Genomic DNA, 72,089 nt, shown 5'->3' on the forward strand with positions numbered 1-72,089 from the left:
GCCAGATTCACCCTTTTTTTGCGCAAACAGCACGTACCACACTGCATGTTATATACTGAAACACTGCAATTATCTAAGTAATCACCCTAAGTTTGGGACAGTCAGACCAGTTAGTGGTAACCACCAACGTTACAGACATTCATCCACAAACTGTATCCTTAATATATATATACCTATGGACATATATCCATTGTTTTAACAAAGGAGCAGTGTGACTCCTAATAAATTGTCTCATACAGACAGATTGTCAACCTCTCTTCTTTGGGAATACTCACTAAATACCCCTTCATTCGAGCGCAGTACCCTCCTTCATTTACCATTATTAACTACAAGGTTTGGGTTACCTTATAGGTACCGCTGCTGAATGAATACACATCCCCCACTGTATAAGTCAGAGCGCAGGTAGGCATTACCAATAATACCAAATATATATACACCTCCCACTACTCAGACAGACATTTACCCGACCCCGGTTCCACAAACAAATTCAAGCGTGACAACATCTAGGTGGCCAACACCGTAATGGAATGGACATGCAGACATGGACAGTGGTCAAAGCAACAGAAAAAATATCAACACTTGCACAAAGTAATGACAGTAGTGTTGAGCCTAAGATGAATTATAAATTTATTTTTTATACAGATAAAAATCAAACATAATATAGTTTAAAATATACACCTTAAAAATATTAGTTGTATATAATATAAAAGGTAACACATGCTCTAAAATGTAAAGAAACCTGTACAATTTGCAAAAGGATCCCTTTTCGCAACCCAGGACTCTTTCCCATAGTGCGGGAGCAAAAGCCATATGAAGATGGCGAATTTTCCCGCAGTCAAGCTCTGAAAATATTGTAATTTCAGAGCTTGATGAATTTCTGTCCTCATACTAATGTATGGGGACAGCAGGCCACCTCGGAAGTGAAAGGTAAGCAGGAGATATTTCCTCAGAAGGTAACACAGGAGTAGTGGACAGTGGTCATGCATATGTAAGCAGTGAGCAAGAAATGTGCCCAAAGTACAGTAAGGGCGTGATGTAGTCCTGTCATCACAAAATGACTAAAATGACCAGACAATAGTTTCAAACATAAATGTAAGAAAGTATTTGTGCTGCAGGTGTAATTGTAATGATGATGATGACTGTTTGTGATTGGTCACACATTTTGAAGACACACCCATTTATGTAAAACATTTTTAACTTCTGCAACAATGTTTTAAAAGTGATTTTACAGTGCAATGCACAGTCATTGTACACAGATAAACAAGGCTGAATTCTCAGTTGGGGAAAGGGAGGCCTGTGCATATTAATTTAAGTGGAGTCATTAAAAAGTTTAGATTTGCTCCTGTTTCACTTCACATTTTACAGGCTCAAAGCCACTTATTATCTACTCTATCCAGCCACTAACTGTAAGGTGTTTCAGTTCTGTACCATGATTTCTAGAAATTTGAAAACTGACAGTGAAACCACGCCTCCAGTCACACGCCAGCTGCATTAGACCCAGTTACTGTACATTAAGAGGAGGGAGCCACAGGCAAGGTAAACTGCTACCTCTTTCCTGGATGTATTTTACGAATCCACTTGCATTTCACTCTCCATAAGGCCCTATGCCACTGGGTCATTTCAGTCTGTTGTGTCCAGAGTGGTGGCCATAAGTGTTAAATTCATTCATAGACTATACCGGTGTGGTATGATATGTCGACAGTCATAATGTAGGCATTCATAATGTTAACATGAGAATGTCGACAGTGACCATGTTGACATCCATCATGTAGACAGTGGTGACATGTTAGAATGTCAACATATTGCCCCTGGTGGCCCAGCAGTGACTTATCTGCTCTGGGCAGCTGCAGCGTCTCCAGTGCAGCTTCCGGGTCCCGGCAATCATGGGACTGTGACTTCTGGGTCAGACCTTCGATCCTCTGGCATTCGGGGTAAGTATTTTCTGCAATCCCTAATCTTAATCCATACCCCATCCCTCCCTCTAGTGCCTAACCCTTACCCCACCCCACAGCCTAACCTTAACCTCCCCCCATGCATGAACTGGATGATACTATACATGCACATATCCCTGGAGACTGGCACGACAAAGCGCTATGTATCTCTGCCACTGGAAAGTATTACAGAGGTAGTTGTAAAGCTCAACGGAATATGCTGCACTATATAAGTATACTGTATGTGTTAATAATAATAAGAGGCAGCTGATTATCACTCAACTTTCTCAGGTGGCATTTAACTAATAAGTTCAGCAGAAGGAGGTTTTCTATTGCTGTGGATACCAGCCCTATATTCTATAGTTCATAAATCTGCCCATTTTTGCTTTAATGTACACAATCCTTTTTCCCATCCAGGCTTCATCCACGCAGTCATAAAGAAATTATAGTGCAGCTCTTTTATTCGGAATGTCCGGATATGTGGAATGTGTATAGATTTTTAAACACGTACTGTGATGTATCTCTACTAGAGGTTTTTTATTATTGACCTTGGCTTTAATCGTGTTGGTAATTTATATACTATAAGGCATTTACCAGGTAACTCAGGGCCTGATAGATTAAGGATCGCTATTGTGATCGCAGCTCCGTAATCGCACACAGGTCAGCTGTGAAAATATGCTAATAATTGCTATCGCAATGTCGTCACACTGCCAGCATAGAGATGCCCACTGCCTCCCACTACCACTATCTCACATCCATAATACCTTGCAGTCCTGCGTATACATCGGTAATATCGAGTACTATCGGCCCCTCATGCAGAAATACAGCAGCCCTGACCTTACTTAGAAATTGCTACTCGCTGCAGGCAGTAAGCACTCATGCTGCATATGCCGTTGCAATGGCTAATTTATGCACGTTTCTCCAACCACTCCCCCGTCACCACCCCCAAACGCTGACTGCATGTCACTCACTCTACGATGGCTTACAGTGCGGTCGCAGTGATGCATACAATCGGACAACTGCGTGCGCTGTTGCAGTTGCGATCCATAATGAATCAGGCCATCAGTTTCTTTTCCCTACTCGGCCCAACCCTCTGCTCTGGCTGGCCCTGCCCCTCTCTGCTGTTACCTGCCCCCTTCTCACGGATCCGCAGATGCCAAGTAAGATGCTCCCCATTCTGTCCACTTTCCTAGGAAGTGGGCGGGATGCGGGAGGTGCGCCTACTCTTCCGGAGGTGCGTGGGGGCTACCTGAAAAATTGTGAGCCTCCTGCAGGTTTCGGGAGAATAGAAAATCATGGTTTTACCTCCACATCACCATACATCTTCCTCTCTAGAACAAAATGTTATGAGATAGTAAAGTAATTTTAGCTGCTGTGGGAAAGGGGAGGATAAAAATAGCAGGTACTCTATGAGAATACAGTAGTGCTGTGCAATTGCTAATTGTACATAAACATTACCTGTAGAAACTTTCATGTATTTATATTTCTTGATATCTCTATTAGAGAAATAATATGGAAAAGTCTGAAAAATGGAGTTAGTGTGCTTTTGCTTTAACTGCTGTCAAAACATTATGCTCAAGTTAATTTGTATATTTTGCACTGTCAGTATTCCGAAACCATGCATAACAAACTACAGGCGATGCACAGTCTTCCGCATCTCAGATGCATTTCCACTTGTACCGAATGAGTGTAACTGGGCTGTACTGGGGTACTCTCCTCTGACATAGACAGATGCCAGGGAGGGTTGCCTATGCGGAGGTGTGCGTATTCATAATACACCTTTTCTTTTTCACCAAGCATAGGGCTGGTGCCAGAGTATACTAATAAGTATGACAGTTATGCAACCAAGTGTGCAGATAGGGGTGCTCTGGCCGCAGAGATGTGTACAACTCAGCAAATGGGACCTAATAGGCATTTACTGTAGTTCCATGCACCTAATTGTGGAAGCAATTACAAGCCAACTTGCACTCAACTCTGCCTGCCCATTCCGGTTTATATACATTTTGAATAGTGATTTTTGAAACATTAACAATTTAGTATAGAGGCGAAAAAAAAGTATTTTATTCATCCTATTTACTGTAAAGAACCTGCTCAATGCAGCTATACCCAACCAAGCAGTTATTACCCAATTCAGGCTAATTCTGGGAGAGATACCGTAGTGGACAGAATTGCAAAGCTGCACGCAAGCAGATTTGCAATTCCTTCCTTGCAAATATGCAAATGCTGTAAATCAGGCAGAGGCATACTTACTTACACTCCCGGAAGTCACGAGAGGCTCTCGATTTATCTGGTAGCCCCCCGCAACCCCGGAAGTTTAGGCAGATCTCCCACCTCCAGCCAACTTCCTACTGAAGTGGGCAGGTTGGGTAGATTTAATGGGGAATTTGCGGGTACACGATGAGGGGGCGGGGCTAAACAGCATGATTTGCATCATTTAGCGGGGCCTAATTACGCCACCAGTCCGACGCCGCCCCCCCCGAACCAGCCTGCAACAGCAGGTCTCCGGGCTGCTCCCGAAAAGGAATTTCACAATGTCGGTAAGTATGGGCAGAGGCATAGCAGGGGCTGCGTGTGATGATGCAGGACCCGTTCTGCACATTCACAGAACTGGTCCTGCGAACGCACAGATTCCCAATTATCGGGAATCTGCATTCACCATTGTACTTACATGCAATGGTGAATAAGCCCCTCTGTCTCTATTTCACTCCATCACATTTTATTCCAGCTAAATTAGGAGAAACCTGTTGTCATTTGTTTGAGATGTTAGTTTATGGATGCCAATGTTTCATTGTGACTGGCCTCCTTGATCAGCACATACTGCCTTATATAGAGCTGTCTATTTATATTTGTGGGGTTATGTCTTCATCACAGATGTACTGTTTTCTCTTAAGTTAAGTAATGAGGGCTAGGAAAACATTCTCATTGGTCTCCTGTGTAAGAAAATAAAGCGGAAAATATTGTTTCTGGTATAAGGAACAATACAATCTTAGAAATAAACAGCATTTTTGAAAACCAAAACAAAATTTTTCCATATGTTTCCACTTACAGTATGATGTGAATTTTATAAGTATTGTACATGGGTGCAGCAACCAGAAAGGGATCCCTGCCAAACTTACAGTGCAAACAATCCCAAAGAGAATGGATATCGGAGAGGTTTAGTTATGTTGGTTTAACCTCACTACTGTGAAGAGAAACCACATCAACAGGGTCTGTGTTTTCCATTGAACATATTAATTGAATCATTGCCTGATTTCAGCTGTATGTAGACCCATGTAGGACATTAGAGAATTGATTTTGCAGATTACCAGGAGAAAATTGCAATTTTTCACATCAGAATAACTAATGTCAGAAAACACTACACACTTTAATATCAATAAAACATATTTTTATAGTTTTCAAAAGAACTAAATTAAATGAGAACAAGTACATTTAGAAATTAGCTTTTTCTATTTTTTTGTGCTGTTAGCTTAATATTTTGAACCACTTGCCTGGCGTGGTCGCATCGTTTGCAACCATGCCAGGCAGTACGTTGTCTGATATAGACGCAAATGATGCGACCTTTCAGTAATGCACAGTGTGCGGCTGTCGCAAGATAATCTTCCAACAGCCGCCAATGGCCCCTCTGCATCCCTGCATCCTCCCCCAGTGACTGCCGTGCTGCCGATTACTGCAGGACCTCTCATCCGGCAGCTGCCGAGAGCAGCAGCCTCCGAACAAATGTATATTAATCCCATTCCAAACACCCCCCAGCTCCCCAATGTGTATCTGGGGTTGGGTATGAAATCCCGGCAGACGGGATGCCTGCTGTCAAAGTGCCGACAGCGGATACCAATGCTGGGAATCCCGACAGGGGTTGGGTAGGTATGTTTATCCTCCCCCCCTTCTCCCCCTATCGCTCCCTTCTTGCACCCTAATCCTAACCCTCCCCACCCCACACCCTAACCCTCCCAGTTAGTGCCTAAACCTAACAGACCCTCCTTGGTGCCTAAACCTAACCCTCCCCCCTTAGTGCCTAACCCTACCCCCCCAGTGGTGCCTAACCCTAACCTACCCCCCCAAAATCCTAACTCTAAACCCCCTGTGGTGCCTAAATCTAACCCTTACCCCCATGGCTAACAGCTAAGGGCACCCCGGTTTACCTTCGATCGGATACGGTCTGTCGGGATTCCAGCATCAGTCTGTGGGTTGGTGTTGGAATTTAGCCACCTCTGTTAAATCCCAAATTGGGATTCCGACGCCGGGATTTCAACAGACGCACAATGGTCGTGGATGAAGTAATCTGTGGAGAACAATTGAGCCCACTTGGCAATTGGGTCTGGCCTGTTGCTGAAAATTAGCAGCAGTCCGTGCTCTGGTACAGCACTGTGGAAGCCAAAGTGTACGCTCTGGAAGCTCTCAGGCTGCAGGAGAAGAGAGTTGGAGATTATGGTTCATGGAAAGAGAAACCTTGAACCAAAGACGAGAGTGCATGTTAAGATGGGAATGGAGTGTGGAGAAAGGGCAGATAGGCTAAAGGATTATTTTAGGTCATAATTACTTAAAAGTCTTTGACCTTTAAACCCTAAAGTACCTCAGATCAAATCCACTGGTTTTTACAGAGGTGGTTGTTGCTCTGGTCTAAATATATAAAGAACAATTTTGGTAACAAGATTGAAGAGAGAGAGTTATCAATGGAAAAAGTGCAGGATAGATGCATTTATTACTTATTCTGAGATTGTAATATATAGGATTGAAGGTTCCTGTTGAAAATTATATGTGGGAAGGACCAGTAGACTACTGAAAATAAAAATAAGGGAACATTTACATAATATTAAAAAAGGTTTAGAAACCCATTCACTCTTCAAGCACTTTAAGGAAATACATTACAGCAATATTGGACACATAAAGAATTTTTATAGCATATTAGGACTATGCATACCACATATAAATTAGCTAAAACAGAAATTAGTTTTATATTTAATTTTAAAACATTTATTCCATTGGGTCTTAATAAAGACTTTGAGTTAAAGTGTTTTTTATGATATTATGTTGTAAGGTTGTTTGATATGTATATCTTTTCAATTTTCTTTTTTAGTTTTTAGATGTATATTAAGGGGTAAATTTATTAAGATTTGTGTCCTGCCCGTGTCTCACCATTTTTAAACATGGGGAGGAATAATCAGAATCAGGAGGGTTTTTTTTAAATAAATTTGGTAAATTACCAAGCTCCCATGTTTGTCAGGATCATGTTTCCCAATGGTGTATGTGATCGTTCCTACCCGTGTTTAATCCCTGTGTTTCCCTCCCGAACAAGCAGCCTGCACATATCAGTGAAATACATGCAGGCTGCTTGTGTGTGTGTGTTATGTAATAAAGGGTTAAAAAAAAAAATTGACATGGGACCCCCCTTCCCCAAAGCATAACCAGCCCCAAGCTCCTGACCCAGTCCTGGCTCTAAAAATGTGGGAAAAAAATGTGTAGGTTCCCCGGTATTTTAGGAACCAGCACTGGACTCCCAGAACCAGTCCTGAATTTAAAAATAGGGAAAAATAATTGTGTGGGGTTCCCCCTATTTTTAAAACCAGCACCGGACTCAAATCTAGCCGGGGTGTAACAAAACAGCCAGGGGACCCTGTCCCCGGGTCTCCACAGCAAACCATACTGTCTCAGTCATTCACCATGGTAGAGGTATGTATGTGTTATCACATACGTCTCTACAGTCCGTAATGGATCGAATATCTAATTTTTTTGTTTTAAGAAGACTTGTGAAGGCTACAGGAGAACGGGACCTGAAGCTACCAGGAGGCAAGTGAGTATTGGATTTTTTTCACAAGTAAATTGTTGGAATCCTACTGGAGAAGGGGAAGGGAACATCTGGCAGAAGGTATGTATGTGTGAGTGTTTTAGGTATGTAATAAACTTTTAATTTCTACAGTGTGTGTTCTGTCTTTATTTTACTATTTTTTTTACAGTGGGGGTACCGATGCTATGCTTTTCACACTATGACCCCTGCACCCACAGGGGTTCCCGGGAAGAGCCCCGGGCTTCAGCGTAAGCCTGAGGTGCTCGGGAGAGGGGGGACCCCTCAATTGGGGGCTTCCCACCTCTCCTGTGATCCTCAGTTTGTGCTGACTAGCTTGAGGTGTTAATGCTTTGGCAGAGGAGACCCGGGGAAAGGGTACCCTGGCTGTGGCATTACGCCCTGCCTAGATTTGAGTCCAGTACTGGTTTTAAAAATAGGGGGAACCCACATCCCCCAGTAATGCCCTTAATGAGTTGCCCCTAGTACTGCCCCTTATGCTGTGCCCTCAGTAATGCCCCTAGTAGTTTCCCTTATGCTGTGCCACCCCACCCATGTGCAGTACTTACCTCTCATGCTGCACACTGGGCAATGCTCCAGTCCACACCATCAGCTCTCCTCCCATGTAGATGCAGACACTGACTGGATCTAATTAGATCCAGCAGCAGGCGCAGGCTCCACTCATCGTGGGTGACGAGGGTGACATCATGAGTCTGACGTCACCCGCTCACTGCATCTCTGGGAACGCTGGCCTCTGAAGCGATCAATGGTGTCTTTAATCTCTGATTTCTTCAAAGACCAGAGTCCCCAGTTTCACCAACAACTTGGCTTGCCATGCTACAGCAGGTGCAGGAGGACGCTTGCTTGGCTGGCGGGCCCCTAAGTGCCCCTAAGTGCTGGGCAAGTGCACCCCCTGCACCCACTATAGTTACATCACTGACCAGGAGTATCAAAACACATTGGTGAGGAGGAGGAACAGTGGAATCTGCCTGGCTATAGGTATCCTGTACCTAGGGACGCCTGGTCTCTTTATCTTATATGCCTAATTTATCTACCTGCTTTTTTATTAAAAAATATCAGTATTACACTATTTGGAGTTTTTTTCCCCTTTGTTGGAGGACATCTGGGGAAACTGAGAAGGACCATGATATGTTACTACTGGAGAAGGAGTCTTTATTGTCATATGCGCATTAGTCTACTTGCGTATGTATACTCATCATCTGTTGTATGAAGGATTTATGGTGACGACACACATAAGGATTTCAGTTTTTTTCAGACGAAAGAACAAGAGTGACATATGAATACCATCCAATACCTACCTGAACCATTATTAGTTAACCTCTACTGTATAAGGGACGTATTATTATCTTGTTAGTGTGTCTATTTGTGACTATTTTGATTTATTTGTTCAAAGATAAAGGATTAGTTCTAAAGTGTAACAGAGAAAGTCATAGAAAATCAGAAGAGCACTGAACAACACAAGATAACAGTGACATTGAGAAAAGCATATACATTATATTGATTTATATATACAGTAAACAGTACAGCAGAGAGACACAAGTGTTCTTCCCCTGCACTGAACATGGTACGAGTTTTAACTAGAGATGTGCACCGACCCTTGTGTTTTGGTTTTGGATCTGGATTTTTTCTTAAAATATCATAAAAACAGCTAAAATCACATAAAATGGGCCTGTTTTTGTTCCTACAGTATTATTAATCTCAATACATTTATTTCCAGTCATTTCCATTAAATTTTGACCACCTCACAATATTATTTTTTTTCATCTAGTTAAGGCCAAAAGGTTGCAACCAGCTAGCTGGCTGACTAAGTTAAGTGACACAGTGGGCGGCACTAACATGTGGCAGTTCAGCTTCCAATTTCCAAAATGGATACAGTGTGTTATACAGTGTGGGTTGGATACACCAATAGTGTAATAGTGTATTACTGTGGCAGCAGTGTCGGCAGAGCAGGGTTGCTGATGGTGTCCTCAGTACATGGAATAGCAGTCCTGCGGTGCTGGCAGTGTCCTCAGTGAAGGGAACTAGCGATGTTGGCAGTGCCAGTGGTGTCTTTATTGCAGGTTTGCTGGCTGTGTCGGCAGTGAGGGGGTTGCTGGCAGTGTCCTCAGTACATGGAATGGCAGTGCTGCGGTGCTGGCAGTGTCCCCAGTGAAGGGTACCAGCGATGTTGGCAGTGCCAGCAGTGTCTTTAGTGCAGGTTTGCTGGCTGTGTCAGCAGTTCAGGGGTTGCTGATGGTGTCCTCAGGACATGGAATGGCAGTGCTGTGGTGCTGGCATTGTCCTCAGTGAAGGGTACCGGCAATGTCAGCGGTGCCAGTGATGTCTTTAGTGCAGGTTTGCTGACTGTGTCGGCAGTGTAAGGGTGTTCTCTATGCAGCGTGCCGGCGGTGTCGGCAGAGCGGGGATGCCAGCGGTGTCCTCAGTGCAGGTTTGCTGACTGTGGGCCTGATTCAGACCCGCTCACGAGCGCTGAGCAAGCGGGTTGATGTTGCCCAAGTGATGGGCATGCTGGTGGCGTGGCTGTCCAGACGGAGGCGTTCCCATGGGAACGCATACCGTCTGGGGCCGGCCCCACTGACATCACTAGTGATGTCAGTGGGAGTGCTTTTGGCTCTAATAGTGCCAAAAGCACTCCAGGGCTTGCGGCAGCGAGACCCTACCGCAGGGTCTCGACGAAAGCCCGATGGTCGCGATGGTCTTGGCCATCGCGACCATCATTTTGGCCGCATCATTTTTGCTGCTCGCTATAGCTGTGGGTTGTCACCCACAGCTATGGGAGAGGCCAGGAGGCCACTCCAAAAAGGAGCAGGGACGGCCCTGATTCAGAGTGAGCGCTCTGTAAGAGCGTCCGGCTCTGAATCAGGGCCTGTGTCAGCAGTGCAGGAGTGTTCTCAATGCAGGGTGCTGGCAGTGTCGGCAGAGCGGGGGTGGCAGTGGTGTCCTCAGTGCATGAGTGCTGACAGTGTCAGCAGTGCAGGGGTGCTGGTGGTGTCCTCAGTGTGGGAGTGCCAGCAGTGTCGGTAGTGTGGGGGTCACTGACAGTGTCCTCAGCACGTGAGGCAGCAGTGCAGGGGTGCCGGCAGTGTCGACAGTGGTGGTGTCGGCAGTGGGGGATGCTTCCAGTGGGGTGCCGGCAGTGTCAGGCAGTGGGGGATGGCAGGCGCCATCTTCTTTTGCTTCCTGTGTGCATATTAAATGGGCTTAATGCTGATCGGCTGAGAGCCATGACAGATGGCTCTCTCAGCCAATCAGCATTAAGCCGCTCAATACAAAACCTCACAACCTGACAGCAAGATCACAAGGTCTTGCTCGGATCACCCCATATCTCCAAAATTCAGGTGGGTTTGGTTCTCTGAGAACCAAACCCGCTCATCCCTAGATTTAACCTGTCAGTAGTTATCAGGGCTGTCATCAGAAATTGTGGGGCTTGGTAATGACAAAATAGGCAGCCCCCCAGAGTATGGGGCAGAGGTGGGCAGAGCTGTGGATGTGGGTGGAGCTACTTCGGGGGGACAGGGAGGGCTGGACCTATTGGGGGCACAGATTATTTGTTCTTAATTGCTGTTATATTACTTGCTGTGCTGACATTTCTATTTGCATGTTTTAAATGTAATATATCTAAGCACAAGATGTTTTGTGTATATATATATATTTGAGATTCATGCTATATGCCTCTTCCAACCAGTAAACCTCAGAGTAGCTGTCATTTACCGTCCCCCTGGCTCTCCGTCCAAATTCCTTGACAACTTTGCTTCCTGGCTCCCTCACTTTCTCTCCTCAGATCTTCCCTCCATTATCCTAGGTGATTTTAATATTCCTATTGACATTCCCACAGAATCCTCTGCAGCTAAACTCCTTACCCTCACCTCTTCATTTGGTCTCACCCAATGGACCTCATCACCCTCCCATGTGAGTGGGCACTCACTTGACCTGGTCTTTACTCACCGTTGTGATATTTCTGATTACTTCAATTGCCCATTCCCCCTCTCTGACCATCACCTTCTCTCTTTTAACCTATCCCTCTCTCTTTCCCCTCCTTTAACTCCTAAGGCTACCATTACTAAGCATAATATTGAGGCTATTGACACTGTTGCTTTTTTCTCCCTGCTGGACTCTCTTCTCTCCCCTATCATTTCTCTCTACTGTCCTGAACAAGCTACTTCCCTGTACAATTCCTCCCTTATGTCTGCTCTTGATTCTGTTGCTCCGGCAATAACTACTCACCCTCGCAGATCCACACCACAACCCTGGCATTCCAAATGCACCAGATACCTACAAAAGTGTTCAAGAATTGCAGAGCTTCAGTGGAGAAAGTCATGCTCTAAGGCTGACTTCCTCCATTTCAAATTTATTCACTCTTCCTACAGTGCTGCCCTGTCTCTCTCCAAACAAACATATTTCAAGAACCTCATCTCCTCCCAGTCCTCAAACCCCCGGCGTCTATTTGCCACTTTCAACTCCCTACTCTGCCCTTCCCCTCCTCGCCTTCCCTCCTCACTCTCTGCCCTCGACTTTGCCACCTACTTTAAATCTAAAATTGACTCCATACGTGAGGACATAATATCCCATCAGACCCTCAGCACTCCTCCCCCTCCTTGCCCTTACCACCCCTCCCATTCTGTCTCACCAACTCTGACATCCTTCTCCCCTGCTTCTGGAGAGGAAGTCTTGGCCCTCATCCGGTTCTCCCCTCCTTCCACCTCCCCTCTTGACCCTATCCCTTCCCGTCTCCTCCCCCACCTGTCTCCTTCTGCCTGTTCCCATCTGGCTCACCTCCTTAATCTCTCTCTATCATCTGGCACTGTCCCTTCTGCATTCAAACATACTCTTGTCTTCCCCATTCTTAAAAAACCCACCGTTGATCCTAACATACTTTCCAACTATTGACCCATCTCTCTTCTCCCTCTTGCTTCCAAACTCCTTGAGCGTATTGTCTACAACCGCCTTACCACCTTTCTTTCATCCCACTCCCTCCTTGACTAATTTCAATCTGGCTTCCGATCTCTCCACTCCACTGAAACTGCCCTCCCAAAAGTCAGCAATGACCTCCTTGCCACCAAATCCAAGGGATACTACTCTCTGCTCATTCTCCTTGACCTCTCTGCTGCATTTGACACTGTAGAACACCCTCTCCTCCTGCAAATCCTTTACTCTCTCGGTTTACATTGCACTGCCCTCTCCTGGCTTTCCTCCTAACTATCTGATCGTTCCTGTGCTGTGTCCTTTCATGACTCCTCTTCCCCTCCACTTCTGCTAACAGTAGGAGTTCCCCAAGGTTCTGTTCTTGGACCTCTCCTTTTCTCCCTATATACATCCTCTTTAGGTGAACTCATTAAATCCTTTGACCTCCAATATCATCTCTATGCAGATGATACTCAAATTTACCTTTCCACCCCTGAGCTCTCCCCCTCGCTCCTTACCCGTATCTCCAACTGTCTCTCTGCTGTCTCTTCGTGGATGTCCCAGCGCTTTCTTAAACTTAACATGTCTAAAACTGAGCTGATCATCTTCCCACCCTCTTCCACTACATCACCTCCCACAATTTCATTATCTATTGATGGCACAACTATCTCCTCTAGCCCCAAAGTGCGCTGTCTTGGAGTTATCTTAAACTCCTCCCTCTCCTTTAAACCGGACATTCAGCACCTCCCGCAGTCCTGCCATTTTCACCTAAAATATATCTCCAGGATTAGACCCTTCCTCACCCAGGATGCCACTAAAACCCTCATCCACTCACTGGTCATATCAAGATTGGACTACTGTAACCTTCTCCTAGCTGGCCTGCCAATCTCTCACCTCTCTCCACTATAATCGGTTCTCAATTCTGCTGCTTGGCTCATCTTCCTCTCCAGACATTCTACATCTGCTTCCCCTCTCCTTCAAGACCTACACTGGCTCCCCTTCCCCTTCAGATGCCAATTCAAGGTTCTTACATTCGCCTACAAAGCCCTCACCAAATCCTCTCCTGCATACATTTCTGACCTTCTCTCTCTTCACACTCCTGCCCGTCCACTTCGCTCAACTAATGCATGCCACCTCTCTTGCCAACTGATTACTTCCTCCCACTCCCGCATCCGAGATTTTGCCAATGCTGCTCCCTACCTTTGGAATGCTCTCCCTCTCCCTATCAGACTCTTCACCTCTCTACAAATCTTCAAACGGGCTCTCAAGACCCACTACTTCATCAAGGCCTTTCAGCACTCATCCTAACCCACCTCATGCTCTTTCCTTCCTATCTTCCCCTTCTGTGTCACGCCTGTCTGTCTGCCCCTCCCCTTAGAATGTAAGCTCTCACGAGCAGGGACCTCTTCCCTCATGTGCTTCTCTTTACATTTTCTTCTACTCTCTACTCCCCATTAGGGCACCTAACACAGGACTGCCAACTCCCGGCAGCTTATTGTGAGTGCTTTAATCACTATTTCAGCAATGTATATAAGTTGTGTCCTTGTCCTGCACTGTAATGTACTGTAAGTTACTTGTTTCTTGTTCACCTATTAGTTCTATGTACTATGTAAGGCGCTGCGGAATACTTGTGGCGCCATATAAATAAAGGATAATAATAATAATATATATATATATATATATTTATATCATACACATACATGCACAAAAAAAAGCCTCTGGTGTTTAGCTATATTAAATTAAAAGCATGCAATTGTAGGTGTCAGCACAGCAAGTAATATAGCAGTGCTTATAATACAGACATACACAACTGTATTTAGACCAACTCTTCAATGCTCTTATTCTTGCATTTTCGTCAGAGTGTAAATGAAAAAATAAACCTAAAACACATACCTACAGTAAATACTGCGGCACATAACTCCTCCCAGCAGTTCCCAAAAGTCTTTGAGTGACTCACTGCAGTCCTCTCCCCCATGGCTCTGGATGGCAGATGAAGGACAGGTGATGTCTGCTGCACTCTGCAGAGTTTGGGATCTGTTGTAGGGAGGGGGTGCCTAATCTATGTATAATATATATACGATGTATCAAAAGCTGCACTGCTCAATGAACAAAAGATAACATTTACTGTCCGGTGCCTTCCAAAACCAACATGAATCCTCATGTAGTGACATCCACAAACTTCCAAACCCGTGGCACTCAGGAATAAGGACACACACAACTGTATGTAGACCAACATTTAAATGCTCTTATTCTTACATTTCGTCATGGTGTAAGTGAAAAAATAAACATAAAAACACATACCTTAATATTTGTCAGGCTGTCCATGCCTCCGTCCTAGGCACTAATGAATGACGTCACCAGGATGCATCATACGGGGACACCGAGAGACCACACCACAACCAAAGGGAATGGCAAATAGGTCACTATGGTGAGCAAACACAACAATACATAAGCTATGTCAAAGACAGCATGTGACAAAAACTAGCAGATATTAAAACAACAACAGGTATATAAAAACCAACTAATGCACACAAAATATCCTGTGCACATATAGAAACTCGTGAAAATGCTAAAAGGCAGGGTATACAGAAACTAAATATAAATCACATATATAAATATGACATGGCTATAATATCTAAGGAATAAAAATTTCATGAGTTGGTAATTTATAAAAAGTATGACAGTCCGAAATTTTCATTAAGCCCCTAGGGGCAAAAGAGTCCTATTGGAAAAGGGTCCATATGTTCTATATTCCGGTATCTCAAAGTGACTATGCTGTGTTTAGCTTCAATAAAGTGATGTGCCACTGGTTGGTTGCTGGATTCTGATGATAAAGACAGTTTTATGGATGACCGGTGTACAGCCATGTGCTCCTTAAATGCCCTCTCAGTTTTCCCAACATAGTGGTGATTGCAGGGGCATCTAATAAGGTACACCACAAACTTTGTGGTGCAAGTTACCTGTTGGCGGAAAGAGTCACCCGTGACCATATATGTGCAGGTTGCACAGCTGATACACTTAAAACAACCAGGTCGCTGACAGCCCAAAAAATCTCCACTAGTCTTCTGGAATGTTTTAGAGGAAACATAATTTCTTACCAAAAAATCTTTATATATATATATATATATATATATATATATATATAAATTAGGAACCCCCTCCCTGCAACAGATCCCAAACTCTACTGAGTGTAGCAGACATCATCTGTCCTTGACCTGCCATCCAGATCCATGGGGGAGAGGACTGCAGTGAGTCACTCAAAGATTCTTGGGAACAGCTTGGAGGAGTTATGCACCGCAGCAACTCCCCTGGACACTCGGCCATCTCCATGACTATCTATCTGGGCCAATCGGAGCTCAGAGGACAGCCAGCGCAGAGTGATGTGTGGTACCGCATGTCACTGGTGGAATGCACCTGCAGCCAGAGAAGAGGAGAAGAATAGTCTCAGTGGCATTTAAAACATGGAGCCAGCAGCGAGCCGCTGCTGATTGGCTAGCTGCTGTTCCACGAGCTGTAATTGGCTTGCGGAACTGCAGCCAATCAGCAGCGGCCGCTGATTGGCTGGCTGCCGTTCCACGAGCTGTAATTGGCTCGTGGTCGGCTCCATGTTTTAAATGCCATGAGACTCTTTTCTTCTCTGGCTGCCAGTGCATTCCACCAGTGACGTGCAGTACTGCACATCACTTCATCTAACACCTCTGCTACCTGGGCCTCCTCTCTCTCTGGGCCTGGGACTGGAGTTCCCGCAGTCCCCCACTGATGGCAGCCCTGGCAGTTATAGATTAATAAAACATTTCACGTTGCCTTTTAAGCAAAATTTTGAATCTTTTGTTTAGAATAATGGTCCCAATGGGTGTGGGATGCTTGTATATTTTTTTGGAACCAAGAGGGATTCTATTTTTTACTGTTAGGAGAGCAGATTCAGTGTTGCTGTGCTACAGTGATTACTGTATGTTGCTGTTTTTTTTGGGCCTTCAAGTTTTAACCTTAAATTTGGGCTCACATTTGTATATAAATGTTACATATTATGTAAGTCAGATCCCACAATATTTTTAGATATGACAAAGTGTTAGTTAAGCTCTTTAATCTTTATTAAGTGATGTCATTTTTGGCATAGCATATTTATTTTTGTTGTCATTTACTGTGCTGATAATTTATTTGACTGCTTATACAACTGATGACAGTCTGGCACAGAATATACTGCACATTCATCTACTTTAATGGGAACTTACATTTCTGTCTTAGAAACTGTAAAAATAATGCAGACAGTAAGAAGAGAGACTACATAAAGGTGTATGAAATTAACAATGTTTTTGGAGAAAGGTGATTTCAACAAAAAAAATTCAATGTTTGTTAAAATTCCAGGGAAAACACATGTCAGTTTGTCTCTGAAAATGAATCATTTACACAAAACTGAGGAACCATAATGTCTAGCCTCCAAATGGTCAGCAGGCAGGCAGGTTTAATTGGAAGGCCGCATTGGTCTGATTTCTTGAGATTCATTTTGTTTCCTCATCTCCTTTGGTCAAGTGCACAGATGACACGTTAAAGGTACTGTAGATGGTGGGAACATGTACACCAATATGGGGTAAGAGGTATGGTAAGATAAGATGGGATTATGATAAGAAGGATAGGTGGAAGGCCAAAATGTCATGATGGGTAGCCTTGAATCAAGACATATCTGAATAGATTTGTGCACAGAGGGATGTGTGTATTATCGTGTGAGTGAGGAAAGTTAGCTGCAATGTGTTAGCGGAGTTGCCTATGCCTAAGTAAAGTTGATTGAGTGCCCATGCATGACATGTGATATAAGCAATTGGACACTCTGCCAGAGACTCTCTTTTCCATTTCACTTTGGGCCTTCCTTACCTGTTGCCTTCTCCTGTTTTCCTAACTTTTATATGGTCTAGTGCAAGCGACAGGAATACTACCAAAATGACTGAGGACTTCGTGACATAGAAAATCCTCAGCCACATGATTATTGTAGGGGACCAACCTGTGAATAGGAAACTTTTCAGTAACTTATACTTGGTAGCCAGTCAAACTTATAGGGCCAAATGTAAGCGTGTGAGAGTTTAGAAAATGTGAGAGTTTAGCAGTAACCTCTCACACTATTACATTGGTCGAGTTGTATTTTTAAAATGAGAAAACCACTGGATGAGAGTTTAAATCCTGAGAGATTTTTGAGTCTGAAAAACATGCGAGTTTGCATTTTCTCTGACTCTAGTACATTGGCCGAGTTTAAAAAGTGTGAGAGTTTACTCTCACATTTTCTAAACTCTCACCCTATAGTGTTCTTTAATGTCTCACCATTGGTTTCCCATCAGTTTGACTAATCATGATCAGATAATGCTAGAACATTTAGCGATGAACTCTCATTATTTTATGAATCGCAAACATCTAAACGTGGGTTTCTCTTTCTCTTTTTGAAAATAATATGTCACTCAGTAAGTGAGTATAAGTTTGCTACAGTTAGTTAACTAAAATGTCTGTAAATGTCCCTAATACCTCTTTAGTTCAGTAGTTTATAATTTACTAACAGATCAACTTCTAAATTACATTTAACAAGCTGTCAAGTATCTCTTGACAATGGGGGAGTCTTATCAAGCCTTGGAGCGAGATAAAGTGGGGAGAGATCAAGTATCGATAATCAGCTTCTACTGTAACTTTCATTTTTCAAACACAGCCTGTAAAGTGACAGTTAAAAACTGATTAGTTAGTACTTTATCTGTCCCCACTTTTTCTCTCTCCAAGGATTGATACATATGCCCCTTTTTTCCTAAAGTAATGCCGGGGATCTAATATAGTTACCACAGGGTTAAGAGACCCAAATCTAAGGTAATCATTCTTACTATAAATTGTATGTTTGCATGCAGGACCCACCAACCCACTGATCTCTATTTGTTTCTGTTATATTACCTAATTTTTTGTATTACTCATTTGTTGCCAATTGTAAAGTTAAATGGAATATGCTGGTGCTATATAAAAATAATAATAAACAAAATAAACAATTAAGTCCCTTTACTTTTAGATATAATTTACAAAGAAATATTGTTTACACTTCTTACAGTTCAGCAGACTGGTGTAATGATGAAGCAAATTAGGGCACGTACAGTATATGCAAATCAAAAGCATGACTTGGGTGGTCTGTAGGTCTGTTCAAATTTTCCCAATTTTCTCAATGTTAGGAGCTAAATATTGTATTGTTTTACATCTACTGTATTGTTAATATATGATGTTTACTTTTGTATAGGAAAACTCTGACTAAAAATGTAAGACTAAAAAAAATTTAATGAGAAATTAGTAAAAAAATTCTGTCGTTACATTCCATTATTCTCTGGAAAATTAAAATGTAGAAACACTGTTTGAAAATTCATTCTACTATACAGAAATCCTTATTTTTTGGATTATTTAGAATAAAAGAGTAGTGATGTATTGACCCTTTCCAAAAATTCACCAAACATGTTAATTTTAGTTAAAATGTTGGTAGGAGGACTCAGGACTAAAAATAGTTGGAAATATCTTTGCAATATTACTAGCATTTTGCTTCTGTAGAGATTATTTTTTCATTTTAATGCACCAATTTATATATAATGTAAAACAATATATTACATAAAATATTTGACAAATTATTTGCCTCTTCTTTCAGTATAAAAGGATTGTAAAATTCATCATTGAATTATCTTCATCTTTAGAACATACTGTAGTATTGGATATCAGATTAACTAATTATTTGCCAGTTGCTAATTGCTATTATTGTTCTTTGTATAAACTAAATCTATTATATAACAATACTTTATGGCAGAGCCTATTGATCTACTGTAACCATATTTCTCTTACTACATTGAGTGCTTCTCAAGAATTTAATACAAATATAACATTACAATATATTATAGAATGGTTTTCATTAAGAAATAGTTTGGAATATTCTATTACATAACATTTGAGGAAATAAAACTCACATTGTTTGTCAACATATTTATCTTGTGGGATCTTTGCTAAATGCAATATGCTAACACAATTGTTACTGTAATGAACTATGTGAAAGGCCACACTTAGAAAAAGATAGCTATAATTTGTAGAAAAAAAAATCTTTGTTATAAACATATGGTAAATGTTTGTACTCACAAATGTTCCCTGAGAGATTAGGAGGCTCCATTAGGACAGATGAGACTCAGAATTAATGGACATTTCTTATTAATTTATTCAGTTTCATCACAATTCCATCTGCATGGAAATAAATTGTGTGCACATGAAATGAATATCTGATAGTATCTGCTGTCTGTTTTATTTGTTGTTGACATACTGCTTTTAAAGCAAGAACAATTACGAATAAAAGCATAAACAGTATCCGGAACTATATGCTAAGTAGATGGGGTAGATGGATCTTTGTCTGCAGCCAAGGGAACAATAAAGCAAAGTACTGTTACAATGTTGTTTATTTATTTTTTTTTGGAATATTTTTTGGGCTGGAGTGACACATTGATCTAGCAGTATGTTCACACTTATGCACCATTTCATAGGGTACCTCTAAAAATGATCTGTCATAATTGAAATAACTATTGGTTATTAAGACTTATCGGAATAACTACTACCTATGCTAAATAGGACATATGCCATACATTGCTGGATAAAAATTGATGTCACTCCAACTTGACAGATTTTACTTATTTACCAACAGTATCTATGAAAACAAACTGTGTACTGCACTGTGGTATTAAGTGGTATCTACACCTACTACAGACTGACTCTGCACTTTTATCTCGTTGTCCTTGGCAATGTATCCAGGTGATTTTCATTAAATCTTTATATTATTTGCATTAGTATCTTACAGTTTGCTTAAACCTACAATGTATAAAAAAAAGCTTGCCCAAATATCTTTCATTGCATTATCTTTAGAATTGTAACATCCTTCACCTTCTCTACATTACACCCATTATTTATCTCGTCCCCATAATACTTCACTCCACTGTTTTAACACTCATGAACTTTTCCCCATCTGTCTTCATCATAGCCGTAGAGTTTTTGGCACCCTGGGCCAGAAAGAGCATTGCCCCCCCACCCCCCATATTTAAAACAGGGACTTAAGACGTGTGCAGCAGCATTTGTCCATCAGAACAGCCATGCACAAGTCTGGAGCCAGCAGTGTAAATCACCAACTTCAGGTATAGAAAAAGTGCTACTTGTAGTATATATGCATCAGTGGCAGGGAGGTCCACATATGTACCCTGCACCGGCTGCTGAACTCACCGACAAAGGTACCAGAGGATAGCTAGTAACACCTGGGTCGGGTAGCGGTGGCTGTGTTCAGGGCGGCCATCAGAAATTGTGAGGCAGGGGGCAGATAGCTCCATGTGTAAGGTGTCTGACTGCCATTTGAGAGGTGATAAGTGTGAGTTCCACAGTATTTTAAAATGTGTTTGTTAAATAAAAGAGGAAGTGACTGAAGGTACTTGGGGAGGTGGTCAGATGGAGGGGGAGTCAACCAGGGAGGAGATAGGGGCAGCCAGGGGATGCCGAGGATAAAAGAAAAGGAAGCTACAAGTAAAAATAATTATAAAGAGAAAAGTAACAGGCCCTAGCAGCACCCCCTGCCCTGCAGTGCCCTGTGACATGGCACATGTCGCTTTACCCTAGTGATGGCCCTGGTCCTCATTAACTGAAACAACCTCAGGCTGTCACCAGAAAATAAAAGCTCCATAATCTATAAGCGTCTTTTTATCTCTCTATCCTCCTGCTTCTATTAGCTGGTGATATATTGCCAAATCCATGCTGTCACATACTTGGTTCTTCAGATATCACACTCAATTAAGCCTGTGTGACGTGGTTGTGAGTTGTGACACAGTGTTAATAACTAGCACAGTGGTCTACACTTCACCCACATCTTCAGGTCTGAAGCACAAACTGCACATTCTCAGTTCTACCAACTTGTGAAGTACATGCTATCTGGATTTTCAACCCATGTTGCTAAGATCTACACCAAAAAATATTAAACACTTCTCTTCCTTGCTCCTTCATTTCTTATCCTCTGACATCCACATCATTATCATGGGAGATTTCAACATCCCCATTGATAATCCACATTTTTCTTGTGCTTCCCAACTACGCTCTCTAACCTCATCTCTTAACCTCTTCCATTGACTGACTCTTCTAATCATTGAGATGCCCACTGCCTTGATATTGTTTTCTCCAGACTATGCTAATGTTCTGATTTCCTCTCTTTAATCCTCACAATCCTCTCTGCTGTAGAACTCTACCAAGTCTCCTCATACTATGCCTGCAGCAACTATTTATTTTAAGCAACTTTCCATCTCCCTACAACAACCTCTCTCCCCAAGTTCTTAATTTTCCTCTCTTGATTTTGCTGTACCACATCTAACCCTAGTATTAGTCTTTGATGATGTGGCTCCAGTTACTCTTCTCACTCTGCGTAGACTTTAATGTCATCCATGGCCACCATCAAAACACAACATGTTCAAAATTTGTTTTTTTTTATAGATAAATGTCATTGGTATATAGTAAATATTGTACTTTGATTGGTTACCTCACAAATATTGTTGCCTAGAACTCCTGTCTGAATGCTCTCAACACTTACTTATTACTGCTCTGGCCTCTAGTCTTATTTCCTTTTTGAATATATTTAAATCTCATCTCAAACCTCAAACCAAACCTACCAACTACCTCCAGGCTCAAACTATAAGGACAACATTGACAAGATCAGGCATGAAATAGTATTCTCAGCCTCAACTTTCAACCTTCTCAATGCCTGCTCTGCACCCTCTGGCAAATTGCTTCAATTGATTCCACAAACTAAGATAAAGTATCTACTCTCTTCTTATCTTCCTGAAGTATCTACTATACTTCCTCTTCTCCTGATGCTATACTCTCACAATGTAATTAGTTTCTGTCTCCTGTGTTCTTCAAAAGCTTATACAAAATAGTCCATCTCCACCTACTGGAATTTTACATCATTGTTTAATCATGCAGTGCATATATTTTTATGAGATACACTGAGATACTGCACTGACTAAAGTCATCAATGATTTCTTCACTGCTAAAATTCTGGTTGATAAGGTATGGAAGTATTGTACATGGACCTTTCCAATGTGTAGGGTATGCTACATTTAATTTGAAAAAAATCAAGAGGTTTCTTTATATTTTTCCAATTACTAGCAAAATGTAAGAAAATGTCCTTTGTGGTTGCTCCCATATTAGTTCTTTATCATTTGAGTTCTTTCAAACACTAAAAGATTCATTACCTGTAGTTCAACTCCAGTTCTTGTCCATACAAAGCTCCAATGTCCCTTTATTTTAGAAGCTGATTCCTTAGAAGTTATATTTTTCCTATAAAGTACACCTTGATATCAATCTATCTAAAGCCAATTACAACACTGGTAAGAACTTGGACAATGAGAGTAGATACTGTACATTGAATAGGGAAGGGAGATTACTCTTGTGGGGAGTTTTTAGAAGATTGAAACCCCAACAATTTTTTTGAAAAGGCTTGGCTCAGCTTAACAGCAGACGCTTAAAATGTACTGGTGCATACACGCTGTCAGATCTGTCAGACGAACGACGACCTATGAACGATAAACGACGAACGATTTTACCAATGATTTCATGAACTACGAACTATGAACAATTTTTGACAGTATTAAAATGAATGAAAATTGACCAAATCTAACTGCAAACTAATCAGATTTTAGATATCGTTATCTGACAAACGGGAACGCGCATCGTTCATCATTGCAGGGACACATGTCAGATTTTCTTTCAGATATGAACGAATGAACGATTTTTAAAATCATTATTGTAGAAATCTAAAGGAAAATCTGACCATGTGTATGCACCATAACTCATCTTGAATAGTCACAACTGTCTGCTGTGAGGTGACAGCATTTATATGAGGGACATTAGACTTGTTGAGTTTAGGAGGTCTGAACAAGCTGGAGGACATATTTTCTTGGGAAAATCCTTATCACATGTAAGGGCCTCCCTAACAGAATTTTTATGTTATCTTTTTCGATGAAGAAATAGATATTCACGCATTGCCATAGGAAACAGGGGAAAGGCTTAAAAAGAGTTTCTGTGACTAAGACAGTTACTAAGTGGAGAGCCAACAAATATATGATGCAGAAAGAGCTTTAATAAGCAGCACCGGCCAAATAGCAGAGGCACAAGTGATAAACAAACCCCTGAAAGGTACCAGAATTGGGCAAACGCTAATGCTGCTGAGCTACAGTACAAAAGACTGTCAAGAGGCTGAACAAACTGCTGATCTAATTATATAAGTGTATTGTCTAAATGTGCCAATAATTTGGCTCAAAGTGAAAGACAAATGTAATTTCCTCTAAAGAAACCATGACCTATGATTCATAATGCTAAGTCCAGATATGAAGGAGTGTGTCTCATTCATCAAAACTAAATAAGGATTTGAATATTTTAAGTAACACAAATTATAATTAGGCCAGCAGTTTTGAAATCATCAGGTTAGGTTACCATTTAACTCAACAAGCAGCAGAAAAGATTAATTTTTATTGCCAGCATCAAAAGAGTTTCCTTCTTAAATTGACAAAGATACATTTGATCTGGACAGACAGAGGCCAGTATTTAATAATTGGTTGCAGGGATTCTGTATTTATCCTGGTGTTTTGAGTTAGTAGCTGCTGCTCTAAAATCAAAATGTAAAACTCCTTTATAATGTTCGTTTGGTCATTTGGACAGGATTCTGGATAGGTTATCATGATGGTGGTTATGCTTGGTTTAATTACTAAGACATGGTTCATATAAATCTTCCTGTGCAGAATGCACTGAAATTAAGTGAGAGACATAAATTTATGACTTGTAAAGCTGATGTGTTTCACACAAGCAAAGCTTTCTGTAGCTTGCACACAATAGGTGAAACCTTCTGTAGATGGCATTGCCTAATAGAAGCCCATAGTCTTCTCTTCTGACCATTATTCAAGAGGGATCCAATAGGATCTCTCCCAGGGTCCCCTGCGGCTCATGCATGCGCTGGCTGGCTGCCGCGAATGAGCATTAGGACTCCCGGTTCAAAACCCAGAAGTCCCCACACCGCAAAGGACAGCTCTTATCAGAAGTGCTGTCCTTTGCAGGCATAACAGCAAAACTAAATGCATATGGCATTAATAAACGCTGCTATGCATGCAGTAAGTGTGATTGAATAACTTAAAATCAGTAGATGATGATATGGAAGTAATAAAGGAGAAAAACTTCAAAGAAATGTTAAATACATATTTGTTGTTCCTGGGATATTGTTTATTGCTAAAAGTAATTGAATTCAGTCTCTTATTGGTCAATTGATTTAACATTTGAGTTAATTAAGGAATTTGGTTCAGGTTGCCTTATGACAAAAACTGATACAGAATCAGCCTGTAGATTATTACCAATCCACCCAGTTTAGATCAGTTTGCTGGTTATTCAGAATGTGGTGGAAATGAGAGACTTATAGTAAATGTATTACCAATTTCCTGGATGATTTTAGTTATTTATTTATTTATTTGGTGTAACAGTTCTTACAGAATTCAAATGATTTCAACAGGTATTCTTTTTCTTCTGTGCATCTTTTCCTACATAGGTCTAAGATCCATATACATCCACTTCTAAAAAGAGGCCATAACTACAGAACTCAAGTAATATAGCTGCATTTAAATGTGTTTGCACTCAATATGCATATATTACCAGGTGTTGCCAAGTGAACTAAAACTTCAATCGATCCCTGATTTAACCTAACTCTGACACGGGTCAAAGAACCTGGAGTGAAGCCAGTGGTTTTTGCACTTACCCCTGTTCACATCTGGGTGAAGAGACCCCGGTCATACCTTTCAGACATGAGCCGGGGCACTGATTATGGTTGCAAGTCCCTGGAAAAACCATGCCTGGTTGTAGGGTTGTGGACCTGGCTTTTGACATGGGTCAAAGAACGCGGTTGAAGCCAGGGTCTTTTGTACTTACCCCCATTTACATCTGGGTGGGGACTCAGGTTATTCCTGGGTCATCACCCTTCACACCGGACCCAGGTCTTCCAGTTATCCAGGTCTTCTGTCATTCAGTAGACACTTGGAGATGATGTTATGTCCAGGAGCCCATTGATTCCTCCAGTTAAGTCCTTTTAAGACATGAGCCGGGGCACTGACCGGTTTTGCAAGTCCCTGGAAAAACCCTACCTGCGTAACATCGGCCGGGTGCAGTGACCCATGTGGTCCCACAGCCAGCCGCCGCAGTTTCGAGGAAGAGGCCAGGAAATTTTCATCAGCAGACTGAGATCCTTGCTTCTTCCCTCCCCCGCAAAGGCGGCGACAAACAGAGGGCATCACCAGCCCCTCCCCATCCACAAACAGCAGCAGACTGTCAATCACTGACAGTCTGATGCCAATCTGCAAGCGAGTTAGCAGGACCCATTCTGCACACTCACAGAATGGATCCTGTGCCTGCATAGATCCGTAAACATCGGGAATCTGCGTTCAGCAGTGCACTAGCGTGCAATGCTTAATCAGGCCCTCAGTTCCAAATTACATTGTGGAATTACTATTACCTATCAGCAATGTTTCACTTTACATACTTCACTGTCTTTCACATTATAATGTAAAATATACAACTTTGGAAACAGTTGCCAACATAACTGTACAGTAACTGTATTGTTGCAATAAGCTTCTATTGACAGCAGTGTCTGACGACATACTTGATTGTCTTTGTGATATTTTATGTTTAAAGCATATAAATAAACATATTGTAAAGTTATTAATTAACAAGTATGATCTGTACTGTCAACTTCCTAGTTTTTCCTGCCTCACAGAGTTGAGTTGTTGTTGTTTTAATTAGGAAAATCTATATATTTGTGCTGTATTGTATATTGTGTTGTTTGTTTTTGATAATTTAGAAATGGGTTGGTAAATGTCAAAGTATCTTTTTTTGAATTGCTCTTACTATAAATATTTGTTTTTACAAGAATTATATATTGTTTGATTTTAATATTTTAATCCTTGTTGTGGATTGTAGCAGCATGTAACACGATTGGACCATACAGTATATATATATATATATATATATATATATATATATAAAATATATCAGCAATAGGTCCAAACTTTAGTGAATGGAGCCAGACCAGCACACCATAAATATTCAATCACCAAAAAGTATTTGATAAGTCATCATAAAATCACTATAGTAGGGTTCAAAAACAAGCTTAAACAATCATCATTGGGTGATACTTAGCATTTCAGATGCACATGTATATGGATAACCAGGGAGCCATGCTCATAACCTGGGAAGCCCCGACAGCCATTTCGTCTACCTTCATCAAGGGACTAGTGTCTAACTAACAGTAGCCGTTTTGAATACCCAACATAGAAATTGACAAATCAACTCACCTGGACCGTGTTCCAACTGGTAATAGCAAGCCAGAGCGGGATCCTGCGTGCAGCCAAGCGTGTTGCACCCACGTCACCATCGCCGCGCCAAAACATGATGCGACGGAGGTAACCATGGGAACACCAAGCGCATGGAAAACGTGACCACGGGAACCAGCAACCAGCTGATTACACAGTGTGTACACAGGACAGGTCCCACCATAACACATACAATAATACATATATTAATCAACTCTAACAAAAGGGAAAAATGCCTGTTTGTTCAAAAGTACACCGTTAGTACATATATATATGCAACTATAAAACAAAGTGTCGCTAATCTTATATAACCAATTAAACAGTTTAAGCTAAAGTAGTGGAGCAATATAGATATTAGATTAATAGAAATAGGTAACAGTGATAACATTTAGGAATGTGGCAAGCCCAACCAAACCAAATGAATAACTGCTATTTCCTAACCATACAAATCTTAGCCCAAAAATGCTGAAAACATGAATTCTTCATTTAGTCCATGGGGCACCATGGTCCCAAGCTTATAAATCTATCAGCACTCTTGTCTTAGAAGCATCATATGCCTATCTCCACCTCTTCTGAGAGAGGGCACATGGTCAAAGGGCATGAAGCAGAAGTTGTTGATAGAATGCCAACTGTTTGAATGCTTTTTTGATCGAGGACCTGTGCATAGAGATGTGTTTCTTTAACATGCGGATTGTTTTCCCTACATGCATTTTATTACAGGGACATATTATAATGTAGGTCACAAATTTAGTATCACAACACATCCTGTGTTGGAGATTATATACAATTCCACAAGCTGGGCGTGTAAATGTATTGCCGGTCCTCATGAATTTACAATTCACACAACCTGTGCATCTGATTGCTCCCCACTGAAGGGTTAGCCAATTAGCTGTACTAATAGGCCGGGGGCCAATGTCGGCACCATATATTCTTTCTTTGAGGTTTCTGCTTCTCTTATAGCAAAACAAGGGCTTTAATCTACATACATCCTTAAGAACTGGATCAGTCTGTAATATGTGCCAGTGCCTCAAAATGGCTTGTTTAATTAACCCATAGGTGATTGAATATGTGCTCCCGAACACCATCCTTGTGTCCTGAGCTTTAGTTGGTCATGCTGTTTGAAGATCTTGTCTTTTCAAAGATAGACATCTTTGTATAGACTGTTCGACTTCTTTTTTACAGTATGCCCGCTGGATAAATTTGTCCCATCATGTTAACTGCTTCTTGGAGAACTCTCTTATCTGAGGTAATAAGAGTTACCCTTACGAGTTGTGAGAAAGGTAATCCCTTTTAAGGGGTATAGGATGAAAGCTAGATGCTTCTAGCAGAGTGTTCTTGTCTGTTGGCTTAGTGTAAATGGTCATTGAAAACATACCATTTTGATACAAACATCTAGATAGTCGATCATATCTACACTAAATTTGCAGGTAAATCTAATGGAGCCAGGTAACTGGTTGATACCCTCCACAAACTCCTTAAGGGCCGTCTCTCCCCCAGTCCAAAGAATAAATAAATCATCAATCTATCTAATGTAAAATGAAATAAATTGTGAAAAACATCTATTTTGCATAATGTGTCCCTTTTCAAAAAAATACATGTGTAAAGTTGCGTAAGATGGGGCCATATTAGAGCCCAACGTAGTACCTTTAACCTGCAAATAAAAAGCATTATTGAAAAGAAAATAATTTTTATGCAAAATAATCTCCATCAAAGTAAAATAAACTCAATTGGAGGACCTGAATAGTGTGGACTGGAGGAGAGTATCTCCCTTACTGCATTCAATCCATCATGTTGTTCTATATTCATGTAAAGACTTGCGACATCTAGCATCACCAAAATGTAGTCAGTGGCTGGATGGCCAAGACCATTTAGCTTTTTCAAAAAATCAGAGGTATCTTTCAGGAAGAATGGAGTATTTTGTATAACTGATTGTAAAAAGTAGTCAACATACTGTGACAGGCATTGACATAAAGAACCTCTTGAACTATTGATAGGTCTATCTGGGGGTGAATCAATGATTTATGCACTTTTGGCAGTATATAAACAGAGGTGTACACGGAAAATCTTGAATCAAAAAACTTACAGTATGTTCGTCTATCCAGCCATTAACGAGACCCATATTAATAATGGCATCAATCTCAACCTTAAACTTATCAGTGGGGTCAAATTTCAACTGTTTGTAACAACTATGGTCTGATAGTTGACTCATGACCTCACCTAGATAGTCTTCATGATTCTTAACTACCACACCTCCATCCTTATCTGCGGGTTGAATGGCTATCTTTAGTCACCAAATTCTCTCTATTGGAGAGATTGGGTCAAAAAAATTTGGCTTTGTGAACGGCGGGAAGCGTGTCTGCCCTGATGAGTCTCATGAAGGTTTCGATGGAGGCATAAGTTGAGATTGGATCAAATGTACTTGCCACCCTAAATGGGCTGGTCAAGTCAGTCTCATTCTCCTTCCTGGCAAAGAAATCTTTTAACCTAAGTGATCTGTGAAAATTGTACAGTTCTTTCTCGTAATCAAAATCTCATTGTCTAAAGGTATTAACAAAGGATAACCCCTTGGACAATACTGACAGCTTGTCAGTAGTAAGGTTGTGATTGGATAGATTAAAAACAGTTACCACCTCAGATTTTTGTGACCCCTGCCTCGTCTTTTTGTGCCATTGGCCCCATCTCCTGCAGGGTCTCCTCCTGCTAGGCCACCTCTTGTCTTGCTCTGAGATGTATCCCTGTCTCCTAAAAAAACACCTTTGTTCTGAATAGAAGTGTCCGAGTCACTGTGTGATGTATGTGACTCAATATCTGTGAATTGCATCTCTGTTCTCCTATGCAGTCCAGGACCAGCACGCCACGGACATCTAATGCCTTGATTAAGGAGCCATGGGCATACTTTCATCTCTTTATAGTCGTCTCAGACTTTTCTATATTTAGCTTTTTTAATAGAAAGCAATTCTGTTTTAAAATTAGTAATAGTACTCTCTAGTTTGGCCAACCACTCACCACTAGCATCTGCTCTCAATACTTCAAGACCAACTGTTTCACATTCAGTTATCTCTTTTTTGACACTTTCAATATGTGCATTGAATTTCTGTGCTACCAAAACCATGAGATCTAGGCTGCACTGATTTAAAATCATACAGCACTGGTGGCAGAATTCTTTGTTACTTCTACCCAATGTCGGCTGATTACAGATTCTAAATCCCTTCGGGATTAGCCCTTCTTTATGATATTGTGAAAGGGTTAGGCCATGTAATTCTAATTCAACTGCCCTTTTGTGCAATTTCATAAGATCCACATATATCTCTGTCGGTGTATCAACATCAAAAGCAAGCTGAGATGTGTTGGAAAATAACATTTTAGACACATCTTTGTTCAAGAATCTCTTTGTGCCTGTAAAATCTGCAGCGCCTAGATCCATGGTGAAGAACCATTCCACGTGAGAAACACTTGTCGTATAAAGTATACAAAATATCCCATATGTAAAAGTCCACAATAATAATGAGAAAAAATCAATGTCTATAGATGGTAAAATTATTCTGGTGCAGTCCGAATACAAAAAAGTCTGTATAAAATATCACCAGAAATGGATCGCACACAGCCAGTATTTAAAGAATAGGTGCAGGGTCAGAGGAAATTCATAGCAGCTATAGGTCCCAAACTTTAGTGAATGGAGCCAGGCCAGCACACCATTAATATTCAATCACCAAAAAGTATTTAATGTCATCACAAAATCACTATTGTAGGGTTCAAAAACAAGCTTAAACAAACGTCATCGGGTGATACTTAGCATTTCAGATGCACATGTATATGGATAACCCGGGAGCCATGCTCATAACCTGAGAAGCCCCAATAGCTGCTCGACAGCCAACTAGACACTAGTCCCTTGATGAAGGTAGACAAAACGGCTGTTGGGGCTTCCCAGGTTATGAGCATGGATCCCTGGTTATCCATATACATGTGCATCTGAAATGCTAAGTATCACCTGATGACGATTGTTTAAGCTTATTTTTGAACCCTACAATAGTGATTTTGTGATGAAATACTTTTTGGTGATTGAATATTAATGGTGTGTTGGTCTAGCTCCATTCACTAAAGTTTGGGACCTATTGCTGCTATGAATTACCCCTGACCCTGCACCTATTGTTTAAATACTGGCTGTGTGCGATCCATTTTTGGTGATATATATATATATATATATATATATATATATTATGTTGATCTCTGTAAAACAGTACTCTTTATGAGTTCCTTTTACTCTATTGCTATTTGTGAATATTGCTGCTGAATAACTGGAGTCTGTGATAAAATAAGTCAAATAAGATATTACATATGGCACAATTTTGTGGTACTGATCATTGAAGATGATTTGCGCACTGTAACAGCCTGATTTATTTGTCCGCATGGGAGATAACTTACATAAAAACACCCTCTTTTGGTAAACCCAAGCACTAAGCTAACACAGCTCAACTGACTATAAACCAGCTGGTCTGGTGTTAATCACCAGTTTCATCATTGTTTTCAATCACCAACATATGTTTCTTTAATGTAGAAGTTTCCCATGTATCTAATCTCAATGGACAAGTAAAATATATTTTCATTGCTTCCTGATTGTCATCTCCCCAAAGTAAAATACATGTTTTGAATCACGCAAAGACAGACACAAGGCAATTTCAGTCCAAATATATTGCTGCTTTTTTGACAGATATGTATGTTACAGGAAGCTCTGTCCCTCTCCTTGTTTCCCTGCATTTTGAACTGTTTTTAATTTTTTACTATCATATTTATTTAGATTTTTTTAAACGGGAGGCGGTGACATTACCGGCGGCCGGGATGCCGGCCGTCGAAATCAGTGGAATCCTGACCCGGGACTAAAGATAGGCGTTGAAATCCCAATGCCTATCTTTAGCCCCATGCTGAAATCCCGTCAGCTGGCATCCCGAACGAAGGTAAGTGGGGAATGGGTAGCATTAGCCATGGGGGGGTTAGGTTTAGTCACCCACAGGTGTACTTAGGGTTAGGCACCCCCCCCCCGTGAGTGTTAGGATTATGCTACAGGAAGGGGGAGTTAGGGTAAGGTACCCCCGTGGGAAGGTTAGGTTTAGGCACCCCCAACGGGAGGTTTAGGTTTAGGGTGCGGGAGGGTGGGTTAGGATTAGGCACCCCCAAAGGGTCTTAGGGTTAGGTGCCACCCTGGGAGTTTTAGAGTTAGGCACCACCAAGGGAGGGTTAGGGGGAAGGACAGGGGAGGGTTACCCTACTCAGGGGCGGATCTAGGCTGTTCTTTTAGGGGGGCAATTTAATGATTATTCTGACTCCTCCTTTCTGTACTGGTATCTCCCCTTTCTGGTCCCAACTCCTCCCCTTTAAAGGTTTTTTTTTCCACATTGGCTATTACAATTTATATATGTTTATGTATTCACAGTGTGTGTACATGTACTGTATAATGCAAAGCAGTCTATTAATCATAACTTAATTTCTACAAAAGTAGGTGAAAATTAATATTTTTACCAGTATTTGTAGAAATTAAGTTTTTGGGCCATTCATCAAGTAGGTAAAGCAGGAGATATCACAGATCTCCTACTTACCTTCCTCTTGCGGAATGGCCCACTGTCCCCATACACGAGTATGTGGACAGAAGTCATCAAGATGGGAGCATTCACCATCTTCAGATGGTGTTTGCCTTCATTTGTGGCTTGCAACCCGGTTGTGAAAAGGGATCCTTTTAGGATCCCTCCGCCCCTGTCCAGCTTCTTCCGCCGGACGCTGGACGCAGAGGCTCATGTGTGCATGTGTGACTTGTAGGTCACGCATGCACACTAGAGTAGTGAAAAGGTTCACTGCTCCGAAAGGAGCAGTGAAGAGTTTTGGGGAGACAGCTGATTTTCAGATCAGCTGTCTCAGTGCTGAAGCAATGATGAATTGCTCCAGCGCTCACATTGAGTTAGTATGTCCAGACACCAATAACTAACTTAATGAATAATAATAATAATAATAATAATAATAATAATAATAATTTTATATAGCGCTTTTCTCCTAAAGGACTCAAAGTTCTTCACATTTACAGTACAAAATACAAAATAAGCTTAAACAAGGGACATTAGTGAAATGCTTGGGTGAATAGGTGAGTCTTGAGTCTATTTTTGAAGGATTCTAGAGTGGAGGCCTCTCGAACTGTGCGGGGAAGTGAGTTCCAAAAGGTTGGAGCCACAAAACTGAAAGCTCGACCCCCAGACGAATTCCGTGAGATTCTAGGTACTGTTAATAGTCTTTCGTCAACGGATTGCAGTAATCGAGTGGGACAGTAAGGAATCAGAAGCTGCTTCAGGTACCCTGGGCCATGGTCATGAAGGGCTTTGTAAGTTATTAATCCAATCTTGAAAGCAATTCGCCATCTGACAGGCAGCCAGTGAAGGGAGTAGAGAATGGGTGTTATGTGGCTGGAACGGGGCTGGTTGGTTAATAGCCTGGCAGCTGCGTTTTGTACCATCTGCAAGCGGTGTAATTCTTTTGCTGGGAGACAGAGGTAGAGGGCATTGCAGTAGTGATGATATAAATGCATGTATGACTTTAGGCAGATCTTCTGAGGGAATTAAGTGCTTGATTCTGGCTATGTTCCTCAGATGAAAGAATGAGGATTTGATTGTGGCTGATACCTGATGTTTAAGTGTCAAACCACTATGCAGGACAACACCAAGATTATGCACATGTTTAGTGTTTTGTAATTCTGAACCCCCAAGCGTAAGTCCTGTTGGTTGGCTATGCTGTAGCCCTGTCCTATGACCTATCATAAGAACCCCTGTTTTATCAGGGTTCAGTCACAGCCAACTGGCACTCATGAATAGACCCCAAAGTGTGCTAAATGCATTTATACAAAGTCAGATTCTACAGTAAGGGTGCAATGATGAGAGCAGAGCTGCCTGTCACCAGGACACTGCAGGGCACCCATCTCTTGGCATCTCCACTCCAGGACATGTGCAGGCAGTTCCCTCTACACAATGCCTGGAACACACAACACTAGACCCTGCTTAAAATAGGCACAGGAAGGCACCATTAGGCATGTGCCAGTCCCGGACGGATGCCCATATCTGCAGCCACTTAACTTGGTGAGGCAGATTGGGGAGTACAACTACATGCTGCTGGGTTTCTAGAGAAAAGGTGTAGTATGGACAGAAAAGGTGTAGTGTTGACTGGGTGAGAGAGATAGAGAGAGGACCGGATGCTGCTGGCTGATGCTACATGCCAAACTCCTGTCTGCTAACTGCAGCTTAGCCACTCCATGAGCAAAACTTTCAGCTGCCTGTCACCCAACCCACTTCCACCATCAGGAAAAACCCACCACCCTCTGTACCTGGATGGATTCCTGGATTGTGCATGAACTATGTGCCCTTTGCCCTAGGCTGGGAGCTGGCTGCACAATGCACACAGGAGTGACTTGCCGGATACTGCTGCTCGCTCTCATACTTAACGATCACAGCACAGACTCATCAGTCACACAGCAGACTCGGAGGGGCTGTACAGAGATAAGGGGAGGGCACACAGCATCTTCTTCAGTGCAGGAGGAGAGAGATCATGATCAAGGACGGACTGTGGTGCTATTCAGCCGTTGGTATTTCATACTTATTCTTTTGAAACTACAAAATGCAAAGAATGAATACAAATTCCAAATTGTAAATCAGGGAAAAATGGGGAAATAATGCATCCATTTCACATTTGAATTACAGAAAAGGTAAGCAGTGTGAAGTCACATAGGGCCTGCTTCAGAGATGTATGCTAACCCAATGGTTACTGCACATCTCCAATGTTTTCTACTCTACGTGTACATAGCACCTATTCTGCGCATGTGCAAATGGGTCCTGCGATACTGCACTGAGTTTCCCCAAGCCTCTGCCTGATTGACAGGCAGAAACATTTGGGAATGGGGACTGCATTCTTGTAAATGGGGAAGTGTTGCCCCTGTTTTCTGTGAGTGCTGAGGCCAGGGTCTGAGTCTATGGATGCAAGCTTCCTGGCCTTGCAAGCCACTAGGACCCGATCAGGCTGCGGTAAGCTTCAGAGATGGAGTTCCCAGGCTCCAATCTTAGTCACAGTTCTTGGATCACGCAAATGCAGCAAAGAGGTGTCTGTTTCCTAAAGACACCTCCTGTTGTATTAGCATTAGAGATGGACAGAATTGCACAGCCGCTTGTGTGCGGCTCTGCAATTCCATCCATCTCTGAATTAGGCCCATAGGCAATCTGCAGAACACAAATGTTGGAATGTGTCACATTCCATTAAGGAGGCATCTTGCGGAGCACCCTGCTTTGCCTCCTGCTTCCCTATAGTTGGCAGATACCTTTATTGACTCCTTATCGTCCATTTCTCTCCATTCTTTGTGTGACCTTAGCTTTGATAAGAGATCAGGCTTATAGCTGGAGGGATTATAAAAAATATGGAATCTTAAATACATTTTTATGTTGTCATTTTTATCATTTGCAGTAGCATTCTCGAGATACGTGGACTTTAACATTAAGAGATAGTTTATGGGAATCTGACAAAATAAAGTGCAAACTAAGACTCCATTTATGCTGGTGTGCATCCACAGTGTATGGATATACAAAGGCAAGATGCTGCAGTTTTCAGTGGATGATGGGAGAAGTTAAGGGTATTCCTTGCTAAATGCTGACTGTTTCTAGTTTTATGGACATCTGCAAATGAGATTATGGAGAATGGGATACAGGAGTGTAGATTAGGTATGTTTAGGGGCCTTTGATGCCTAATGAAAGAATGTACAGCCATTTCCACTCTGGAAAAACATTTGGGCAAGGTAAACCATAATTAGGCAAATTGGACTGTACAATTAAAAAAAAGTATTTGAAATTTGGCCCTGGAAACAATAAACAGTACTGTATCATACACTTTGTATAGTGTGTATGCCACATCCATCCATCACAACGTCCCATCTGCTGTTCTTCATGGCAGATGGGATGATGCAATTAACAATGCGGTGCAGTTGCATGTGGTATGTAACAACACATTGCGCTGTCATACACCGACTATTATTGCAGACAAATATGCAAAGTTAAATTCTGTGATCTGTGATCACATAGAGACATTCTTTATATGCCTCTTCAAGATTTTTTCTCAACATTGTTCCATAATGCTTTAGAATAATATCATAGTGTTTTTCCTTGTTTCTAGGATGCCCAGAAATCCAATATGAGGTCCTTTGGATCACATGATGGAACAAGAATCTTTACAAAATTAGTCATATAGGTAGTGATTGCATTTGTGTGGCTGAATCTGGTGCAAATCACTCACTTTCCAAGCCCTGCTTATCATAGTCACTAGTTTGAATTATATGGAGTGCACATATGACACATCTCAGCCTTCCTTGACACATTGTCAGGTTTCATATAAAATACACACAAAAAAAAGAAGAAAATTCCCCTTGCTTCACACTCCACAAACAGTATTATATCACATAAAATAATGTCCCATACTGGCGCTAATAGAGTTTTCCACAGTACTTTCCTTTAGAATTTGTTCCCAAATTTTTGATGTATGAATTCCAATGGTTGCTGGTTGCTGTATCTCCTCTTTGGTAAATTACTCCAACTCCCGGTATTGGTGTACTCAAAGAGAAGAAAGACAAACCAAAAATAAGAATGCGGTTATTAAAAAAGGTAGAAATCATGAATGGTCTTTTATAAGTAATTATAATTCCCAATTTAAAGACATCAAATGTTTTTTTAAGAAACATTGGAAAATTTTAAAAAATTATCCTGTGATTGGGAAAATAGTGCATGAGAAACCAACTTTTATTTATAGAAAAGCCCCATCAATTAAAGATAAACTAATAAGGAGTTCGATTGAACCTTGTAAAAGGACTAGTATTAGAAGTCAGGGCTTTCATAGATGTGGACTCTGTACTATGTGTAGAAAAGTCAAAGGTGTGAGTAAAATTAAAGACTTTGAGGTTAATGGGATCAAATATGATAACAAAGATTTCATAACATGCAACTCAAAAAATGTAATTTATGGTTTAAGATGTGAATGCGGTTTAGTTTATACTGGGAAAACTGGTAGAAACTTGAAGACCCGACTTGCTGAGCATATATATTATTTAAAAAAAGGTCTGGAAATGCATACAGTTTCGGCACATTTTAAAAATAAACATAATTCAGAGTTACTTAAAGGCTTTTTGGGGTATTGAAATGGTCCACCCATCCAGGCGTAGTAAAGATTTAGAAGTCAGATTAGCACAAATGGTTTTTATAAAATATTTATTAGAAGAAATTTGATTGCGTTTTATTCCCTTAATTCTTAACTGACCTTTTTCTCTGGTTATTTGAATATATTTTTATATATATATATATATATATTTCTTTATATACATGTTTATCTGTATTATACTCTCTGCTATTTTTAAGGTTTATTTTTATCTTTTTGGGACCCAGACCCCTTAATATTGTGATATGCTGCTATGGATCAAATTTCCTGTTTTAAAATAGACTATTAAATATATATGGAATGTTTGTTACATTACAGTTATGGTTCCGGTTATTATGACTTAAAGGACTTTCATTTTCCTGTCTAACTGGCCGGTGGAACGCAAGGTGGAACGCGGAAGTCTTCTGCATAACATCAACTGCTGCCTGCAAACATCGGTCTAAATGGCCGGTAGAACACAAGGTGGAATGCGGAAATCTTTTTCTTAACATCTGCTGCTGTCCCCAAACATTGAGGAAGCAGCGTCACTTCCGGTGCGCCTAGTTCTGCATCATTTCCGGTCGCGGAGAGATCGGCGTCACTTCTGGTAGAGAAAATAGCGGGAAATGGTAAGCCCTGTCTACAGGAGGATGATTACAACACAGGGGTATAAAAAGGGCCCCTTTTCAACTTACCACCATGCTTCTGATGAAGGACATTGGCCCTCATTCAGAGCCGTACGCTCTGAGCAGAGCGCACGCTCTGAATGAGGGCCGCCCTCCATAAAAATGGAGCGTCCTCCTGGACGCTCGTATAGCTGTGGGTCACCACCCACAGCCTATACGAGCGTGCAGTTTGATGGCCGCGATGGTCGTGACCATCGAAACTGTGAGCCGGAGCCTGCGATTGAGGTTTTCAACCGCAAGCTCCGGAGTGATTTTGGCTCTATCAGAGCCAAAATCACTCCCACTGACATCACTAGTGATGTCAGTGGGACGGCTTCTGATGGGAGGCGTTCCCGTGGGAACGCCCCCGTCAGGGAGGCACGCCCCCGGCACGCCCACCAAAGGGGGCGTGCTGTCAATCAACATCGACAGCACGCCCCCTTTGATCAGACACAACGAGCGAAGGACTTTCCTTCGCTCGTCGCGCCTGGCGCATGCGCGCGACGGAGCTCCCTCCGTCGTGCGCATGCTCATTTCAGAACATCGACCCACTTGCGAGTGGACAGCCGCTCGCGAGTGGGTCTGAATCAGGGCCATAGTCCGAAATGCATTAAGCATTGGTAGATGATTCGTTGTTGGTGGTATCCTGTCTCCAGTCCTTGGCCCTTACAACATCTGGGCACAATACGGACGGAAGTACAATCTGGACCCCCATTTTCTGACCACGTGTGATCTTGTGGTGATATGCTTTTAATTGTTTTTTCATATGTGAGTGCAATATGTTAAATAAATAGTGTGTTGTTTTTTGGCAATATTACACTATTTTTGGTTTGTCTTTCTTCTGTTTGAGCACACCAATACTGGGAGTTGGAGTAATTTACCAAAGAGGAGATACAGAAACCATTGGAATTCATACATCCAAAATTTGGGAACAAATTCTAAAGGAAAGTACTGTGGAAAACTCTATTAGCGCCAGTACGGGACATTATTTTAGGTTTCATATAAAAGTCATAGATCTGTTAACCTACGTAAGTCTCTACATTTTCCTAATATTTTTACTCTACCTTCAAGGCATGGATCATGAAAGGCTAGACAGAGAATCAGATGCTCAGTGCAATCCTGAATATGCGCCAAAAAATGGCCACCAGAGAGCAGTGCCTCCAGCAGAGGTTTACGGTTTAATGTTGCTGGAGAGAAGGCATGAGTCTTGCTGTCAACAATGTGTTATCTTAGAACATCCTGTAGTTAAAAGTAAATTCAGTTTGTGGTTCAAAATTTGCATCTTGCATTTGCTTTTTGCAGTTTGCATTTAGTAATCATAATGAGCATTTAAGGTTTATGGTTCACATGAGAGATGTGTGCGTACCCCATGTTTTGTCTTTGGTTCTGATTTATCAAGTGTTTTGGTTCTGGTTTTGGCAAAACCACTCTCAAGTGTTTTGGTTTAGTTTTGGATCCCTTAAAAATCTATAAAAATCAATAAAAACATTGATTGGACCTGTTTTCATGCAATCCAGAACCTGAGTACCGAACTGACTACAGAACCGAACCGTTACTAGATTCAACTCAGCACCCCTAAATTCAGGTGCATTCGTATTTCAGGAAGACCAAACCACACATCTCTAGTTCGCAATCACCATTCATGCTAAAGTTGTGTTTTAATATTTAAACCTAGTAATGGATGGGTGTGTGATCATCATATATAGCCAAACTTATCTAAGAATAAACACACAGAGACAGTAAATGGATTAAAAAGGTCACCTATTTATTTATCCACCCAGTGGATGCAAAAACCCATCACAAGGGTACTAAGCACAAACCTACGCCTCACTCAATCCCATCCATAGATGGCTATACTGCCCCCATAATGGTGGTACAGTAGTTTTCCACACATACTAGATGGTGTATGCCCCCAATGCACCAACTGCACCCGGGCTGATGGTAAGCCGTACTTTCATGCCAATGCCAGATTCTGCCTAACAGAAACGCAGCCCACCACCATACAATAACTAGACCACCTGATCTATGCTAGCAAACAAACTACCCATGAACAAGTCCAAACCCTCCTCTGTCAAAGCACCCCATCGGGCCTATAGAGGTGCTTATCACAGAAATGGATCAAAGGATGCTTCACAACAAAACCACCATGCACCAGCAAAAATGTAGCTACAGCAGCTTTAATCTTCTTTCTAGCCTCGTCCAAAGCCCTTTGTCCAAAGCCCTCGGACAATATGCACCATGCCACTGCTGCCTAGGAGTAATGCAAGATCACAGGCGTAAGTCAAGAGCTATTCTAGAGCCAAGGTTATTCCCACCTAGATGGATTACCAGCACTTTGGGGACACCAAACTGCTGTGCAGCCGATAGCAACCTGGGTTTGAGGAACTCCCATCAAAGACCTCTGAAACCTAGCCAACGAATCCTAGCTGACAAAGGACATTGCAGCCGCTCCATGGCAAAAATACAAACAAATGACCCACAATCCACACATCTTTAACATCGAATATCAAACCCATAACAGAGGGCAGGAAAGGAATTAGAAAGAACATTAATATTGCATTAAAGAATGTTAATAAGGTAAGTTGTTATATTAAGTTCGAAATTATTAAATAAAAGCATTTTAATTTTAGGCAAGCAGAAAGCATTGTTCTAAATTATTCATTGAAAAATAACAAACTTTTAATTTAGTCATTTTAATTTTAATAATAAACCTGACAGCAGATAACAAAAGGGGTAAAAACCTGGTAAAACTGATAAAAGGGGATGGAAAGGAGTGACAGGGTGGAGTCAAAAGGGGGGATGGTAGTTCAGGAAAAAACACAACAACTCGGCAAGAGGTAAAAACAAAAACCTGGTGAGGGACTGCATGATTGGTCTTAAATCCGTCTAGTCAGGTAAAAATAAAAATCCCTCAAGTGAAAAGTGGCGAGTATTACCCAAGTAGGATGGATAGGGGAAACAAAAAGAACAAGACAAACATGTAGACAGACAAAAACAAAGCAGACAATAACAGCACAAGTAAAACAAAAAAGAAACTTCAACCAGTGGCAACCTGGCTAACATAGCGCTTATAACAAGCCGATTTCCACTGACCAAGAGCAATGATCGGTGGAACTGACAAACCAGCCGATGCAGCGGACACGGTGACACCTACTCTGAAGGAATGAGTACCAAAATTGCTCAGGGAGAGGCCAATGTGGACAAACAGCATCTAAAAACCTAACCAAACTGATAGTTGGTAAGTGGTGAACCATCAGCATGAATTAACCATGCACTGCCTACAGTTGGCCGCAAATCTAAGCAAATTTTGGACAGAGAAACTGGACAAATACTCTCATCAGCGCAAGCCAAAATGGAGACCCAACAGCCATGCCCCATTTGGTCGGTTTTATAATGCCTAATTTTGCATAACACTGCACTCTCCCCGATACTGACGTCCAAGCAGAGCATGGCGGGCAACGCTAATTTAGCAGGAGCAACTAGCTCCAATACTTTAAAGGCACTATGAAAAGCCATGGAAAATGCCATACGCATAAGGTGAATCTCAAAATTATAAACAACAATCACAGGAGTGGGATATCAATTGGCCGCCTCTTATCGGCCGGACAAGAGGTGGGGCTTTAATAATAATAAAGCTCTCCCAGAATCTGGGAGAAAACTGCCTGAGACCGACCGAGACATAAACACCCCAAATAAAAGATAGCTGGAGGTAAGTTTCCCATTTAGTCCACGCTTTATGGTAGGACCATAGCATTGCAGGAGCAAGGGATTGCTCAGCTAAGCCCCCCATGTTGGATCTTTGACCTGCCAAACCTAAGGAGGACAAAGCTCACCAACCAAACAAGCCTAGGATGCGAGAACCCTAAACTAGGAGTGAGCGGGTTCGGATTTCTGAAATCCGAACCTCCCGAGCCCCCCGATCTGAGTCGTATCCAAGTCAGGCTCGACTTTTCCTGACTCAGATCTGAATTTGAGGCAAAACGTCATCATCCAGCCATCCGGATATCGCGGGTTTTGGATTCTATAGAAGGTCCCCACGTTGGCGCCATTTCTCACTCTGGCTGTGGACAGTGAAGAGAGAGGGTGGGAGCAAGGGCTGGCTGGGCTGTGTTGTGCTGCTGTTGTCCATAGGGGCTGGCTGGGCTGTGTTGTGCTGCTGTCATAGGGGATGGCTGGGCTAGGTTGTGCAGTCAGTTGTCCATAGGGGCTGTGTCCACTCCAAAGTCTATAGGGGCTGGCTGGACTGTGTTGTGCAGTGTCCCATAAAGGCTGTAGTCCTAGAGGGATGCTGTAGTGTTGTCCAGGGGGTGATCTGTCCATCAGGGGTGCTCCCCCAAAGGGCAATCCAAAAAAAATGTAATTATTTTTTTTCTGTGTTCGTGAATAATGTGCGCAGTAGCCGCACATGCATCAACAAAGTAGCGCCAAGCGTGCGCCTGTGTCATAAATCGAGGGCCAGCTGGCTTGTCCGTTAAAGGGTGCTGTCACCCCCAACGTACACTCCGAAAAAATATATATTTTTTTTGTGTTTGTGAATTGTGTGAGCAGTAGCCGCACGTGCATCAACAAAGTAACGCCAAGCGTGTACCTTTGTCATAAGTAAAGGGCCGACTGGCTTGACTATTAAAGGGTGCTGTAACCCCCAAAGTGCACTCCAAACAAAATAAAAAATAATTTTCTTCTGTTTGTGAATTGTGTGCACTGTACGTGCATCCTCAAAGCAGCAGCGCCAAGCGTGTGTTTATCTGTTAAAGGGAGGTGTAACCCCCAAAGTGCGCTCCACGAAAAGAATATTCTTTTTATTCTGTCTTTGTGAATTGTGTGCACTGTAGCTGCACCTGCATCCACAAAGGAGCAGTGCCAAGCATGCGCCTGTCTGTTAAAGGGAGGTGTAACCCCCAAAGTGCGCTCCACAAAAAAAATATTATTTTATTCTGTCTTTGTGAATTGTGTGCACTGTAGCTGCACCTGCATCCACAAAGGAGCAGTGCCAAGCATGTGCCTGTCTGTTAAAGGGTGGTGTAACCCCCCAAAAGTGTGTTCCACAAAAAATAAACAATTCTTTTTTTTCTGTGTTTGTGTGCGAAATGTATGCGCAGTAGCCGCACGTTCATCAACAAAGGAGCAGCGCCAAGCATGCGCCTGTGTCCCATAAGTCTGTTAAAGTGTGGTGTAACCCCCAAAGCACGCTCCAACAAAAATAAAAAATTCTTCTTTTCTGTGTTGTGAATTGTGTGCGCTTTAGCCACACGTGCATTAACTACGTAGCAGCGCCAAGCGTGCACCTGTGTCATAAATCAAGGGCCAGCTGGCTCATCTGATGGAGGGTGGTGTAAACCCAAAGTGCTCCAAAAAATGTAAAAAAATAAATTTCTGTGATTGTGACTTGTGTGCGCTGTAGCCGCACGTGCATCAACACAGTAGCAGCGCCAAGCGTGTACCTGTGTCATAAGTCAAGGGCCGGTTTGGACATCTGGTCTGGACTGAAGGATGTGCCAACAATTTCTGACATGTCTACTGTCACTGTATATGATACTGTCACCACTGACAGAATGGTGGAGGATTACATTGGTGACAGCATCCAAGTAGGGATGTCAGACAGTCCGTACCTGTACTGGCAGGAAAAAGAGGCAATTTGGAGGCCACTGTACAAACTGGCTCTATTTTACCTGAGTTGCCCCCCCTCCAGTGTGTACTCCGAAAGAGTGTTTAGTGCAGCCGGGAACCTTGTCAGCGAAAGGCGTAGGAGGTTGCTTCCACAAAATGTGGAGAAGATGATGTTCATAAAAATGAATTATCAACTCTTCCAGGGAGACCAGCCTCCAGAACGTACAGAGGGACCTGTGGTGGTGGATTCCAGTGGGGATGAATTAATACTCTGCCAGGATGATTATGTACACAACACTGAAGAGGGTGATGAATCGGTGGATGAGGAAGATGAGGACGACACCTTGCCTCCGTAGAGCCAGTTTGTGCAGGGACAGATTAATTGCCAGCTTGTTTTGTCAGGGCCCAAACGAAAGATTAATTTCAGCCACGGTCGTGTGGCAGACCCTGGTTTGTTAAAGTGTGCATGTCCTGTTTATACAACATAAGGGTGGGTGGGAGGGCCCAAGGACAATTCCATCTTGCACCTCTTTTTTTTCTTTGCATTATGTACTGTTTGGGGCCTAGTTTTTCAAACTGCCATCCTGTCTGCCACTGCAGTGTCACTCCTAGATGGGCCACGTGTTTGTGCCGCCCACTCGTGTCGCTTAGCATAGTCATCCAGCTACCTCGGTGCAACCTTTTGGACTAAAAACAATATTGTGAGGTGTTCAGAATAGACTGGAAATGAGTGGAAATTAATGTTTTTGAGGTTAATAATAGCATAGGAGCAGAAAAACCCACAAATTCTGTGATTTTAACTGTTTTTATGCTTTTTTAAAAAAAAATACAGATCCAAAACACAAAACCCAGAACCCAAAACATGGAAGGGTGGTTTTGGCAAAACCAATTCAGATCCAAAACACGAAGAAAAATACAGATCCAAAACCAAAACACAAAACACGAAAAGCCCTAAACCTGTACCACTGGTAGCGTGAACGTGCATCAGCTATGTAGTTTTATGAATCTGGAACGGACAGCAATCAGCCCAGCAGCAGTTTCCTGTGGAGCAGTAGCAGCCACAGGCAATGGCAGGGTCAATACAGCAGGAGAAGCAGCCTGATATGCAGCAGTTGTCCTACGCAGAGAAGGATTTAAAGCAAGCAACCCTGAGGATGTCGGCTCTGCCCCCCGCTGATTCCTAATATGGCTCCTGCCTCTCCTGCTAATGGAGGAAGGGCCATTACCAGAGTCAGCTACCCCATTTAGAGGGAAGAGACCAGCGGTACTATGTGCAGTGGCACTAGCCGCATATTGCCAGTAACCAGAGCACCGTGCCCAGTGCCTAGCTGCAGGTGCAACCTTTTCACTGTGTGTGATGTCACGGCCGCTGTGACCCGTGACCTTTGCCACCGGAAAGCTTCGGCCAGAGGGAGACGGACCTGACGGGGCAGCGGCAACCAGCTCCAGGACAGAGGGAGCCGCAGCTGCAAGGTAACAAGCAGGAGGACAACATTGCGCAGGGACGGGACATGGTGCAGCGGGGGAACACTACCCAGGGAGAGGAGAGAAAAAAAATTTAAAGAAAGAGGAGGGAATAGGACACAGAAAAAAAACAGGCTGAAAAAAAGAAGGGAAGCAGCAAGAATCCAGTAGAGGCAGGCAGAAAAAAGAGGGAGAGAGGAAAGGCAAACAAATATATCAATGGTATGAAATCACAACGTCACCTTCTTGGGAAATTTTCTTCAGGAAAGAGGCCTAAAGCCTGCAAACCGAAACTTAAATGCTGCTACAACCACACCCCTAACTACCAAATAGGTTAGATGATCTCTTTGTGATCACCACCCAAGCTAGCCCTCAGCCTTCTGGTTTAATCCACTCCTGTAATTCCGAGCTGTCCATTATTCTTATATTAAACCTGGTCAAACTGTCTCAAATAGGGTCAACCCCACCCATTGTGAAAAAAATAAAAACACATTTTGTGTGTGCATGTTAGCCACACTTATAGGCTACGTAGGTGCGCAGGGGTCCTGTGCTGTTTGTGTCTCATTTATCAAGGGGCTGCTGCCTCGTTCAGGGGTGCTTCCCCCCAGTGTGAAAAAAATAAAACCAATTTTTTGTGTGTGCATTTTAGCCACACCCCCAGTGTGAAAAAAAAAAATTGTGTGTGCATGTTAGCCACATCCCCAGTGTGAAAAAATAAAACCAATTTTTTTGTGTGTGCAAATTAGCCTCACCCCCAGTGTGAAAAAATAAAAACAATTTTTGTTAGCCGCAACTTACTGTAGCTGTGCTATAATTGCTTGGGGACACTTCTGAAAGACCGCAGTGAGTATGGAGGACAGTCACACGACAGGAGAGCACGATCCACATACCAGTCTTGTGGCAAAGGACCAAAAAATCCAGATCTCATGTGTGGAGTCATTTCCACCCAAATCCGGACAACCTTTGCCAAGCCATTTGTAACCATTGCCAAGTAACAGTGAGTAGAGGTGAGGACATTAACCATCTTAGAACATCCTCCCTGTTATATCACTTACAGCGCATTCATCAAATTGGAAAGGGTATTGAAACATTGCGCACAAAAAAACTGAACAACAATAAGTCCAGTGTCACCTAGCTGCTCCCTTCTATCTGGATCCAAGTGCATGCAATATCCACCACCAACACCTGCATCATCAACATCCTCATTCACTCATTCATGATTGGAAGTAGTCCTGCATCCAGTATCATAAGGACTGACTCCTCTCCTATCCGTTGTTCCTCAGAAGGATCCTTGAGTGCTACGCCTGCTGCTGTTACTATGAGTGGATCTTCATCCCAGAAGGAGACCAGAAAGAAGACTAATTTTAGTAGTTAACCAAACAATTGACTGTCACACAATCCTTTGCATTGACAAATAATTATTACAGCAAACACCCAGTTGCACAGCGGATTACTGATGCCATATGCTATGCTGGTATTAGATGTGCATCCAGTATCTGCCATTAATGCAGTGGATTTTACACAGTTAGTGGAGGTCCTGTGTCCCTGCTATCATGTCCCTTCTAGATTCCACTTCTCTAGAATAGCAATTCCCAATCTGTACAGGGACATTAAAAAAAACCTTATTAATGTCCTCAGAAATGCTATTGTGCCCACTGTCCACTTGACCACAGATATGTGGACAAGTGGGACAGAACAAACTAAAGATTACATGTCTGTGACAGCCCACTGTGTACGTATATTGCCTCCAACAGTGCAAACAGCAGCAGCAGCATCTAACAAATGCCATTCAGAGGCAGGCTACTCTGTGTATCACTGGTTTCACTAAGAGGCATACTGCTGAGAACCTCTTAGAAAAACTCAGGAAAATCATTGCAAAATGGCTTACCCCACTTGGACTCTCCTCAGGATTTGCGATTTCTGACAATGCCAGCAAAATTGTGTTAGCATTATATGTGGGTGAATTCGAACACATCCCATGTTTTGCTCACACAATTTGGTGGCACAACATTTAAAAAAAAATGACAGGGGTATGCAGGAGATGCTCTCGGTGGCCCAAAAGTTTTATGGAAAATTTTGACATTCAGCAACTGTGTGTCGAAAATTGCAGCACCACCAAATACCGTTGAAATTGCCCTGCCATCAGCTGAAGCAAGAGTTAGTAACTAGGTGGAATTCTACCCTCTATATGCTTCAGCGGATGGAGGAGCAGAAAATGGCCAGCCAATGCTACACTACTGCCTATGACATAGGGAAAAGAGTGGGAATGCACCTTAGTCAAGCGCAGTGGAGAATAATTTCCATGCTGTGCAAGGTTCTCAAGCCCTTTGAACTTGCCACATGTGAAGTTAGATCAGACACTGCCAGCTTGAGTCAGGTCATTCCCCTAATCAGGTTTTTGCAAAAGCAGCCGTAGAAACTGAAGGAGGAGCTGAAATAAAGTGATTATGCTAAGTATGTTGAACTTTTAGATCAAACCCTTCATTCGCTTTGACAGGATCCAAGGGTCGTCAATCTCTTGAAATCAGATCACTATATTTTGGTGACAATACTTGATCCTAGGTTTAAGTCATACCTTGTGTCTTTCTTTCCAATGGATATAAATCTGAAAAGATGCAAAGAGTTGTTGGTGAAAAAATTGTCAGCTCAAGCAGCACATGACATGGCAGCATCTCCTCCTTCAGTTTCTGCAGCTGCCAGGAAAAAAATTAATTTCCTAAGAGACCCACTGATGGTAGTGATGTAGATCAGTCAGCAAAACCTAATGACATCTGGTTGGGTCTGGAAGAACAGCCTACAAAGAGAAACATGTCAATTGTGAGTTTGTCTGATACGGTTACCATTCAGAGCATGGTGGATGATTATTTTAGGGATAGCATCCAAATAGGCATGTCACTCAGTCCATTTCACTACTGTCAGGAAGAAGAGGCAATTTGGAGTCCCTTACACAAACTGGCTATGCTGTAATTAAGTTTCCCACCCTCCAGTGTGTACTCTGAAAGAGTTCAGTGCAGTCGGGAACCTGGTCAGTTATTAGCGTAGGAGGTTACTTCCCCAGAATGTGGAAAAGATGATGTTCATTAAAATTAATTATAAATTCCACAAGGAAGACCTTTACCAGCAATTAAGTAAAAAAAAATGGTGGATTCCAGAAGTGAAAAAACTAATATTGTGTGAAGAAGAGGAGGATGCACACACTTATGGGGATGGCGATGACAATGTCGACATCTAATCTAATGTATTGTAAAGCCAGTTTGTGTATGGGATCATTGCCACCAATGTCCACTGTGCATTGGCAGCTTGTTTTGTGGGGGGTCCAAACAAACCAATCATTTCAGCCACAAGTGGTAGTCCCTGTCGCTGAAGTGGTTGGTTTTTTTAAACTGTGAATGTCCTGTTTCCTATATACAACATAAGGCTGGGTGAGAGGACCCAAGGACAATTCCATCTTGCACCTTTTTCCTCTCCATTATGTGCTGTTTGGGGCATTGCTGCCTGACATTTTTAATGTTATGGTTTATGAATGTCCAGAAATTCTAATGGCCACAGTCAGCATCTCCTGCTTGCCCCTTTCATTTTTTTTAAAGAAAATTCTGAGCCAACTGCTGCTTGTTGTGTCAACCCAGCAGCACAAGTCACACAACAGTGACATTCAGCCAAGGGTTCTCAGCCCTCAAGGCTGCTACACACCCCAAAGGCCGCATCCTGCTTCATGGCCAAAAGGCCACCTGTCATCACTCCTCACCAGCCCTCAAGGCTGTAACGGCCACAACTTGCCAAGAGTTACAGCCCTCAAGGGTGTTGCAGGACTGGTTCCTTCCTAATCATAGCTCTGTATTCCACTACTACTCAGTCTGGAGGCTGCATCAACAATTTACTAACAACTATCAATTTTTCAGCCAGTGGCTGCACCAATTATAATGTTTCATCTCTTCTTTCTTCAGCCAGTGGGTGCACCAATTATCAAGTATCAACTCTTTGTACTTCAATCAGTGGCTGTGCCATCTATCAACTATCAATTCTTCAGCCAGTGGCTGCACCAATTATCAAGTATCAACTCTTCTTACTTCAGCCAGTGGCTGCACCAATTATCAAGTATCAACTCTTCTTGCTTCAGCCAGTGACTGTGCCAACTATCAACTATGAATTCTTACTTCAGCCAGTTGCTGCACCAATTATTAATTCTTCAGCCAGTTGCTGCACCAATTATCAAGTATCAACTCTACTTACTTCAATCAGTGGCTGCACCAATTACAAGCATCAACTCCTCTTACTTCAGCAAGTGTCTGCGCCAACTATTAATTCTTCAGCCAATGGCTGCACCAATCATCAAGTATCAAATCTTCTTATTTCAGCCACTGGCTACGCCAACTATCAACTATCAATTATTCAATCCGTAAGGGGTACTTCAACCATCATATTTTCACAGTCCTCAACTCTATTTACCACTCAGTTTTGAGCCAGCTAGCAATCTTTTGGTCCTTAACCAGATGAAAAAATCAATATTGTGAGCTGTGAGGTGGTCAAAATTTACTGGAAATGAGTGGAAATAAATGTTATTGAGGTTAATAATACTGTAGGAACAAAAACAGGCCCATTGTATGTGATTTTAGCTGTTTTTATGATTTTTAAGAATAAATCCAGATCCAAAAACAAAAACAAAAAACCAAACACAGAGGTGGGTGTCACGACCAGCTGGCCGATTCTCCAGATACCTCAATCTGAGAATCGCCAACAGTGACTTATGGTTACCTTAGCACATGTGGTTAGTCTAACACGGTACTGCCACCACCAATGAAGTTAACGGGAGTCGTTAGGTTCTCCCCTCAAATCTTAATATGCACACTCACTTACATATAGGTACGTAGCTTTGACCTCACAGGCTCGTGAATTCGACAAGAACACGGAGAATACACTGGATTAAGAATGTTTAATCCGAAAAATATTTCCAAGGTTATTGATTACAGAAAAAGGTAGTACAAATATAGACAATACAAATATCACAAATAAGTTTCAGAAAATAAAAGGAATTAAAATGAAAAAGAACCCAGAGTCTTTATATCTAGACTAAGTCGAGAAGGAGACACAGGAGCATTGGATTCTGGCCAGTCATCTCGGACTCTCCTTGGGCACAAGAACTCTTATCACCGAGGGAGATGCATAGTTATACCCTCACAGCTGCACTTTCCCCCACCTTTGGGTTTTTCACTCTTTCATTGCTGTACACTGGGCATTAAGAAATCAGCCACACCCTTCCATATTGCCTATAGGAAGTAGGGGGTCTTGAAGCAGTGTGGAGAGGTCTTTAGAAACCAATAAGCAGGTAACATACCCTACATTCCTGTCATCTCCCTCCTAAAGGATTTTATATCCCATGACCTGGCTTGACCAGGTCTGACCATCTGCATTAAGGATGTATCTCTCCCCAATTTTTATGGCTAGCAGAGATAAGAGATGGTTATCTAGATGCCTGGTTCCAGGAAAACAAATCTCCAAGCTTTGTATTCCTACAGGTCAAATAAAGGACACTGCCTAGAAACCATGTTGATTCACACATTTATATATATATATATATATATATATATATACACACACACACACACACACACACATTTACATGACATCATTCCTGGTGATTATTCTTGAGATAAACGCCACAGTGGGGTTTTGGCAAAACCAATCCAGATCCAAATCCAGGGGAAATCCAGATCCAAAACCAAAATCAAAACACGGGGACAGGGCTCATCTCTAATTATAATACATGCTGTCTAAATTTAGGTGGGGAGTATCCCATCGTCCCAACTGCCAGGACTGGGTGTGTATGTCAATGCATGGGTATTTTTTATGGGAGGTGATTTGGAGCAGTGTAGCACTGCATAAGCAATAAGCATGCAACAATGTAATGCAACCATCATGTCCCCAATTAAGCATGATCACACACCATTTTGTGGCCCTTGTTTTGTAGTGGCCTGGGTATTATGCCCTACAGACCTGATTGAGGACTCTGTCCTACCATTGTGATCAGGACTGCATTGTCCTGATCTGCCTGGCAGTTGTGATGTACAGTGTGATCAACCTGCCACTGGTGAGTGTGACCAAGAGGTGATTGCAAGGAACAGGAATGGTAGAAATTACAGCCTAGCACTTTTCGGCACTAGGCTCACCTGCATCATGTACCAGACACACCCGCTTGCTGTTGTGAGCAATATTTGAATAGACAGAATATTTGTTGTTTTTATTTAGTGGGCTTTTTACAGACATATTTAATATTTTCAGTAAGACCTTTTCACATATTATTTTTGTTTTATATAAAATGAATTAAATCCATATAAAAACATGAAAATGTAACCCATTGTTCTCCAAAAATACAGATATATGCAGGTTACAGCATGCAGTATATGAAATATGTTGCAATAAAAAAACAACCTTTTGAAAATGTTTGGTAATGCATTAAAAATTCCCACATTCAATGCATCATTGGCTTGTAAGGACTCTACTGGGTGCTGAGAGGGAAAGGAACGGTTGCAGATTACCCAGGTTCATATCTATAATGGGTGCAGGTTGTGCAGGGAACATGAGCCCTGGGACCAGGGGTGCCCGCACCGCACACCCTGCACCCATAATATTACTTACCTCTCCGGAGTCCCACGTCGGCACAGGGTCTGGTGCTGTGAAATGACTGGGAAATGGCCGTGGCGGCCATTTTCCCGTCGTTTGCACATGTGCAGTACAGGGAAAATGGCCGCTGTGGCCATTTTCCCAGTGACCTGTGCATACATTATAGACTCTGGGCACACTCTAGTGCCCAGAGTCTATAAATCTGGTGCTGGCTGTGCACAGCTCAGTGCGCTGCTGGCCATGGAGTTATAGCCGTGGAGTTATGGAGTTATTTCTCTAGAAATTCCACTGCCCGGATCTCTGTAGGGGCACAGAAGTACAGGGGCATAGCCACACAGCCCTCCCTGATTTGCCACAAATATGCCCCCTGATGCAAGCACACACCAAAATAATGTATTCACAGAGGGGCAGTGCAGTGCTCCCTCTAGAGGCCAGCAGCCAGCAACTAGGTCAACCCAGAGTCTCAGTGCCCCTGCACCCTCCAACTTTCTTTTAGGAGACAGAAAAAAGAAGGTATGTATAACCTAATGCCTACACACATAAATGCAGGTTTAAGATTCCCACCACAGTAGCATTACCACATTAATATACATTATGTAGACAAAGTGATAGGACATTCCCTGTTTAAGCTGGTTTGGCATGGATCCACTAGATGCAATGCATGGTCACATTAACCCAGAGAAGTATAGAGATGTTCTCAATAACTCTGGGCTCCCTACATTGTGACAGTTCTACGGAAACAGAAAATGTTTTATCAGGATGACAATGCCACCAGTCATGTTTCCAGGGTGACGCTGGACTTGTATACAGAAAATTCGGTAAACCAGATGGACTGGCCAGCTCAGAGTTCAGATCCTAACCCCATTGAGAAACTGTGGTACAAATTGGAGTGACGAGTACATTCTAGAATGACATGACCTTCTTCAGTGTTACAGTTGGTCACTGTACTTAAGGCGGATGGAAAAACATACTGCCTGCTGTTGTCCAGGAACATGTGGACAGTTTGCCAAGAAGAGTGTCTGCAGTAATCCATGCACATGGTGGACATACAAAGTACTGACGTCAATAAAATCTTGTTGATCTATTTGCTGTCAGTGTCCAATTACTTTTGTGTACATAGTGTATATCATGTTTCTTTTGGAGTTCTAAGCATGTACAGTATGTGTAACACAGTGACCCATAATAATACTAGATATCTGGAATTGCTGTGCTTAAAATTCCAAAAAGCTTATCAAATTAATTGTATAATGTAGGATTATTTACAGAGTACACATTTTCCCATTGACTTCTGTCTTCAGATATATATCTGTGTTGCATCCCTAAACTATAGAATTGACCTCTAAAATCTTTTTGAGATGAGAAATTTACATTCAGGAAGCAGTTCATCAACAATAGTATCTAGATGACTAGTTCACTGAAGATACTAAACTAAAAGTCACAGTCACATTTCCTGAAATAGGAAAAAGGACATTTTAGAAACAAAATTTAATTTGCATTGCAAATAGACCTGGTTACTATTTTATTTTGCTTGTTATAAAAAAGTACAAATCACAAATGCTGTAACGAGGTAAAAAAAAGGGCAGATAATATCGCAAAGCCGACAGAATATAAAAAGTTATATATATATATATATATATATTTATATAATATATATTTGCAATACACAGTCAGGCACTCCAAATATGGAAAAGACAAACTTGAATTGCTGCTGTGCCTTCCTTAAATCCGTTGTCATTAGGACTCCATATATAGCCAAAGAAATACAGCGGCACTTGTTAGACTTGCTTTAAAATCAGGTTAACAATAACATCCTTTCTTTAAACTAGGGGTGAGCGGGTTCGGATTTCTGAAATCCGAACCCCCCCCAGAGCCCCCCCCGATCCGAGGCCGATCCGAGTCAGGCTCGACTTTTCCCGCCTGACTCGGATCTGAAATCAAGGCAAAACGTCATCATCCCGCCTTCCAGGTCTCGCGGGTTTTGGATCCTTAATAAGGTACCCGCGTCGGCGCCATTTTCTCACTCGGCTGTGGACAGTGAAGAGGGAGGGTGGGAGTTAGGGCTGGCTGGGCTGTGTAGTGTAGTATAGTGTAGTGCAGAGTAGTGTTGTGCTGTGCTGTGCTGCGCTGTGCTGCTGTTGTCCACTACTTCAAAGTCCATAGGGGCTGGCTGGACTGTGTTCTGCAGTCAGTTCTCCATAGGGGCTGTGTCCACTCCAAAGTCCTGTGCAGTGTCCCAGTCCTAAAGGGGTGCTGTAGTGTTGTCCAGAGGGTGCTCTGTCCATCAGGGGTGCTCCCCCCAAGTGCTAAAAAAATAATATTTTTTGTGTGTTTGTGAATTGTGTGCGCAGTAGCCGCACGTGCATCAACAAAGTAGTGCCAAGCGTGCGCCTGTGTCATAAGTAAAGGGCCGGCTGGCTTGACCATTAGAGGGTGCTGTAACCCCCAAAGTACACTCCAAACCAAAAAAATATATATTTTCTGTGTTTGTGAATTGTGTGCTCAGTAGCCGCACGTGCATCAACAAAGGAGCAGCGCCAAGCGTGCGCCTGTGTCATAAGTAAAGGGCCGGCTGGCTTGACCGTTAAAGGGTGCTGTAACCCCCAAAGTACACTCCAGTCCAAACCAAAAAAAAATTATTTTCTGTGTTTGTGAAATGTGTGCGCAGTATCCGCACGTGCATCAACAAAGTAGTGCCAAGCGTGCGCCTGTGTCATAAGTAAAGGGCCAGCTGGCTTGACCGTTAAAGGGTGCTGTAACCCCCAAAGTACACTCCAAACCAAAAAAAAAATATTTTCTGTGTTTGTGAATTGTGTGTGCAGTAGCCGCACGTGCATCAACAAAGGAGCAGCGCCAAGCGTGCGCCTGTGTCATAAGTAAAGGGCCGGCTGGCTTGACCGTTAAAGGGTGCTGTAACTCCCAAAGTACACTCCAGTCCAAACCAAAAAAAAAAATATTTTCTGTGTTTGAGAATTGTGTGCGCAGTAGCCGCACGTGCATCAACAAAGTAGTGCCAAGCGTGCGCCTGTGTCATAAGTAAAGGGCCAGCTGGCTTGACCGTTAAAGGGTGCTGTAGCCCCCAAAGTACACTCCAAACCAAAAAAAAAATTATTTTCTGTGTTTGTGAATTGTGTGCGCAGTAGCCGCACGTGCATCAACAAAGTAGTGCCAAGCGTGCGCCTGTGTCATAAGTAAAGGGCCGGCTGGCTTGACCGTTAAAGGGTGCTGTAACCCCCAAAGTACACTCCAGTCCAAACCAAAAAAAAAATTATTTTCTGTGTTTGTGAATTGTGTGCGCAGTAGCCGCACGTGCATCAACAAAGTAGTGCCAAGCGTGCGCCTGTGTCATAAGTAAAGGGCCGGCTGGCTTGACCGTTAAAGGGTGCTGTAACCCCCAAAGTACACTCCAAACCAAATAACAAAATATTTTTTCTGTGTTTGTGAATTGTGTGAGCAGTAGCCGCACGTGCATCACCAAAGTAGTGCCAAGCGTGCGCCTGTGTCATAAGTAAAGGGCCGGCTGGCTTGACCGTTAAAGGGTGCTGTAACCCCCAAAGTACACTCCAGTCCAAACCAAAAAAAATTATATTCTGTGTTTGTGAATTGTGTGCGCTGTGGCTGCACGTGCATCAACAAAGGAGCAGCACCAAGCATGCGCCTGTGTCCCATAAGTAAAGAGCCGGCTGGCTCATTTCTTAAAGGGTGGTGTAACCAACAAAGTGCACTACTCTCCAGCAAAAATAAAAAAATATTTTCTGTGTTTGTGTGCGCTTTAGCCGCACGTATATATCAATATAACATAAATGGAGGACCAAACTTTCTCCGATAAAAATAAAATAGGGAACCACTTCCTCCTAGTGCTGTTGCTGCTGCTGGGAGTTGTTCATCATCCCAGAGAGGAAGTAGGAACATCACTACTTTTAATAAACAATTGACCCTCCAACAGTCCCTAGCGATGAGGATGAAGTACGACAGCAGTCATCCTGAAGCAAAACGTATAACTGAGGCCTTGACTGCTATGTTGGTGTTAGACGTGCGTCCGGTATCCGCCATTAGTGCAGTGGGATTTAGACAATTGATGGAGGTAGTGTGTCCCCAGTTCCAAATCCCATCTAGATTCCACCTGCATCCTCAAAGCAGCAGCGACAAGCGTGCGTCTCTCTGTTAAAGGATGGTGTAACCCTCAAAGTGCGCTCCACAAACAATAAAAATATTCTTCTTCTTTTTTCTGTCTTTGTGAATTGTGTGGGCTGTAGCCGCACTTGCATCCTCAAAGCAGCAGCGACAAGCGTGCGTCTGTCTGTTAAAGGGTGGTGTAACCCTCAAAGTGCGCTCCACAAACAGTAAAAATATTCTTCTTTTTTTTTCTGTCTTTGTGAAATGTGTGGGCTGTAGCCGCACCTGCATCCTTAAAGCAGCAGCGACAAGCGTGCGTCTGTCTGTTAAATGGTGGTGACACCCTCAAAGTGTGCTACAAAAACAATAAAATTATTGTTCTTTTTTTTCTGTCTTTGTGAAATGTGTGGGCTGTAGCCGCACTTGCATCCTCAAAGCAGCAGCGACAAGCATGCGTCTGTCTGTTAAAGGGTGGTGTAACCCTCAAAGTGCGCTCCACAAACAATAAAAATATTCTTCTTTTTTTTTCTGTCTTTGTGAATTGTGTGGGCTGTAGCCGCACTTGCATCCTCAAAGCAGCAGCGACAAGCGTGCGTCTGTCTGTTAAAGGATTACATTGGTGACAGCATCCAAGTTGGCATGTCAGACAGTCCGTACCTGTACTGGCAGGAAAAAGAAGCATTTTGGAGGTCCCTGTACAAACTGGCTCTATTTTACCTGAGTTGCCCCCCCTCCAGTGTGTACTCCGAAAGAGTGTTTAGTGCAGCCGGGAAACTTGTCAGCGAAAGGCGTAGGAGGTTGCTTCCACAAAATGTGGAGAAGATGATGTTCATAAAATGAATTATCAACTCTTCCAGGGAGACCAGCCTCCAGAACGTACAGAGGGACCTGTGGTTGTGGATTCCAGCGGGGACAAATTAATACTCTGTGAGGATGAGGATGTACACAACACTGAAGAGGGTGAGGAATCGGTGGATGAGGAGGATGAGGACGACATCTTGCCTCCGTAGAGCCAGTTTGTGCAGGGACAGATTAATTGCCAGCTTGTTTTGTGGGGGCCCAAACGAACCAATCATTTCAGCCACAGTCGTGTGGCAGACCCTGGCGCTGAAATGTTTGGTTTGTTAAAGTGTGCATGTCCTGTTTATACAACATAAGGGTGGGTGGGAGGGCCCAAGGACAATTCCATCTTGCACCTCTTTTTTTTCTTTGCATTATGTATAGTTTGGGGCCTAGTTTTTCAAACTGCTATCCTGTCTGCCACTGCAGTGCCACTCCTAGATGGACCACGTGTTTGTGCCGCCCACTCGTATCTCTTAGCATAATCATCCAGCTACCTCGGTGCAACCTTTTGGACATAAAAACACTATTGTGAGGTGTGAGGTGTTCAGAATAGACTGGAAATGAGTGGAAATTAAGGTTATTGAGGTTAATAATAGCATAGGAGCAGAAAAACCCACAAATTCTGTGATTTTAGCTGTTTTTATTCTTTTTTTCAAAAAAATACAGATCCAAAACACAAAACCCTGAACCCAAAACACGGAAGGGTGGTTTTGGCAAAACCAATCTAGATCCAAAACACGAAGAAAGATCCAGATCCAAAACCAAAACACAAAACACGAAAAGTGGCCGGTGCACACCCCTAATTTAAACCAACATGTTTCGGAGACAACCCGCCTCCTCTGGGACAAACGTACAACTACATACTACAAACACAAAAATATATATAGCCGCCCCACGGTGTGCTTTAATTCCTATTGATTTCACCTGTGGTTCACTACCTCGAGGAGTACAGCATCACTCACTCATCGCAAAATGCTGACTACATCAGGCAGCGTCTCACAGCGGTAGCAAATTGAAGTGTGCAACATTTGTTGCTAAGGACACCAAGTCTCAATAAGATACAAAGTAATCAATGATACTATATAACGTCACACTTCACATTTCTAACAAAGATGATAGTACTAGCAACAATTATTAACACACTTCATGATCTGATTATTAATAATTACAATGACACATACAATAAAATTGTTATATATATATATGAACTGATTAAGCATAATAAACATTAGTTTAATAACAGGACATAATTGCAATTAATTGTCATCAAGAAAATCTCTCTTAATTGCTTATACATTAAATGTTATAAGATTTTATAGTTATATATAAATTAATTTTCCACCATATTGCGTCTAGCCCAGTTATCGAATATAAGGCATAGTGTATTATATGGTAGTTTTATCTTAATGAATCATATTAACTTATAAAATTATGAAATTAATACATAATCAAAATGTGTAACTTCAAAAGGAGTTATAGATAACACTGGAGCCCCAGTGTCTCATTTAACCCCCTAGGTGCCAGAGTATTGAGGTGAAATATCCATCTACATTCTTTATGTAGTAATATTTTCATCCTATTTCCCCCTCTTGGGCTAACAGGCACATGATCGATAATGTGGCTCTAATGCTGGCCACACTGTGCTGCTGTTGTAAACAGTGTCTGGCCACCGGCTGGTCAATTTGACCTTTCTCATGCGCCTGTTTGATAGCACTATGGGGAAGTGCCATCCTTTCCTTAAACTGTCTTTGGGTCTTGCCAATGTAGGCAAGACCACAAGGACATGTTATCATATAAATTACATGTGTTGTAGTACATGTTACATTATATTGCATGGTATATCTATTCCCAGTCTGGGGATGTCCAAAATTCGATCCTGTCAGTAGAGTGACACACCCTAGACATTTATAGCAACCCTTTCTTGTGCTCAAGAAATGCTTAGGTCGTATATTAGTCAAATTGGAGATTTCCAATTTGACCACTCTATCTTTGATATTAGTCCCCCTAGTATAGCTGGGTAGGAGTTGAGTGTTCTTTAATGCTGGTAATTAAGTATCAGAATTGATGATAGGCCACCATTTTTTGGCTTTTTTGGTGGTTTCGATACTATTAGTAGTATATTGTAGATATGAGTCTTGGATTTATTATGAGTCATAGGATCAACATTTGCCAACATTTTACTTCTGGGGATATTCAATACTTTAGTTTTCAATTTTTCAAATTCTTTCTTATTATAGCCACATTGCAGAAATTTAGACAACATGTTGTCCATAGCTGCTTCAGTCTCCAAAGGGTCAGATGTAATTCTCCTTACTCTCAAAAATTGAGAGTAAGGTAGACCTTTTCTAAGAGGCAAAGGATGGAAGCTATCATGGAATAAATGGATGTTCCTATCTGTACTTTTAACATAAATGGAGGTCTTTAGCAAACCATCATTTAGATTAATGTTTAAATCAAGGAAATGTATCTGGGTATCACTAATTTCATATGTGAATTTCACCACATTGTCAGATTTATTGTGAGTGTCTAATAGTTGTTTTAGATTTGTTTTCATATCCAACCAAAAAATCAACAAGTCATCTATATAGCGTAGATATAAACAAACTTGAGGAATACACCCCTTGGTATCAAATAATAACTGTCTTTCTACTACATACATGAAGGCATTCACGTACGATGGGGCCATAGGGGACCCCATCGCACACCCCGCCCTCTGCAAGTAGTAGCATCAGTCAATAAAGAAATAATTTCATGTCAACACCAGTGATAATAATTACAAAAATATTTACATAGGGGGTCCAACATACCATGGGTTATCTGTTATCAAAATTCTCACTGCCGCTATACCAAGTGCATGAGGTATGCAAGTATAAAGGCTAGTGACATCAGCACTGCACATCAACAAATTAGATGGTATCAACTTTAGATTATTTAATGCTATCAACAAAGCAATTGTGTCTTTTAAATATGATGGCAGATGCTGGATACAGGGGTTTAACACACTATCTAAAAATACAGATATAGTCTGGAAAAGAGAATCTTGTGCTGACACAATAGACCGACCTGACGGCCGTACCAATGACCTGTGGATTTTTGGTACCGTATAGTGGCCTATCATCAATTCTGATCCTGAATTACCAGCATTAAAAGACACTCAGCTCCTACCCAGCTTACTAGGGGGACCAATATCAAAGATAGAGTGGTCAAATTGGATATCTCCAATTTGACTAATACACGACCTAAGCATTTCTTGAGCACAAGAAAGGGTTGCTCTAAATGTCTAGGGTGTGTCACCTGTAATACCCTACTGATGGGATCCACATTTGCACATACACAGACGGGGAAGAAATATACCATCCAATATAATGTAACATTTACTACAACACATGTAATTTATATGATAACATGTCCTTGTGGTCTTGCCTACATTGGCAAGACCCAAAGACAGTTTAAGGAAAGGATAGCACTTCCCCATAGTGCTATCAAACAGGCGCATGAGAAAGGTCAAATTGACCAGCCAGTGGCCAGACACTGTTAACAACAGCAGCACAGTGTGGCCAGCATTAGAGCAACAATTATCGATCATGTGCCTGTTAGCCCAAGAGGGGGAAATATGATGAAAATATTACTGCAGAAAGAATGTAGAAGGATATTTCGCCTCAATACTCTGGCACCTAGGGGGTTAAATGAGACACTGGGGCTCCAGTGTTATATTTAACTCCTTTTGAAGTTACACATTTTGGTTATGTATTAATTTCATAATTTTGTAATGTAATATGATTCAGTAATACACTATGACTTATATTCGATAACTGGGCTAGAAGCAATATGGTGGAAACTTAATCTATACATTACTATAAAATCTTATAACATTTAATATATAATCAATTAAGAGAGATTTTCTTGATGACAATTAATTTGCGATTATGTCCTTTTATGAAACTAATGTTTATTATGCTTAATCAGTTCATATATATAACAAATTTATCATATGAGTCATTGTGACTATTAATAATCAGATCATGAAGTGTGTTAATAATTGTTGCTAGTACTATCATCTTTGTTAGAAATGTGAAGTGTGATGTTATATAGTATCATGGATTACTTTGTACCTTATTGAGACTTGGCGTCCTTAGCAACAAATGTTGCACACTTCAATTTGCTACCGCTGTGAGACGCTGCCTGATGTAGTCAGCATTCCGCGATGAGTGAGTGATGCTGTACTCCTCGAGGTAGTGAACCACAGGCGAAAGCAATAGGTAATTAAGCACACTGTGGGGCAGGTATATATATTTTTGTGTTTGTAGTATGCAGTTGCACGTTTGTCCCTGAGGACGGGGGCTGTCCCCGAAACATGTCGGTTTAAATAAAGGATGTTAACCTGATTTTAAAGCAAGTCTAATGAGTGCCGCTGTATTTCTTTGGCTATATATGGATTCCTAATGAAAATGGATTCAAGGAAGGCACTGCAGCAATTCAAGTTTGTCTTTTCCATATTTGGATCCTACTGAGTACCGGACTGTATATTGCAACCATATTGGGGTTCCTGTGCTACACATTGGAGGTGTGACAACACATGGACTCAAGGCAGGGCACCACCGGAGTGAGTAATTTACACCTCACACAGGACAAAGTGTGTTTAATATGTAATTGTTTTTTAATGTGAACGGCTTTGCTGTTTTTTACTCATATATGTTGGTGAACACTACATTGACATAATTTGATACATCTCATGCTTGTTAAAATTCTACTACTAGTAGATTAAAAATGTCAGCCACTAACATAGATATAGAGGCAGCTTTGGAATGTGCTCAATTTGATACTAGTGAAAGATTCAGCTTCTCTGATGTTGAAGCGCAATCCATATTAGTAAAACAGAGATTGGATGATGATTCAGTCATTCCTATGCCAGAGGATCTATTTAAGTGATTATTAAAATGAAAGCAAAAGGAATGTGACTACAGCTATCATGGTATAAGTCTTTCAGACTATTATAGAAACAATCAGATACCTAAAGGTTTCAGAGTTAGAAACATTCCAACAATTGGACAGTACAACGTTAACTTCTGCCATAAATGGATTGGCATACTGAACAAGTGTTCTATGGACTTACTATTATTAGTAATTGAGGAATCGACACGTGAACTGAATCTGATTAAAGAACAAATAAGCACCTTTGAACAACAACACAAAGCTACATCAACAGCAGATTCGAACAATGGCTGGCTTGATAAATTGAAAGAACAAATGGAGCAATACAAGCGAGATATAATTTCTTTTAAGAGAAATAAATTATTTAAAGTACAACAGGATTACGAGCAGAGAGGGGTGTACTCATGGCCTAATAGCTCTAACCCTAGACAAGAAAAAACAAAATTTTTTGGTCACCGCAAATCACGTCCACGACCACAGGAATATACAGGATCTAGTACATCCATGAACAACACGGAACCCCAAATATCTGTGGTTGCCTCTCACCCTTTAGGATTACAGACCAGGTCAACGGTCTATATTACACCAACAAGAGAACGCGGCGCATGGGGCAACACGAAAGACAATGCAAACAGAAAACCTCCTTGCTAGGAGATGAATTAGTTTTTAATCTATCCTCAAAGCCCTTAACTATTGTGGAAAATCAAGTGTTATCTAAGGGTCTCAGCTTTGTGCCAACCACTAAACCGGATCATTTCCAATGGAAATTGGACTGTTATAAATTAAACAGGACACTCCATATTAAAGAACATTTTGGCAAGACAGTGATAGACACAAGCAATAGAACAGATTCTGGGCCTGATTCAGAGCCGAACACTATTTGCGCTCGCTCGTTTAGAAAAAGAGGCCGGCTATTTAAATTGAGCGCTCGCTCTTTGCGGACTGTTGATGCCTCTATGTCTGAGCGAGCGAACGAAATATGCGCTCGCTATTTTGTAAAGACGCCCCCTTGCCGCTCGCATCCTACGTCATCTCCGCTATTTATTTGATTAATCGAGTACATCGAAAGGCATCTGAACTGCTCGCAGTGCTTGTGGTTGGATTTTCCCACCGCAATCATGTGAACAGTTCAGGCTAAGAAACAACCAAGTGACGTGGTCGATGACGCTGCTTTGTTAATTATGCACACCCTTAAAACGCCCGTTTTGACCGTTTGGCACGCCTGCGTTCGGATCACCACTCCCCGTTTTCAAGCACCTTCCCCTGTTACCACTCACAAATGCCTCATTCTGTCACTCAAATTAGCAGGCATTCGCTATTTTGCGAGCACACAATTTCCAACCGCAATGACTGGTTTGCGCATGCGTATTACAACCCATACGCATGCGCAGTTGTGCGAACATCACTCGGAGCGAACGAGCGGCTCTGAATCAGGCCCTCTGTACCTATACATCTTAGAAAGATTTGCCCAGATCGAAATTTGAACCAATTTCGAACAATCCGTCTATTAAGTCCTTCTTTAGATTGTTGGAATAACCAAGCACTAAAAACCAAACATATCGTCATAGCAGTAACTTAAAAAAAGAAGAATGGGAAGCATTGAAATCCCTGTTTAGTAGAACAGATATAATAATTTGTAATGCCGACAAGGGAGGAGCAGTGGTTGCTCAGGATGTTTAAGACAACTTTCTGATTCTGGAACATATGAACTGTTAGTTAAAGATCCAACTTTTGAATATAAAAAAGAATTAGATATTACATTATTAACAGCCAGATATGAGGGACAAATTTCAAGTGAGTTATATCAAGCTTTAAGAGTAGAATTTCCGAACGCCCCCTTTTTTATACAGTACCCAAAAAAATCCACAAGTCATTGGTATGGCCGCCAGGTCGACCTATTGAGTCAGCACAAGATTTTCTTTTCCAGCCTATATCGGTATTTTTAGATAGTGTGTTAAACCCCTGTATCCAGCATCTGCCATCATATTTACAAGACACAATGGCTTTGTTGATAGCATTAAATAATCTAAATTTGATACCATCTAATTTGTTGATGTGCAGTGCTGATGTCACTAGCCTTTATACGTGCATACCTCATGCACTTGGTATAGAGGCAGTGAGAATATTGATAACAGTAATATATGCAGGCTCTGGCAGTTGTACTCAGCAAAGGCAATCACATACATTGCCTAGACAGCTGATGGTGCATGGGGGTTAATGCAGGCTCTGGCAGTTGTACTTAGCAAGGACAATCACATACATTGTCTAGGCAATGTATGTGATTGTCCTTGCTGAGTACAACTGCCAGAGCCTGCATTAACCCCCATGCACCATCAGCTGTCTAGGCAATGTATGTGATTGCCTTTGCTGAGTACAACTGCCAGAGCCTGCATTAACCCCAATGCACCATCAGCTGTCTAGGCAATGTATGTGATATTATTTGACATCCTGCAAACCACAACTCCTAATCTATAGTTGCATTAATGCAAAATGACCTGTGTATTTAAAGTATGTGTTTAATTTTGTACATGTTTGTAATTGGTATTGTTTAAGTGTCTGAATCTTTTTTGACTTGCTAGCCATAGTCATGACCTGTGTTTGGATGGGGATCAATGAAGCATAGTTTATAGTGCCATACTGCCTGTTTACTTAAACTTAGTGCAATATATGTCCCCTGATCAATCTGCATTTCAACCAGCTGACCAATTGGCTCAGATGTAAGCTAGTGTCTTAATCAGGCATACTATTTCTTAACATTCAGTCGTAGGGCAACTTGCTGAGGGTAGCAGCTTGATGTGGTTATGCATTATGTGGTTAAAATCAAGTATGCTTTCTGAACAGTTAAATAAAAGTTGAAAAACATTGAACAACTTCGAAAACCAGATAATTACAAACCCATTACTTAGAAAATTAAATTTTTTCCAAATACAAACAAGACAATGTATCAAAAACTTATTTTTATAATCTCACTCCATGGAATCATCTCTAAGGCTACTACATCCTTTACTCTCCCTGCAGCTCACCCTTCTGTACATATTGCTACCTCATTAATCTACTCACCACTTATGAACACACATAATGTATGCTTTTAACTTATCTATACACACTGACAATAACATTTACCACCTGTCGCCATAAAAATCTTTCAGACAAATCCAACAATTATATTTATATCTCTCTCCTGCTGCTTCTATTAGCTGGTGACATATCACCAAATCCAGGCCCAACCCACATTCCACACCCACAATGAACTATAAATCCAGCTAACCTCATAAACATTGTGTGCCTCCCTTCACCATCCAAGTCACTAAAATGTGCCTTATGGAATGCACGCTCTGTCTGCAATAAGCTAACATCCATCCATGACCTCTTTATTTCAACCAACCTCAACCTTCTGGCAATAACAGAAACATGGCTTACACAATCAGACACTGTCTCCCCTGCTGCACTTTCACATGGTAACCTACACTTCTCACACACCTCCAGGCCTGGTAATTGTAAAGGAGGTGGGGTAGGAATATTACTCACCCAATCTTTCACATACACAGTTCTCCCACAGGTACCTTCACTCACATTCATATCATTTGAAGTACATTCTATCAGGACTTTCACCCCTTTCTCTCTGCGACTTGCTGTTATCTATCGCCCACCTGGGCCACCTCAACAATTTTTGGAACACTTTTCTGCCTGGCTCCCTCACTTTCTATCCTCAGACATCTCCACCATCATTATGGGTGATTTCAATATCCCCACTGACAGTCCACAATCTCCTCATGCCTCCAAACTACTCTCTTTAACATCCTCTCTTGGCCTCTCCCAATGGACTGACTCCTCTACTCATCAGGAGGGCCACTGTCTTGATCTTGTATTCACCAGACTATGCTCAGTTTCTGATTTCACTAATGCTCCTTTCCCTCTCTCAGATAACAACCTTATCACCTGCACACTCTCCTCCATTACATCAACATCATTGAAATCAACCAAACCTAAACCTAAAACCCATAGAAATATTAATGCCATTAACCTTCAACAACTATCTACCTCTGTACAACAACAACTTTCACCAATTTCTACATTCACTTCTCCTGAGACTGCTGCATCACACCTAAACCAGATTCTAGAAAAAGCCCTCGATGAAGTAGCGCCAGCTACCCATCACACACCACGTAGAGTTAGATGTCAACCGTGGCATTCTAGCTTAACAAGGCAACTACAAAAACTCTCGCATAAAGTTGAACGTAAGTGGTGAAAGTCTCATACTCCAAGTGATTTCCTCACACAAAAGACTATCTACAACTCTTATCTCCAAACCCAACCTCTCCGCTCAGCACAAGATCTGTGTCTCTCATCCCCATGCATTACTTGCTTCCATTCACGGTTACAGGACTTTCTTCACGCTGCACCCACTCTATGGAATGAACTACCTCGCACAATAAGACTTTCCTCTAGTCTCCAATCATTCAAGCGTTCCCTGAAAACTCACCTCTTCAGGCAAGCTTATCAGATTCCAGAACCTCACACATAACCTTCATAGCTTCCATATCTAATTACATCCCCTTTTACAGTCCACACACAATCTCACACATCGTCTTTCTCTCACATTCTCATGACTATTGGTCGACATTCCTGTGTGACTGGATCATGCAGCCAACCAAGAAACTGTGCATTCTGGCTGGAACAAAATGCAATATATAGCACCTATCCTTGTGTATCAATGCCTATTTCCTTATACATTGTAAGCTTACGAGCAGGGCCTTCCTACCTATATATCTGTCTGTTATTACCCAGTTTTATTCTATTAATGCTTACAGCAGTAAAGCGCAATGGAATATGCTGCGCTATATAAGAAACTGTTAATAAATAAATAAATAACAGATAACCCATGGTATGTTGGACCCCCAATAGAAATATTTTTGAAATTATTATCACTGGTGTTGACAAGAAATTATTTCTTTTTTGACAGACGCTACTTCTTGCAGAGGGCGGGGTGTGCGATAGGGTCCCTGTGGCCCCATCATATGCAAACACCTTCATGTATGTAAAGAAAGAAAGTTATTATTTGATACCAAGGGATGTATTCCTCAAGTTTATTTATATCTACGCTATATAGATGACTTGTTGATTTTTTTGTTGGATATGAAAACAAATATAAAACAACTAATAGATACTCAAAATAAATCAGACAATGTGGTGAAATTCACATATGAAATTAGTGATACCCAGATACATTTCCTTGATGTAAACATTGATCTGAATGATGGTATGCTAAAGACCTCCATTTAAGTCAAAAGTACAGATAGGAACACCCTTTTATGCCATGATAGCTTCCATCCTTTGCCTCTTAGAAAAGATCTACCTTACTCTAAATTTTTGAGAGTAAGGAGAATTACATCTGACCCTTTGGAGACTGAAGCAGCTATGGACAACATGTTGTCTAAATTTCTGCAACGTGGCTATAATAAGAAAGAATTGGTAAAATTGAAAACTAAAGTATTAAATTTACCCAGAAGTAAAATGTTGAAAAATTTTGATCCTATGACTCATAATAAATTCAAGACTCATATCTACAATATACTACTAATAGTATCGAAACCACCAAAAAAGCCAAAAATGGTGGCCTATCATCAATTCTGACACTGAATTACCAGTATTAAAAGACACTGAACTCCTACCCAGCTATACTAGGGGCACCAATATCAAAGATAGAGTGGTCAAATTGGATATCTCCAATTTGACTAATACATGACCTAAGCATTTCTTGAGCACAAGAAAGGGTTGCTATAAATGTCTAGGGTGTGTCACCTGTAATACTCTACTGATGGGATCCAAATTTGGACATCCCCAGACTGGGAATAGATATACCATCCAATATAATGTAACATGTACTACAACACATGTAATTTATAAGATAACATGTCCTTGTGGTCTTGCCTACATTGGCAAGACCCAAAGACAGTTTAAGGAAAGGATAGCACTTCACTGTAGTGCTATCAAGCAGGAGCATGAGAAAGGTCAAATTGACCAGCTGGTGGCCAGACACTGTTTACAACAGCAGCACAGTGTGGCCAGCATTAGAGCCACATTATCGATCATGTGCCTGTTAGCCCAAGAGGGGGAAATATGACGAAAATATTACTGCAGAAAGAATGTAGAAGGATATTTCACCTCAATACTGTGGCACCTAGGGGGTTAAATGAGACACTGGGGCTCCAGTGTTATCTATAACTCCTTTTGAAGTTACACATTTTGGTTATGTACTAATTTCATAATTTTATAATTTAATATGATTCAGTAAGATAAAGCTACCATGTAATACACTATACCTTATATTCGATAACTGGGTTAGACGCAATATGGTGGAAACTTAATCTATACATTACTATAAAATGTTATAACTTTTGATATATAATCAATTTAGAGAGTTTCTTGATGACAATTAATTTGCGATTATGTCCTTTTATGAAACTAATGTTTATTATGCTTAATCAGTTCATATATATAACAAATTTATCGTATGTGTCATTGTGACTATTAATAATCAGATCATGTAGTGTGTTAATAATTGTTGCTAGTACTATCATCTTTGTTAGAAATGTGAAGTGTGATGTTATATAGTATCATGGATTACTTTGTATCTTATTGAGACTTGGCATCCTTAACAACAAATGTTGCACACTTCAATTTGCTACCGCTGTGAGACTCTGCCTGATGTCGTCAGCATTCCGCGATGAGTGAGTGATGCTGTACTCTACGAGGTAGTGAACCACAGGCGAAAGCAATAGGTAATTAAGCACACTGTGGGGTGGGTATATATATTTTTGTGTTTGTAGTATGTAGTTGTTCGTTTGTCCCTGAGGACGGGGGTTGTCCCCGAAACATGTCGGTTTAAATAAAGGATGTTAACCTGATTTTAAAGCAAGTCTGATGAGTGCCGCCTGTATTTCTTTGGCTATATGTGTATATATATATATATATATATACCCACACACCTACACACACATACACAGGGCCAGCCTGCCCATTATTTATAGCATGCAGGTGAGTAGGGTGCCAGGCAGAAGAGGATGCCAGGTTTCCTGCAATGAGCCACCTGGCCTGCAACAACTGCTGCGCTCCCTGCATGGAGCAGCAGAGAAAATATCACCCACCCTCCGTGTCGCTTCAGAATGAGGTGAAAGGTAGGGGAGTTGAAAGGGGTAGGGGTGCTCGATGTGTTGCTTACCTATTCCAATTGGGTCATTCCGCCCCTGCACACATACACACAGATGTGTCCACATACATCTATTCTCAAATCGCACCAAATAGACCTATTTATCATGCCACAAACTTTGATACTTATCTGAGCCAATACAGTAATCTTAAGTACCTAGTACACTATTTGAGAACAAAGACTCAAAATTAAGAAAGTAGCACAATGAAGGAAAAGTAGCAGAAATTAATAGCAAGTTTTGGAAAAAAAATTTCACAGGGCAAGTCTGATATAAGTATTCCTCACCATGCATTATTATGCTTAATCCGCAACTCAGTACCCACTGGCGTAACTACTGTAGGTGCAGGGAGTGTGGCTGGTATGGAGCCCGGACTGCCTCAGGGGCCTGGCCCTCCCCCTGCACCTACAGTGCCAGGCCAGCTGTGGTCACATCCTCCAGCAGTGTGCTGCGTAAGGCAGGCACATCTGCACTCCTAGTCAGCTCCACCTCCAGCTCTCCTCATTGACTGATACTGGGAGGAGGCGCGGCTGTCTACTCCAAGCATCAGTCAGTGAGGAGATGTGGAGCTGACTGGGAGAGGAGGTGTGCCTGCCCTGAGCAGCACATGCTGAAGGAGGATGTGACCACCATAGGTAAGGAGAGGGGAGGGGGAGTGCAGAGGGAGGGGGGGACTGGGTACCAAGGGGGGCTGGGAACCTAGGGGAGCTAATGAAAATTTTACTTTGGGGCCCCCCTAGGTCTAGTTATGCCCCTGTTCATACCCATTCATTTGCGACAAAAAATCAAGTACGCTATTTGCAAACTAATAAGCAAAACTGAGGAAAAGGTAGTACAATAAAGGAAAAAGTAGCAAAGTTGAGGACATATGTGACAGTGCAGGTGCAATACAGACAACCCTCACCATACATTGTTGCCATTGTGCCAGACATTTTACACCACATGGTGGAAAAGGGACACTGTAGGTGTAGAGTTGAGAGAGATGAACTCACCATATATGTAGTATACATTTTACTTTATTTCACTTTTTACTTTATTTAGTAGCATACTGTATAACAGTGCTTCTCAATATCGGTCCTCAGGACCCAGTGGCATAAATTCATTCCAGACGCCCGGAGGCAAGTTATAATTTGGTGCCCCGCCCCCCCCACCCCGTCACAGCCGCTGACATTGTATTCTAGCAATTTGCATGTAGACAGGCTATAGATAGATTAAGGCAGCAGCTGATGGTCTGACATGGCACTCTCCACTAGTGTCTGGTGGTTTCTCAGGTGCCGGGAAGGGGTGCCATGTGTTGGGCGGCCATGACAATACACTCTGGGTATATAGTTACAGCCCTAAGTGGGGTGAATATGTTGTGGACAATGGAGGAGGTGCCCCTTCAGAGCTGGTGCCCAGCGGCAGGCGCCTCCATTGTCTCCCATAGTTCCGCCCCTGTCAGGACTCCACACAGGTAATTTTTTCCAAGTCACCCAGCAGGTGCACAGGTGTATTCATTACTCACTGATACATTTTGAAAAATCCACAGTTGGAGCTAATTATTTCACTTGCGATTCTGTGAGGAGACCTGGAAAATATGCACTGTTTGGGGTCCTGAGGACCAACTTTGAGAACCTGTGGCATATAACAAGTTCAATGTTTTGGTTCTAACTGGGGACATGTCATGACACAACATGTCGCAAACTGGATCCTCCTTAAATACCCCTCTGGACAATTTGTGTCCGTCTAAGGATGACCAGCAGCAGCTGGAGCGGGGAGACTCAGGCCAGCACTGGGGGAAGGGAGGGCGGGGGACAGGGTTATACTTACCGCGTCAGACTCTCCGGCGGCGCCTCCTTCCTGCACTGCTTCCTGTTGTGGCTCTGGGTGGCTCTTCACAGTACGGGACTCCCAGTGAGACCCGAAGGCAGTGGGCCAGTATAACTACAGAGGGTGCAGCAGGGCCTGATTAAATAAACTTTATGTAAAAAAAAAAGTGCAATTTGCTTGCTGGAACTCGGGCCCCCACCTAGCGGCGGGCCCCATAGCAATTGCACCCTCTGTAGTTACGCCATTGCCAATGGCTTTAGTAGCCAATCAAGTCTGAATATGATGATAGCCTTTTAAACACATATACTAAGTAATACAACCATAGCACATATAAATTAAATTTGCATAAATTCCAAAACTAAACAAGATAGATAGCAGACATCATAATGATAAATCAACTTAAAATCATATATATATACATATATATATATATATATTTGTACTGTCAGTCCGGCACTCCCATATAGTATAAATGCAGTCTTGCCCAGGTGCCTCTATTGAATGATAATGCAGAAATAGACGAAAAAAATGGCACTCCGGGTCTTCAAAAATGCTGATGCTTTTAATCCATAAGTGGGATAATCAGGCCGACGTTTCGGGGCCACAACGCCCCTTTGTCAAGGTAAGTAACAAGAATGTGAAAAAAGAACTGACCTTAAATACCAGAGAAGAACCCCGATCGTGTCCAGAAAGCAGGTGAGTGCGCGGCTTGCTGGTCCTGGAAAGATGACGTCATCCCGTTGATGACGCCCGGGTTGTCCGGGTAACCAGGAAGCCATTCAGCCTGTGGTGCGTGTGAATAGAAAAGAAAACTTGAATCAAGGAGAACACCATAGAGAAAAGAGTCCCCATACTGACAATGTGAGTAGCGTGTCAGGACAGAGCATGCACATATAGTTAAGAACAAATACGGTAACAGTAAATGTAAATAATCGTTACAAAATATCAACCCCCTAATTTCATACAAAATAAACAAGGAAATATACAGTACATCGCTACCTTATCAAATAGGCATAAATTCATTACAGTTTGGCATAACCAGACTGCATGGGTTATATCTATAAAATTTATAAGGAAGTACTTTCCTATCCCTAACCTCTACAGAACAAAAAGTCACCAGGGTGGCTAAAATACATTCCACATCATCCTTTCATTAAGGCCATTTGGACTGATAGTGTCCAAAATAAACATCCACTTGGCCTCCGCCTGTAGTAACCTACTAGCTCGATCCCCTCCCCTCAAAGTTTTAGGCACGTGATCGATGATCATGTGTTTGAATTCCGACAGCTTATGTTGTTTCTCCGAAAAATGTCTTGCTACTGGTTGATCCGAGGATTTACCGGCCACAGCCGCTTTAATCGCTGAGCGGTGCAGGGCCATTCTCTCTCAAAGGGACCTGATGGTTTTCCCTACGTAGTAGAGCCCACAGGGACAGACAATGATGTATACGATAAAGCTTGAGGTACAAGATAAGACGTGTTTGATATTGAACTCAAGACCTGTGTGTGGGTGTCTAAATACAGATCCAGTAATCATGTTACTGCAGGTAGTGCACCGAAGGCATTTATAACAGCCTGGTACTTTAGACAAGA

The sequence above is a fragment of the Taudactylus pleione genome, unplaced genomic scaffold, assembly GCF_031769625.1.
Source record: "Taudactylus pleione unplaced genomic scaffold, aTauple2 ptg000120l, whole genome shotgun sequence".
Taxonomy (NCBI): Eukaryota; Metazoa; Chordata; class Amphibia; order Anura; family Myobatrachidae; genus Taudactylus; species Taudactylus pleione.